Source organism: Phoxinus phoxinus (genome assembly GCF_949152265.1).
Source record: "Phoxinus phoxinus genome assembly, chromosome: 23".
Taxonomy (NCBI): Eukaryota; Metazoa; Chordata; class Actinopteri; order Cypriniformes; family Leuciscidae; genus Phoxinus; species Phoxinus phoxinus.
Window position 1 is genome coordinate 24,684,409 of NC_136898.1, and position 70,987 is coordinate 24,755,395.

Genomic DNA, 70,987 nt, shown 5'->3' on the forward strand with positions numbered 1-70,987 from the left:
AAGTGTTGTATAGATCATTTTGGTTTCGCGTATCTACCCCGGAGTGATAAAATTCTGTTTCAAAATTTTAAGGCCAGACAAGTAGTTTGTTAAGGCTTGGTTTGTAGGGAATTACAAACCTGCTCACATATATTCAAATACGCATAACTATAGAATTAATTCTTAATGCGCACGTGAGCGCCATCAGTGTTTCTCACAGGTTCGCGTTTAAAGTCTGTGTAGAGAGACCGGTGTCGTCTTAGCGGCCCCTAATTTAATAACTAATGATCCTTGCGACGGAAGTGAATCAATCAAAACTAACTTTAGCTGGAAAATATCTTTATTCAAGAATCGCTATAAAGCCAAAACAATCTGTTACCTTAAATTATCCGTTTATCACTGTAAAGCCGCTTTGAGACAATCATTGTTAAAAGCGCTAAATAAATGAAGATGGCTTGACTTGACTTGACTTCAGATCAATATATAAACACTGCAGATCATTCATTAGACAATACATCCAAAAATCGGAGAACACAGAATCCAAAGCATGCAGTTACAGAAAAAAGTATATTGAAACAAAGTAAACAAATTTTGCAATAACGTAAAAATATCTAGTAATGACAAATTACAGTAGTAAGGTGAATAAATTGTATACTGTATGCACTGCAAGTATAGTACTGTACTGAATATTGTATAGCAGGCCTATCGAATGTCTGTATATTCAGCACTTGCATACTGTAAAAATACAGTAACCCAACTGCAAAAGCCAAAAATGTTAAAGTAAAAAACTCTAAATGAAAAGCATGTTACAGTAAAGTACACTCAGAAGAGTTGTGCAACTGCAAAATCAAGGTCAGTGAGAGAGATTTAAAAATGCTCCTGAAGCTCAGTGCCCGGTGCATACGGCACCTTAGTGACTGTTCTGACCACAACGTGCCTGAAGACTTGCTCTAAAACAACACCAGTCAGTAGAAATGCAGGATCTGGCTAGGACCAGACTAGGACCAGATTTCTGCCGTGGTGCCATGGCCATCTCAGGACTGGAGTCTAAAGCCAATGCTGAAGCAGTATTGTGTGCTTCACAACCCCTGTGGTTTGACTGTTGTAACGACTGAGACAAATTAGACACAATTATTTGTTATAGCTAACAAATAATATTTAAAACTCACTCTGGGATCTGTGGTCCCATCCCCCGACAAAGGCCAGAAGGGTCTTTGGTTACCATGACTACGATCAGATAAGTTGGTTTCATAGCTGTTAAAAATGTGGTCAGAACCTCGGCCATATGTCCTACAGACATTAAAACAGACTTTCCTGCATTAATTTATCGATGAACTGATCTATAAACGAGCATGCATCCCAGAACATTTTTGTGAACGATTTACTGTCTTGTGTAATGTCTTTTAATACTATTATTTTGTTGATGCTATGTATTTTACAATAGAATCAATGGTCACCTATACCATGTTTGGTCTCTATAAATTGGTGATTTGAAGATCTAAATTATGTGTACATGATATGTCGATCATATTAGTATTACAATAATCTTTCTTAGTTTCTTCACCAGAAACCAATCCAGCTGCCCGTGCAAATGAGCACGATTAAAACAAGGATTCATAAATCAACCACAGAGGAATTCTCCCGCTTGGAAATTCCACCCTTCTCATTGATCAAGCAAACCCGGAGAGGTGTGGTTTTTCGCAGGCTTTATTAGAGACAAATTCACAGTGGCCGCTCTCTCTTGTTTCTGGCCTTCGCTGCTGCTATCTTCGGGTTGATGTCTGTGGGGACCTTCCTGTGAGAGGCTGAGACTAAGAAAAGAAATGTGTCTTGTATCAGACAAGACTTGATTTAAGAATGTTTAGATACTAAGAAAGAAAATAATTTTTAGCAGTGTAATATTCATGACAAACAACTTTGATTTGTGCACTGCTAGCAGAAGAGTGCTCTGGTAAAAGTAGCAACAGTACTATAACCACACTGTCCACGTAAACGACCACAGCTATATAGCCTAAATCTGAAATAAAGGAACTTTATTTATTTATAGTATACAGTCACTTATTTATAAGGAACACCAACTATTAACTTAATCCTGATAACAACTATCTAAGTATATTTCCCAGTGTTTTGTCACAAACAATAAAGGCCAAAATTAAATGTTTATATCTTTATATAAATTGTTTTTCTTCGGTAGATCAGAAATCATGAACAGAACAAAGCATGGAAATGAAAATTGGTTAAAATAAAACAGTACAGTAAGTCAAAGCAATATACCAAATCTGCAAAGTAAATCTTTAAACAAAAAGTAATGAAATGACAATACAAATAAAGAAGCTTATATGATCAGTTCAAAGTTGTAGATTCCCTGGGTAAGTATGGATTCACTACAATGAAAGTTAATTGTCAATGATGTTTAGTATTATGTCCAAATTCCTCAATGGCAAGAAAAATAGACCTTCAAGTGCCCAAATAGTCCACAAAAATAAGATCCACAGAGATAATTAGTTAAATGCTGTGATAATTTACTTTGTTTGACTCTTTTGTAAATGGTCTGGTTTAATAGAAAAATCATATAAAAAAAAATATTTAAAAAATCATATAATCTGATGTGTTTATAAAGATACGGAAAGATACATGTTGCAATAGTGATTTTTCAACCAACCAATGAGTGCACGGGAATGTTAACGAGCAGATCATCTGTCACTAATTTCTCTGTAACAAGAACCCAGGTGATGAAAATCTGTATTATCTTAAAAGCTCTTGCTTAAAGCATGTTTTTAGAAAGCATAGATAGAATGGTGATTGGCTGCGTTCCAAACCGCATACTCAATGAGTAGGTACTTAATTTCAATAAGTACTTACTTAACGAGCGCTAAAAGAGTAGGTACTTTATAGCCAAATCTCGTTAAGTATGAATGCGAACCGGACATCTGCCATGTTGACGTTATCATGTGACCTACGACGCGTTATCACAAGTGCAACAACTTAAAAGATTTGAACGACACGTTTAATTCATCTATCTGTAAATATCTTGATATTGATTAAACTTGCTCATTTTATGGTCTTTTTAAAGAAACTGCTGCCCATTTATTTTGAGAATACATTTAGGGTTGATTTAAGTTCTTATATTTAACCCTACTCATGTGACCCACCGTTTTATCCTTAACGATATTATTTATTTTTATTACGAAATCCCAAAATTGTCATCTCTTGAATATGTTGTTAATTTCTTTAGCCTATTTTATATCCAAACATTTTCATCCACAAGCAAAAGTGGCTTACCGTGACAAATCCTGACCGATACTTAATTATATTACTTTTTACTGAAAAAAATCAATAAAACAAACAAAATGTAATGTATGTCATATGACATAGCTATGCATGAATACACTCTAGATGTGTATATTGTGAACATATCTACATTTTCATTCAAACAATTAATTAAATAATGATATTTGATTTACTGACAACAATGATAAATATTAATAAAGGAGTAAATTAATGAATGAAAGTCACCATCACATAATAAACAAATGCAAGTCAACACATGAAACAAAGCTTTATTCAAACTACAATCATGTATATAGGCTACAGGCACTGAACCACATCTACTGCCATCTCAACACAGCGGTTCCCATTCTGCGGCTTTATTCTGATGAACCAGCGGACCGCCAGAGGTGAGCCGTGCCGGAGTGCCGGAGTTTGTTGCGTGATGTGTTGCGCTTCACGATCTGAGGCAATAAGGGCCGGTGGAGTGATGGAGGGTCTCGTCCATGGCACGATCTCCAGGATTCAGCTCTGTGCTCCTCATCCTCAGTGCTCACACCAGTCTGCTGACATTTCAGATCCTACAAAAATGCACAAACATAACACAAAAGCAGTAGTTTTAACAGCACAATGTCATTTGATTTCAGTATTATTTAGCAGACAAGAACACTTTTTTTCCACAAATGCCACCATCATCTTTCCTTGCAGGTCCTGCTCCACCACAACAGCTGAGCAGCAAATGCACAGAAATCAAGAATCAGAAAGGTGCTGTAATAACTCTGTTTGAAATTACAATAATTAAAATAAACTACAACTTAATATTTAAATTATTATTAATTTCTGTAGTATACTCACTCAAAGCCTTTGATGACAGCATCAGCTTCATGAGCCTCTCTCCACCGGATAAACCCACATCTGTTCTTCTGTCCCTGCAACATCCAGACAAGACTCCCATAACCTCTGTGATTTATGAGCTCAACACTACATTTACATGTTGAGGTTGTTTTAACTTTTTATCCAACATACATGTTCCTCAATTTATCAATAGTACTAATGGACAAATAAAATAGATAACTTATGTTTAGTTACTTTATAGATATGTTCTACATAATAGCACACATATCACTCAGATGGATATTTCATGTTGTGATGTGCTCTTCTGCAATACTTATAAAAGATGTTCCTGTCAGATGTAAATAGACGTTTAAAATAAGCGTCTTTAAGATGTTTATGGTTATGTAAATCCACGTTAGAGACGTAACTTACGTGTCCTTACTGCAGCTCCCGTCAGCTAGAGCTAACGTTATACATAATAAAACGTGTTTTTACAGCCAAATCACAATCATACTATACTGTCTAACTCCTTTACACCTTCAACAGTTAAAACGTTTACTCTATAGTAGTTTAACACATGCAATTTTAACACAAGGAACCGTGTTTACTCACATTTGAAACCCCGCGCGTCGCTGATCTCCGTGATGTTTGATAATGACGTATCCCCTCGCGTGGCCTCCTGGGATAGAAGAGTATCCACCGGTTGAGCACTCAAAAATCTGGCTGGAAGCAGTAAGCCATCCGGGAACTTCTCGCCTACTCTTTTATGAATACTGATGTTTCGAACATACTGCTTCCTTCACGTACTGTTTTCGCCTACTATATAGTAGGAAAGTAGGCATATTGGAACGCACTTAAGTCCGAATCTCGCGATAATTAGTACGTCACCCAGGTAATTCTCGCCTACTCTTTTGGATTCATACATACTTTTTCGCTCGCCTACTCTTTTTCCCATACTAAATAGTAGGGAAGTATGCGGTTTGGAATGCAGCCATTGTCTAATCTGTAATCAAGATGGCAGTTTCAAACTTTATGGTTTTGGTCTTTTTGTGTCACCAACTGGTGCTCAATGGTGAAGTTGTTTTTACCTAATTGTAATGTTTCAAATATGTTAAATACATATGTAACTTTTTCTTTTTTTAACCTTATATTTGTTTTCAGGATTTGCTTCTCCAGTTGGGCATCATTTATACCAGTCTGGCAAGCAAGTACGCTTGGAGAGCAAAGGTTTGTATGTAGTGGTTAACATTATGCCTTTTGTTTACACTGTTAAGTTTGAGGCCACTTCTTGTATTAAAGTTTCCTTTTGTTTTCCAGATGGTCCCTTGTCTTTTCATTGTGAGAACAAGCAAAATCCAACATGGCCAGTGGTAGTAAAGTGTAAAATGGCTGTTGAGATGTCTTTGCAGAATGCGTCTGGGCTGACTGTCCAAAAAGGTGACTTTAGTGCTGATGCTATGAGGTTGACATGGGCACCGTAAAAGAAAGATAACCTTAGTTTTTTTTCTTTTATAATATTTCTAATATTCTTTAGGCATTGATTGGAAGTTGACGGAATCCAACCCTCTTCCTGCTGAGGTTGATGAGAAGTTGACAGCATCTAGCCGTGTCCCAGCTGAAGTTGATGGGAAGTTGACAGCAACCAGCCATGTCCCAATTGAAGAAACTGGCCATATACTTCTTGAGGTTAATGGGAAGCTGATCACATCCAGCCATTTCCCAGCTGAAGATGATGGGAAGTTAATAGCGTCCAGCCGTGTCCCAACTGAAGTTGATGGGAAGCTGACAGAATCCAGCCGTATTCCTTCTCCGCAGTCCAGCCATGTCCCTGCTGAGGTAAATGGGCTGTTGACAGCATCCAGCCATGTCCCTGCTGAGTTAAATGGGCTGTTGACAGCATCCAGCCATGTCCCTGCTGAGGTTGATGGGCAGTTGACAGCATCTAGCAAAGTCCCAGCTGAATCATCTAGCCATGTCCCAGCTGAAGTTGATGAGAAATTGACAGCATCCAGCCATGTTCCAGCTGAAGAGTCCAGCTATGTACCTGCTGAGGTTGATGCGAAGCTGACAGCATCCAGCCATGTCCCAGTTGAAGTTGATGGGAAGCTTACTGAGACCAGCCATGTCCCTGCTGAGGTTGATGGGCAGTTGACATCATCCAGCCATGTCCCTGCTGAAGTTGATGGGCAGTTGACGGCATCCAGCCATGTCCCTTCTGATGTTAATGGGCAAGTGACAGCATCTAGCCATGTCCCTGTTGAAGTTGATGGGAAGCTTACTGAGACCAGCCATGTCCCTGCTGAGGTTGATGGGCAGTTGACAGCATCCAGCCATGTCCCTGCTGGTGTTAATGGGAAAGTGACAGCATCTAGCCATGTCCCTGTTGAAGTTGATGGGAAGCTTACTGAGACCAGCCATGTCCCTGCTGAGGTTGATGGGCAGTTGAAAGCATCCAGCCATGTCCCTGCTGAGGTTGATGGGCAGTTGACAGCATCCAGCCATGTCCCTGCTGAAGAGTCTAGCAATGTCCCTGTTGATGGGCAGTTGATAGCATCCAGCCATGTCCCTGTTTAAGTTGATGGGAAGCTTACTGAGACCAGCTATGTCCCTGCTGAGGTTGATGGGCAGTTGAGAGCATCCAGCCATGTCCCTGCTGAGGTTGATGGGCAGTTGACAGCATCTAGCCATGTCCCAGCTGAAGTTGATTGGAAATTGACAGCATCCAGCCATGTCCCTGCTGAGGTTGATGGACAGTTGACAGCATCCAGCCATGTCCCTGCTGAGGTTGATGGGCAGTTGACAGCATCTAGCCATGTCCCAGCTGAAATTGATTGGAAATTGACAGCATCCAGCCATGTCCCAGCTGAAGAGTCCAGCTATGTACCTGCTGAGGTTGATGCAAAGCTGACAGCATCCAGCCATGTCCCTGTTGAAGTTGATAGGAAGCTTACTGAGACCAGCCATGTCCCTGCTGAGGTTGATGGGCAGTTGACAGCATCCAGCCATGTCCCTGCTGAAGAATCTAGCAATGTCCCTGTTGATGGCATCCAGCCATGTCCCTGCTGAAGTTGATGGGAAGCTGACAGAATCCAGCCATGTCCCAGCTAAGGTTGATGGGCAGTTGAATACATCCAGTAATGTCCCTGCTACGGTTGATGGGAAGTTGACAGAATCCAGCCATGTCCCAGCTAAGGTTGATGGGCAGTTGACCGCATCCAGCCTTGTCCCCGCTGAGGTTGATAGGAAGTTGACCGCAACCAGCCTTGTCCCTGCTGAAGTTGTTGGGAAGTTGACCGCAACCAGCCTTGTCCCCGCTGAGGTTGATGGGCAGTTGACAGCATCCAGCCTTGTCCCCGCTGAGGTTGATGGGAAGTTGACTGCATCTAACAACGTCCCAGCTGAATCGTCTAGCCATGTCCCAGCTGAATTTGATGGGCAGTTGACGGCATCCAGCCATGTCCCTGCTGAAGTTGATGGGAAGCTGACAGAATCCCGCCATGACCCTGCTGAGGTTGATGGGCAGTTGACGGCATCCAGCTATGTCCCCACTGAAGTTGATGGGAAGCATTCAACATATTGCTAGCATCTAGCAATGTCCCAGCTGAAGAGTCCCACTATGTACCTGCTGAGGTTGATGGGCTGTTGACAGTATCCAGCCATGTCCCAGCTGAGGTTGATGGGCATTTGACAGCAGCCAGCCATGTCCCTGTTGAGGTTGATGGGCATTTGACAGCAACTAGCAATGTCCTAGCTGAAGAGTCCCGCTATGTACCTGCTGAGGTTGATGGGCTGTTGACAGCATCCAGCCATGTCCCTGTTGAGGTTGATGTTCAGTTGACCGCATCCGGCCATGTCCCTGCTGAGGTTGATGGGCAGTTGACCGCATTCGGCCATGTCCCTGCTGAGGTTGATGGGCAGTTGACCACATCCAGCCATGTCCCATCTGAAGTTGATGGGAAATTGACAGCATCCAGCCATGTCCCTGTTGAGGTTGATGGGCAGTTGACCACATCCAGCCATGTCCCATCTGAAGTTGATGGGAAATTGACAGCATCCAGCCATGTCCCTGTTGAGGTTGATGGGCAGTTGACCACATCCAGCCATGTCCCATCTGAAGTTGATGGAAAATTGACAGCATCCAGCCATGTCCCTGTTGAGGTTGATGGGCATTTGACAGCATCTAGCAAGTGTCCCGCTATGTACCTGATGAGGTTGATGGGCTGTTGACAGCATCCAGCCATTTCCCAGCTGAGGTTGATGGGCATTTGACAGCATCCAGCCATCTCCCAGCTGAGGTTGATGGGCATTTGACAGCATCCAACCATGTCCCTGCTGAGGTTAATGGAAAGCTCAATCAGACCAGCCATGTCTCCACTGATGTTGATGGGAAGTTGACAGTATCCAGCCAAGTCCCTGCTAAGGTTGATGGGCAGTTGACCAAATTTGACCAAATTCAATAAAACCAGTTTTCTTTCTGGAAAAGTTTTCCCCTCTTTTTATTTATCTTTTGCATAATGTTTCTTATTGAACATCTAATGTGTCTGAAATGATTCCAACAAGATTATTTTGTGCCATTATAAATGTACAAGCTTACTTTTCTATTTCCTATAATCTTTATTCTAAAGTGGTATTTACCAGAGTTAATCAAGAGGAAAACTTAAGCATCTTGGCTGTACATTTTACTTGTCAATGGTGTTTAGGGGGCATGAAAATTAGTTTTAAAGCGCAAGTTTTTGACAAGGAAACAGTTTTCATTTCTGTGCATATTTGTGAAAGCTAATGTCATGTGCCTGCATATTAAATGTTTGGAGTCATGCATGAGTACTTGGAACAATGGTGGATTAGAGGACTATTTTTGCACTACTCAATATATTGAGTTTATTAACGCTTCTCCAGCAAAGTGTAGATATACTGCACCACTAATACAACAAGTAAATAGATTTAAATGCTTATGTGTGCAGGCATGTAAAAGGCTTGCCAACTATTGGTCATGCTTCAGAATACAGCGTTATTAGTTGCTTTTGTGGATTCCTTCCCATTTTTAATACATTGTCAATAAAATGCACCTTAACTGCATTTATAGGAATTGGCACAATGCAGTTTTAAGTGGTTTGGGGTGAGTATTTCATGTTCCCGTGTAGAATGTGAAGTCACTTTTAAGTAGCCGTGACATGTTTTAAAGCCGCTTTACAGTGATAAGAAAATTATGCATTTTGGTGGTTGTTCAGCTGAAGTCACTCAATTCCGTTTGAAAGAATTATTAAACCAGTTAATTTCATCTGTAAAGCAGGTCTGCAAAAAAAAATCATCTAGCTGTTTAGTTCTCACACAACAGTGTCAGTTGAGTCCGATCAATAATATTGTTGAATATTAAGTGTCCCAAACTAAGCAAACCAGATGCGACAGTGGCAAGGAACTCCATCAGGTAACAGAATGGAGAAAAAACCTTGGGTGAAACCAGGCTCAGTCGGGGGGCCAGTTCTCCTCTGGCCAACGAACGAGCATGGTGTCAGTATGATTCAGGCTGCATCACAAGTCAGAGCTCAGATCGGAACAGAACATTCAAATATTAATTTACTTTTATCCTTTTACTCGAATATCGATTTATCACATCTGTATGGAGCTAAAGCTGGCCATAGGGTCTGTGTGGAGGACTTATCTGGTTCTTTTGGTCTCTGCTGATGTTCTGTGCCGATGACTGTCATGTCGACAAGGCCTTCAAAGGGATTGTCTAGTAGACACGGTCTCTGCTGACATTCAGGGCTGCGTTGTGGTTGTGTCTAGGCACAGGTCCACCATCAGATCTGGATTTGGAATGTATTGGCAGTGTATGTGAATAATAAATGGTACAATTCAGGACACATCTCTGTTAAAAAACAGCTTTGCACAATGGACATTGAACTGCTAATGATAAGCCTGCGACCATACTATATACCCAGGGAATTCTTGCATGTAATTGCATCTGCTGTATATGTCCTGCCTTCAGCTAACGCATATGTAGTGTGTGATGATATTCACAAGCACTTTGCTGATTTACAGCCTCTACATCCACATGCATTTATTTTAATAACTGGAGATTTTAACCATGTTTCTCTTGGGACTGTTTTACCAACCCAGTTTGTGACTTGCCCGACCAGAGACAATAAAACCTTGGATTTACTTTATGCAAATCAAAGCACCACCCCTCTTTCTTCATTGGGTAAATCTGATCACAACTTGGTGCATTTGTCATGTAGGTATAAACCACTTGTCCAGCAAGGCTTGTTCGACTTGAACCGGCGTTGCACAGGCCGATCGGTTAATGACATCAAAGTACCGTGAGAGCAATTCAAAAGTATAAGGAGCCGTCTACTTTCTATCCGCTCTCGCGGTACTTTGATGTCATTCACCGATCGGTCTGTGCAGAGCCGGTTCAAGTCGAACAAGGAAGAGAGGGGTGAGGTGAGCAGTTGCTCATTATTATTCAAAGTGACCGAAACGGGTCACTGTGAACAGCTGTTTTTAAGGAGGTAAAAAGGGTGTTGTTTTACACAACCATTTTGAGGAATTTTAACCAAAGTATGTTACAAACTTTACATGAAGACCCTAAAGAATCTAAATTCATTTTGATTCTCAAGTAAATGTATCTTAATTTAAGAATGTTAAGATGCTAAGAAAGAAAATAATTTTTTGCAGTGTAATATTCATGACAAACAACTTTGATTTGTGCACTGCTTGCAGAAGAGTGCTCTGGTAAAAGTAGCAACAGTACTATAACCACACTGTCCACGTAAACGACCACAGCTATTTAGCTTAAATCTGAAATAAAGGAGGGGCCCACCAACTATTAACTTAATGCTGATAACAACTATCTAAGTATATTCCCCAGTGTTTTGTCACAAACAATAAAGGCCAAAATGAAATGTTTATATCTTTATATAAATTGTTTTTCTTCGGTAGATCAGAAATCATGAACAGAACAAAGCATGAAAATGAAAATAAGTTTAAATAAAACAGTACAGTAAGTCAAAGCAATATACCAAATCTGCAAAGTAAATCTTTAAACAAAAAGTAATGAAATGACAATACAAATAAAGAAGCTTATATGATCAGTTCAGGGTTGTAGATTCCCTGGGTAAGTATGGATTCACTACAATGAAAGTTAATTGTCAATGATGTTTAGTATGATGTCCAAATTCCTCAATGGCAAGAAAAATAGACCTTCAAGTCCCCAAATAGTCCACAAAAATAAGATCCACAGAGATAATTAGTTAAATGCTGTGATACTGTGTTTGACTCTTTTGTAAATGGTCTGGTTTAATAGAAAAATCATATAAAAACAAAACAAAAAACAATCATATAATCTGATGTGTTTATAAAGATACGGAAAGATACATGTTGCAATAGTGATTTTTCAACCAACCAATGAGTGCACAGGACTGTTAACGAGCAGATCATCTGTCACTAATTTCACTGTAACAAGAACCCAGGTGATGAAAATCTGTGTTATCTTAAAAGCCCTTACTTGAAGCGTGTTTTAGACAGCATAGATAGAATGGTGATTGTTTAATCTGTAATCAAGATGGCAGTTGCAAACTTTATGGTTTTGGTCTTTTTGTGTCACCAACTGGTGCTCAATGGTGAAGTTGTTTTCACCTAATTGTAATGTTTCAAATATGTTAAATACATATGTAACTTTTTCTTTTTTTAACCTTATATTTGTTTTCAGGATTTGCTTCTCCAGTTGGGCGTCATTTATACCAGACTGGTATTGAGCAAGTACGCTTGGAGAGCAAAGGTTTGTATGTAGTGGTTAACATTATGCCTTTTGTTTACACTGTTAAGTTTGAGGCCACTTGTATTAAAGTTTCCTTTTGTTTTCCAGATGGTCCCTTGTCTTTTCCTTGTGAGAACAAGCAAAATCCATTATGGCCAGTGGTAGTAAAGTGTAAAATGGCTGTTGAGATGTCTTTGCAGAATGCATCTGGGCTGACTGTCCAAAAAGGTGACTTTAGTGCTGATGCTATGAGGTTGACATGGACACTGTAAAGGAAAGATAACCTCAGTTTTTTTTCTTTTATAATATTTCTATTATTCTTTAGGCATTGATTGGAAGTTGACGGAATCCAACCCCCTTCCTGCTGAGGTTGATGAGAAGTTGACAGCATCTAGCCGTGTCCCAGTTGAAGTTAATGGGAAGTTGACAGCAACCAGCCATGTCCCTGCTGATGTTTATGGGCAGTTGACAGCAACTAGGCATGTCCCAACTGAAGAAACTGGCCATATACCTGTTGAGTTTGATGGGAAGCTGATCACATCCAGCCGTGTCCCAAATGAAGTTGATGGGAAGCTGACAGAATCCAGCCGTATTCCTTCTCCGCAGTCCAGCCATGTCCCTGCTGAGGTAAATGGGCAGTTGACCGCATCCAGCCATGTCCCTGCTGAGGTTGATGGGCAGTTGACAGCATCTAGAAATGTCCCAGCTGAATCATCTAGCCATGTCCAAGCTGAAGTTGATGGGAAATTGACAGCATCCAGCCATGTCCCAGCTGAAGAATCCAGCTATGTACCTGCTGAGGTTGATGCGAAGCTGACAGCATCCAGCCATGTCCCTGTTGAAGTTGATGGGAAGCTTACTGAGACCAGCCATGTCCCTGCTGAGGTTGATGGGCAGATGACATCATCCAGCCATATCCCAGCTGAAGAGTCTAGAAATGTCCCTGTTGAGGTTAATGGGCAGTTGACAGCATCCAGCCATGTCCCTGCTGAGGTAGATGGGCAGTTGACGGCATCCAGCCATGTCCCTTCTGAGGTAAATGGGCAGTTGACCGCATCCAGCCATGTCCCTGCTGATGTTAATGGGCAGGTGACCGCATCTAGCCATGTCCCTGCTGAGGTTAATGGGCAGTTGAGAGCATCCAGCCATGTCCCTGCTGAGGTTGATGGGCAGTTGACAGCATCCAGCCATGTCCCTGCTGAGGTTGATGGGCAGTTGACAGCATCCAGCCATGTCCCTGCTGAGGTTGATGGGCAGTTGACAGCATCCAGCCATGTACCTGCTGAGGTTGATGGGCAGTTGACAGCATCCAGCCATGTCCCTGCTGAGGTTGATGGGCAGTTGACAGCATCCAGCCATGTCCCTGCTGAGGTTGATGGGCAGTTGACAGCATCCAGCCATGTCCCTGCTGAGGTTGATGGGCAGTTGAGAGCATCCAGCCATGTCCCTGCTGAGGTTGATGGGCAGTTGACAGCATCCAGCCATGTCCCTGCTGAGGTAGATGGGCAGTTGACGGCATCCAGCCATGTCCCTTCTGAGGTAAATGGGCAGTTGACAGCATCCAGCCATGTCCCTGCTGATGTTAATGGGCAGGTGACCGCATCTAGCCATGTCCCTGCTGAGGTTAATGGGCAGTTGAGAGCATCCAGCCATGTCCCTGCTGAGGTTGATGGGCAGTTGACAGCATCCAGCCATGTCCCTGCTGAGGTTGATGGGCAGTTGACAGCATCCAGCCATGTACCTGCTGAGGTTGATGGGCAGTTGACAGCATCCAGCCATGTCCCTGCTGAGGTTGATGGGCAGTTGACAGCATCCAGCCATGTCCCTGCTGAGGTTGATGGGCAGTTGACAGCATCTAGCAACGTCCCAGTCGAATCATCTAGCCATGTCCCAGCTGAAGAGTCCAGCTATGTACCTGCTGAGGTTGATGGGCAGTTGACAGCATCCAGCCATGTCCCTTCTGAGGTTGATGGGCAGTTGACAGCATCCAGCCATGTCCCTGCTGAGGTTGATGGGCAGTTGACAGCATCCAGCAATGTACCTGCTGAGGTTGATGGGCAGTTGACAGCATCTAACAACGTCCCAGCTGAATCGTCTAGCCATGTCTCAGCTGAGGAGTCCCGCTATGTACCTGCTGAGGTTGATGGACAGTTGACAGCATCTAGCAAAGTCCCAGCTGAATCGTCTAGCCATGTCCCAGCTGAGGTTGATGGGCTGTTGACGGCATCCAGCCATGTCCCAGCTAAGGTTGATGGACAATTGACCGCATCCAACCTTGTCCCCGCTGAGGTTGATGGGAAGTTGACCGCAACCAGCCTCGTCCCCGCTGAGGTTGTTGGGCAGTTGACAGCATCCAGCCATGTCCCTGCTGAAGTTGATGGGAAATTGACAGCATCCAGCCATGTCCCTGCTGGAGTTGATGGGAAGCTTACTGAGACCAGCCATGTCCCTGCTGAGGTTGATGGGCAGTTGACAGCATCAAGCTATGTCCCTGCTGAAGTTGATGGGAAGCTGACAGAATCCAGCCATCTCCCTGCTGAGGTTGATGGTCAGTTGAAAGCATCTAGCAACGTCCCAGCTGAATCGTCTAGCCATGTCCAAGCTGAAGTTGATGGGAAGCTCACTGAAGTCGATGGGAAGCTCACTGAGACAGCATCTAGCCATGTCCCTGTTGAGATTGATGGGAAGCTCACTGAGACCAGCCATGTCCCTGCTGAGATTGATGGGAAGCTCACTGAGACAGCATCCAGCCATGTCCCTGTTGAAGGGCAGTTGGCAGCATCCAGCCATGTCCCTGTTGAGGTAGATGGGCAGTTGACAGCATCCAGCCATGTCCCTGTTGAGGTTGAAGGGCAGTTGACAGCATCCAACCATGTCCCTGCTGAGGTTGATGGGAAGTTGACAGCATCTAACAATGTCCCAGCTGAATTGTCTAGCCATGTCCCAGCTGAACTTGATGGGAAATTGACAGCATCCAGCCATGTCCCTGTTGAGGTTGATGGGCAGTTGACTGCATCCAGCCATGTCCCAGCTGAAGAGTCCACAAATTTACCTACTGAGGTTGATAGGCAGTTGACAGCATCCAGCCATGTTCCTGCTGAGGTTGATGGGCAGTTGACCGCATCCAGCCATGTCCCTGCTGAAGTTGATGGGAAGCTGACAGAATCCAGCCATGCCCCCACTGAAGTTGATGGGAAGTTGATCGCATCCAGCCTTGTCCCCGCTGATGTTGATGGACAGTTGACAGCATCTAGTAATGTCCCAGCTGAATCGTGTAGCCATGTCCCAGCTGAAGTTGATGGGAAGTTGACTGCATCCAGCCTTGTCCCTGCTGAGGTTGATGGGCAGTTGACAGCATCCAGCCTTGTCCCCGCTGAGGTTGATGGGAAGTTGACCGCATCTAACAACGTCCCAGCTGAAGAGTCTCGCTATGTACCTGCTGGACAGTTGTCAGCATCCAGCCATGTCCCAGCTGAGGAGTCCAGCTATGTACCTGCTGATGTTGATGGACAGTTGACAGCATCTAGTAACGTCCCAGCTGAATCGTGTAGCCATGTCCCAGCTGAAGTTGATGGGAAATTGACAGAATCTAGCCATATCCCTGTTGAGGTTGTTGGGCTGTTGACAGCATCCACCCATGTCCCTGCTGTGGTTGATGGGAATCTCACTGAGACGGCATCTATCCATGTCCCTGCTGAGGTTGATGGGAAGTTGACCACATCCAGCCATGTCCCTGCTGAGGTTGATGGGAATTTGACAGCATCTAGCAACGTCCCAGCTGAATCGTCTAGCCATGTTCAAGCTGAAGTTGATAGGAAGCTCACTGAGACAGCATCTAGCCATGTCCCTGTTGAGATTGATGGGAAGCTCACTGAGACAGCATCTAGCCATGTCCCTGTTGAGATTGATGGGAAGCTCACTGAGACCAGCCATGTCCCTGCTGAGATTGATGGGAAGCTCACTGAGACAGCATCCAGCCATGTCCCTGTTGAGGTTGAAGGGCAGTTGACCACAACCAGCCATGTCCCTGTTGAGGTTGATGGGCAGTTGACAGCATCTAACAATGTCCCAGCTGAATTGTCTAGCCATGTCCCAGCTGAACTTGATGGGAAATTGACAGCATCCAGCCATGTCCCAGCTGAGGTTGATAGGCAGTTGACAGCATCCAGCCATGTCCCTGCTGAGGTTGATGGGCAGTTGACTGCATCCAGCCATGTCCCAGCTGAAGAGTCCACCTATTTACCTACTGAGGTTGATAGGCAGTTGACAGCATCCAGCCATGTACCTGCTGAAGTTGATGGGAAGCTTACTGAGGCCAGCCATGTTCCTGCTGAGGTTGATGGGCAGTTGACAGCATCCAGCCATGTCCCTGCTGAAGTTGATGGGAAGCTGACAGAATCCAGCCATGTCCCCACTGAAGTTGATGGGCAGTTGACAGCATCCAGCCTTGTCCCCGCTGAGGTTGATGGGAAGTTGACCGCATCTAACAACGTCCCAGCTGAATTGTCTAGCCATGTCCCAGCTGAACTTGATGGGCAGTTGACCGCATCCAGCCATGTCCCTGCTGAGGTTGATAAGAAGTTGACAGCATCTAGTCATGTCCCTGCTGAGGTTGATGGGAAGTTGACAGCATCTAGCAACGTCCGAGCTGAAGAGTCTCGCTATGTACCTGCTGAGGTTGATGGACAGTTGACAGCATCCAGTCATGTCCCTGCTGAGGTTGATGGGAAATTGACCGCATCTAGCAACGTCCCAGCTGAATCGTCTAGTCATGTCCCAGCTGAAGTTGATGGACAGTTGACCGCATCCAGCCATGTCCCTGTTGAGGTTAACGGGCAGTTGACCACATCCAGCCATGTCCCTGTTGAGGTTGATGGGCAGTTGACAGGATCCAGCCATGTCCCTGTTGAGGTTGATGGGCAGTTGACAGCATCTAGCAACGTCCCAGCTGAATCGTCTAGCCATGTCCAAGCTGAAGTTGATGGGAAGCTCACTGAAGTCGATGGGAAGCTCAATGAGACAGCATCTAGCCATGTCCCTGCTGAGATTGATGGGAAGCTCACTGAGACCAGCCATGTCCCTGCTGAGATTGATGGGAAGCTCACTGAGACCAGCCATGTCCCTGCTGAGATTGATGGGAAGCTCACTGAGACCAGCCATGTCCCTGCTGAGATTGATGGGAAGCTCACTGAGACAGCATCCAGCCATGTCCCTGTTGAAGGGCAGTTGGCAGCATCCAGCCATGTCCCTGTTGAGGTAGATGGGCAGTTGACAGCATCCAGCCATGTCCCTGTTGAAGGGCAGTTGGCAGCATCCAGCCATGTCCCCACTGAAGTTGAAGGGCAGTTGCCCACATCCAGTCTTGTCCCTGTTGAGGTTGATGGGCAGTTGACAGCATCCAGCCCTGTCCCCACTGAAGTTGATGGGCAGTTGAACGCATCCAGCCATGTCCCTGCTGAGGTTGATGGAAAGTTGACCACATCCAGCCATGTCCCTGCTGAGGTTGATGGGAATTTGACAGCATCTAGCAACGTCCCAGCTGAATCGTCTAGCCATGTTCAAGCTGAAGTCGATGGGAAGCTCACTGAGACAGCATCTAGCCATGTCCCTGTTGAGATTGATGGGAAGCTCACTGAGACAGCATCCAGCCATGTCCCTGTTGAAGGGCAGTTGGCAGCATCCAGCCATGTCCCTGTCGAGGTTGAAGGGCAGTTGACCACATCCAGCCATGTCCCTGTTGAGGTTGATGGGCAGTTGACAGCATCTAACAATGTCCCAGCTGAATTGTCTAGCCATGTCCCAGGTGAGGTTGATGGGCAGTTGACAGCATCCAGCCATGTCCCTGCTGAGGCTAATGGGAATCTCACTGAGACAGCATCTAGCCATGTCCCTGCTGAGGTTGATGGGAAGTTGACCACATCCAGCCATGTCTCTGCTGAGGTTGATGGGAATTTGACAGCATCTAGCAACGTCCCAGCTGAATTGTCTAGCCATGTTCAAGCTGAAGTTGATGGGAAGCTCACTGAGACAGCATCCAGCCATGTCCCTGTTGAGATTGATGGGAAGCTCACTGAGACAGCATCCAGCCATGTCCCTGTTGAAGGGCAGTTGGCAGCATCCAGCCATGTCCCTGTTGAGGTAGATGGGCAGTTGACAGCATCCAGCCATGTCCCTATTGAGGTTGATGGGCAGTTGACAGCATCTAACAATGTCCCAGCGGAATTGTCTAGCCATGTCCCAGCTAAACTTGATGGGAAATTGACAGCATCCAGCCATGTCCCTGCTGAGGTTGATGGGCAGTTGACTGCATCCAGCCATGTCCCAGCTGAAGAGTCCACCTATTTACCTACCGAGGTTGATAGGCACTTGACAGCATCCAGCCATGTCCCTGCTGAAGTTGATGGGAAGCTTACTGAGGCCAGCCATGTTCCTGCTGAGGTTGATGGGCAGTTGACAGCATCCAGCCATGTCCCTGCTGAAGTTGATGGGAAGCTGACAGAATCCAGCCATGTCCCCACTGAAGTTGATGGGAAGTTGACAGCATCCAGCCATGTCCCCACTGAAGTTGATGGGAAGTTGACCGCATCCAGCCTTGTCCCCGCTGAGGTTGATGGGCAGTTGACAGCATCCAGCCTTGTCCCCGCTGAGGTTGATGGGAAGTTGACCGCATCTAACAACGTCCCAGCTGAATTGTCTAGCCATGTCCCAGCTGAACTTGATGGGAAATTGACAGCATCTAGTCATGTCCCTGCTGAGGTTGATGGGAAGTTGACCGCATCTAGCAACGTCCGAGCTGAAGAGTCTCGCTATGTACCTGCTGAGGTTGATGGGAAATTGACCGCATCTAGCAACGTCCCAGCTGAATCGTCTAGCCATGTCCCAGCTGAAGTTGATGGACAGTTGACCGCATCCAGCCATGTCCCTGTTGAGGTTGATGGGAAGTTGACCGCATCCAGCCATGTCCCTGCTGAGGTTGATGGACAGTTGTCAGCATCCAGCCATGTCCCAGCTGAGGAGTCCCGCTATGTACCTGCTGAGGTTGATGGACAGATGATAGCATCTAGCAACGTCCCAGCTGAAGTTGATGGGAAATTGATCGCATCCAGTCATGTCCCTGTTGAGGTTGATGGGAAGCTCACTGAGACCAGCCATGTCCCTGCTGAGATTGATGGGAAGCTCACTGAGACAGCATCCAGCCATGTCCCTGTTGAAGGGCAGTTGGCAGCATCCAGCCATGTCCCTGTTGAGGTAGATGGGCAGTTGACAGCATCCAGCCATGTCCCTATTGAGGTTGATGGGCAGTTGACAGCATCTAACAATGTCCCAGCGGAATTGTCTAGCCATGTCCCAGCTGAACTTGATGGGAAATTGACAGCATCCAGCCATGTCCCAGCTGAGGTTGATGGGCAGTTGACAGCATCCAGCCATGTCCCTGCTGAGGTTGATGGGCAGTTGACTGCATCCAGCCATGTCCCAGCTGAAGAGTCCACCTATTTACCTACCGAGGTTGATAGGCAGTTGACAGCATCCAGCCATGTCCCTGCTGAAGTTGATGGGAAGCTTACTGAGGCCAGCCATGTTCCTGCTGAGGTTGATGGGCAGTTGACCGCATCCAGCCATGTCCCTGCTGAAGTTGATGGGAAGCTGACAGAATCCAGCCATGTCCCCACTGAAGTTGATGGGAAGTTGACAGCATCCAGCCATGTCCCCACTGAAGTTGATGGGAATTTGACCGCATCCAGCCTTGTCCCCGCTGAGGTTGATGGGCAGTTGACAGCATCCAGCCTTGTCCCCGCTGAGGTTGATGGGAAGTTGACCGCATCTAACAACGTCCCAGCTGAATTGTCTAGCCATGTCCCAGCTGAACTTGATGGGAAATTGACAGCATCCAGCCATGTCCCTGCTGAGGTTGATGGAAAGTTGACAGCATCTAGTCATGTCCCTCGTGAGGTTGATGGGAAGTTGACAGCATCTAGCAACGTCCGAGCTGAAGAGTCTCGCTATGTACCTGCTGAGGTTGATGGGAAATTGACCGCATCTAGCAACATCCCAGCTGAATCGTCTAGCCATGTCCCAGCTGAAGTTGATGGACAGTTGACCGCATCCAGCCATGTCCCTGTTGAGGTTGATGGGAAGTTGACCGCATCCAGCCATGTCCCTGCTGAGGTTGATGGACAGTTGTCAGCATCCAGCCATGTCCCAGCTGAGGAGTCCTGCTATGTACCTGCTGAGGTTGATGGACAGATGATAGCATCTAGCAACGTCCCAGCTGAAGTTGATGGGAAATTGATCGCATCCAGTCATGTCCCTGTTGAGGTTGATGTGAAGTTGACCGAATCCAGCCATGTCCCTGTTGAGGTTGATGGGCAGTTGGCAGCATCCAGCCATGTCCCTGTTGAGGTTGATGGGAAGCTTACTGAGACCAGCCATGTTCCTGCTGAGGTTGATGGGCAGTTGACAGCATCCAGCCATGTCCCTGCTGTAGTTGATGGGAAGCTGACAGAATCCAGCCATGTCCCCGCTGAAGTTGATGGGAAGTTGACCGCATCCAGCCATGTCCCCGCTGAAGTTGATGGGAAGTTGACCGCATCCAGCCTTGTCCCCGCTGAGGTTGATGGGCAGTTGACCGCATCTAGTCATATCCCTGTTGATGGGCAGTTGGCAGCATCCAGCCATGTCCCTGTTGATGGGCAGTTGGCAGCATCCAGCCATGTCCCTGTTGAGGTTGATGGCCAGTTGACCACATCCAGCCATGTCCCTGTTGAGGTTGATGGCCAGTTGACAGCATCCAGCCATGTCCCTGTTGAGGTTGATGGCCAGTTGACAGCATCCAGCCATGTCCCTGTTGAGGTTGATGGCCAGTTGACAGCATCCAGCCATGTCCCTGTTGAGGTTGATGGCCAGTTGACAGCATCCAGCCATGTCCCTGCTGAGGTTAATGTGAAGCTGACTGAGACCAGCCATGTCTCCACTGATGTTGATGGGAAGTTGACAGCATCCAGCCAAGTCCCTGCTAAGGTTGATGGGCAGTTGACCAAATTTGCCAGACTTTTGAGCAGAAGCACATTTAGAGATAAAAAGATCTAACTTTCAGACCTTGATTTTATTCAATAAAACCAGTTTTCTTTCTGGAAAAGTTTTCCCCTCTTTTTTTTATCTTTTGCATAATGTTTCTTAATGAACATCTAATGTGTCTGAAACTATTCCAACAAGATTTTGTGCCATTATAAATGTGTATGCTTGCTTTTCTATTTCCTATAATCTTTATTCTAAAGTGGTATTTACCTGAGTTAATCAAAAGAGGAAAACTTAAGCATCTTGGCTGTTCATTTTAATTGTCAATGGTGTTTAGTGGGTGTGAAAATGAGTTTTAAAGCGCAAGTTTTTGAAAAAGAAACATTTTTCATTTCTGTGCATATTTGTGAAAGCTAATGTCATGTGCCTGCATATTAAATGTTCAAAGTCATGCATGAGTACTTGGAACAATGGTGGACTAGAGGACTATTTTTGCACTGCTCAATATATAGTTTATTAATGCTTCTCCAGCAAAGTGTAGATATACTGCACCACTATATTGTTTTACCAACCCAGTTTGTGACTTGCCCGACCAGAGACAATAAAACTTGGATTTACTTTATGCAAATCAAAGTGAAGCTTATAGTGCCACCCCTCTTTCTTCGTTGTAAATCTGATCACAACTTGGTGCATTTGTCATGTAGGTATAAACCATTTGTCCAGCAACAGCCAGTTGTGACGAGAACAATAAGAAAATGGATGATGGAGGGGAGTGATGCTTTAAAGTGTAACTGTTGCCAAAATTGAATCTAGGCTTTTTTTGTTAAACTTTCATGTAAAAGCATAATTAGAATGGAAACGCCACTTTTAAGATTGACCGTATTTTCGTTTTAGGTCAAAATGCCTTTTGAATGGGAGTGCATGGGGCACTTCTATGATAGCATCAAAATCTCTATTTTTAAAACACTAAGGCGGCTCGACACAACCAGAGATGGGGACTCGAGTTTGAGACTCGGACTCGAGTGCGACTTAAGTCGCACACACAGTGACTTCAGACTCGACTTGAGACTCGTTCTCGAAAGACTTCAGACTCGACTCGGACTCGAGCTGCGGGACTCGTGAACAATGTTTATTTTTAGGAAACGTCTGATGAGCTCGCTGTTATTCCCCTCCTTCCGTTACCTATAACCTGCCTACGTAACACTATATCTGCTGCTCGCGGCCACACATGAGAGGACAACAAACATCGACTGCACCGGCCGCTGCTGTGCCATTCATCGTAAGCTGGGTTTAAAAACTTTCACCTCAAACAGAATTTTCACCTCAAACAGAAGGCACAAATCCTTTCTTTAAAGTGAATTTCGTTTTGTATTAATTGTATCTTAATTTTAATCAATGTTTCATCAACCAATTGCCTGGATTTAGTAAATAAGAAGTAAATATAGCAGACAATATAATCACGACACGGAGGCGCCTGCGCGTGAACTGGAGCGCGTCTCATAAATTAATCGAAACTCAGCGTATAAGGTAGGCTAGTCTACTTCACAGACCTGAAAAATATATCTATATTGAAATGTTTACTTTTAAACAGAACAATTCAAAACGAAAGAAAACAGACTGCTCTCTGCTTATGTAATCCGTAGCCTATTTCTCTCTGGCGCATTCACTACTGCGAAGATCGCGAGTCAGCATCGTCAACTTCATCTTTATTAATAAACTTCATCTTTATTATACTTTATTTATAATAAAGTATAAATGTATACTTGCTATATTTGACATATTCATAATCATTGCTTTTGCTGGTTCTTTGAGCTTTTAGGTGCTTTATCAGCAGCGCCGCCGCCGAACGCGTCACCACCGCATTAAAAACATGATTGCGTGATGAAAACATGATGAAAAACACCATCTAAACATAGCCTAACTGCTTAGAAAGAAAACACAGAACAAATAGAGTAGCCTAATGCGCACACGTCCATCTCGCGAATGTACAGTCTTCTTCATGCCATCATCACCCATTAGCCGCTTTTCCACTGGCCAGCGCGACCACCGAGGCCGAAACTCCTGTAAAAAATAAATCGCTACAAATATATCAGACGCTGCCATTTAGTCTTTATTTAAAAACCACGAACAGGTAACTTAGCCTACTTGCATTTTTCATTCGTTAATGTCTCGCGGTCTTTTTTCTTTTCTTTTTTTGAACAAGTACAACTAAAAGTGTGTTGTAATGCAAGCGTTACTGAACATTTAACGAGTAAAATATTACTGAAAATTGATTAGTAATGCCTTACACTACTGCGTTACAGCAAAAAGTAATATTGTAATGCATTACTTTTGTAACGCGTTACTCCCAACACTGCATATTACTTTGATCCTTATATATGGATATGCAGTGTTCTGCATATGCAGCCTGGATGGGTCGCTGTACGTGATGCAACACTTATTTAACCAAAAGAGACTTGAGACTTGACTTGGACTCTAGCTCAAAGACTTGAGACTTGATTTGGACTCTAGCTCGGAGACTTGAGACTTGACTTGGACTCTAGCTCTGAGACTTGAGACTTGACTTGGACTCTAGCTCTGAGACTTGTGAGCATCTCTGGACACAACATAAAACTGTGCTTGAAGTATCACCAGGGGCTCTATACATGTACTTGAGCATTGACAACATTGTTTGTGTACACAAAGTTTACTAAAAAGAAAGGTTTTGAACAACTCACTGTAGCTGTTGTTCTTCCCGGCCGCCGGCATTTTGTCAGTCAAAAATAGTCGATCTGTATCACTGAATCATTTCATTATTATATGAGGATCCTTTTTCAAATACAAGGTCAATATTGATTTTTACTAACGACAAAAAAACGAATTATCCGTGAATTTATATGGATCTAAGCTTTAGGAGCTTTCCATCTTTACTCTCCTCCCTGTTACGTTGCATTCGGAGATCGACTACTTTTGACTGACAAAATTCCAGCCACCGGAAACACTCACTGATAAAGTGAGTCATACAAAACCTCTCTTTTTTTTAAACTCTGTGTACACAAACAATGAATTCAATGCTCAAGTTCATGTGTAGAGCCCCTGGTGATTTTGATGCTATCATAGAAGTGCCCCATGCACTCCAATTCAAAAAGGCATTTTGACCTAAAACAAAAATACTCTCAATCTTAAAAGTGGCGTTTCCATTCTAATTATGCTTTTACACAAAAGTTTAACTCGGGTAGATAAGCAAAAAGAGGCTAGGTTAAATTTTGGCAACAGTTACCCTTTTGACTGGAATGTTCTATGTGATATTATGAACGGTCATGATATTAATGACACTTATTGTGTCACTGGATATATAAACTTCTGTGTGGACAGTGTTATACCAACAACAACTGTATGCTCTTTCCCAAATAACAAACAGTGGGTCACCAGTCACCAGTCAGACTCTTCAAACAATTGCCTCAAACCCATTTTACCTGTGCTCAAAATCACACAATGGTTTCCCCTCTGAAGGATCCCTTTACCACTCTACAGATAAAGTGTTGTATAGATCATTTTGGTTTCGCGTATCTACCCCGGAGTGATAAAATTCTGTTTCAAAATTTTAAGGCCAGACAAGTAGTTTGTTAAGGCTTGGTTTGTAGGGAATTACAAACCTGCTCACATATATTCAAATACGCATAACTATAGAATTAATTCTTAATGCGGACGTGAGCGCCATCAGTGTTTCTCACAGGTTCGCGTTTAAAGTCTGTGTAGAGAGACCGGTGTCGTCTTAGCGGCCCCTAATTTAATAACTAATGATCCTTGCGACGGAAGTGAATCAATCAAAACTAACTTTAGCTGGAAAATATCTTTATTCAAGAATCGCTATAAAGCCAAAACAATCTGTTACCTTAAATTATCCGTTTATCATTGTAAAGCCGCTTTGAGACAATCATTGTTAAAAGCGCTAAATAAATGAAGATGGCTTGACTTGACTTCAGATCAATATATAAACACTGCAGATCATTCATTAGACACTACATCCAAAAATCGGAGAACACAGAATCCAAAGCATGCAGTTACAGAAAAAAGTATATTGAAACAAAGTAAACAAATTTTGCAATAACGTAAAAATATCTAGTAATGACAAATTACAGTAGTAAGGTGAATAAATTGTATACTGTATGCACTGCAAGTATAGTACTGTACTGAATATTGTATAGCAGGCCTATCGAATGTCTGTATATTCAGCACTTGCATACTGTAAAAATACAGTAACCCAACTGCAAAAGCCAAAAATGTTAAAGTAAAAAACTCTAAATGAAAAGCATGTTACAGTAAAGTACACTCAGAAGAGTTGTGCAACTGCAAAATCAAGGTCAGTGAGAGAGATTTAAAAATGCTCCTGAAACTCAGTGCCCGGTGCATACGGCACCTTAGTGACTGTTCTGACCACAACGTGCCTGAAGACTTGCTCTAAAACAACACCAGTCAGTAGAAATGCAGGATCTGGCTAGGACCAGACTAGGACCAGATTTCTGCCGTGGTGCCATGGCCATCTCAGGACTGGAGTCTAAAGCCAATGCTGAAGCAGTATTGTGTGCTTCACAACCCCTGTGGCTTGACTGTTGTAACGACTGAGACAAATTAGACACAATTATTTGTTATAGCTAACAAATAATATTTAAAACTCACTCTGGGATCTCTGGTCCCATCCCCCGACAAAGGCCAGAAGGGTCTTTGGTTACCATGACTACGATCAGATAAGTTGGTTTCATAGCTGTTAAAAATGTGGTCAGAACCTCGACCATATGTCCTACAGACATTAAAACAGACTTTCCTGCATTCATTTATCGATGAACTGATCTATAAACGAGCATGCATCCCAGAACATTTTTGTGAACGATTTACTGTCTTGTGTAATGTCTTTTAATACTATTATTTTGTTGATGCTATGTATTTTACAATAGAATCAATGGTCACCTATACCATGTTTGGTCTCTATAAATTGGTGATTTGAAGATCTAAATTATGTGTACATGATATGTCGATCATATTAGTATTACAAGAATCTTTCTTAGTTTCTTCACCAGAAACCAATCCAGCTGCCCGTGCAAATGAGCACGATTAAAACAAGGATTCATAAATCAACCACAGAGGAATTCTCCCGCTTGGAAATTCCACCCTTCTCATTGATCAAGCAAACCCGGAGAGGTGTGGTTTTTCGCAGGCTTTATTAGAGACAAATTCACAGTGACCGCTCTCTCTTGTTTCTGGCCTTCGCTGCTGCTATCTTCGGGTTGATGTCTGTGGGGACCTTCCTGTGAGAGGCTGAGACTAAGAAAAGAAATGTGTCTTGTATCAGACAAGACTTGATTTAAGAATGTTTAGATACTAAGAAAGAAAATAATTTTTAGCAGTGTAATATTCATGACAAACAACTTTGATTTGTGCACTGCTAGCAGAAGAGTGCTCTGGTAAAAGTAGCAACAGTACTATAACCACACTGTCCACGTAAACGACCACAGCTATATAGCCTAAATCTGAAATAAAGGAACTTTATTTATTTATAGTATACAGTCACTTATTTATAAGGAACACCAACTATTAACTTAATCCTGATAACAACTATCTAAGTATATTCCCCAGTGTTTTGTCACAAACAATAAAGGCCAAAATTAAATGTTTATATCTTTATATAAATTGTTTTTCTTCGGTAGATCAGAAATCATGAACAGAACAAAGCATGGAAATGAAAATTGGTTAAAATAAAACAGTACAGTAAGTCAAAGCAATATACCAAATCTGCAAAGTAAATCTTTAAACAAAAAGTAATGAAATGACGATACAAATAAAGAAGCTTATATGATCAGTTCAAAGTTGTAGATTCCCTGGGTAAGTATGGATTCACTACAATGAAAGTTAATTGTCAATGATGTTTAGTATTATGTCCAAATTCCTCAATGGCAAGAAAAATAGACCTTCAAGTGCCCAAATAGTCCACAAAAATAAGATCCACAGAGATAATTAGTTAAATGCTGTGATAATTTACTTTGTTTGACTCTTTTGTAAATGGTCTGGTTTAATAGAAAAATCATATAAAAAAATAAAATAAAAAAAATCATATAATCTGATGTGTTTATAAAGATACGGAAAGATACATGTTGCAATAGTGATTTTTCAACCAACCAATGAGTGCACGGGAATGTTAACGAGCAGATCATCTGTCACTAATTTCTCTGTAACAAGAACCCAGGTGATGAAAATCTGTATTATCTTAAAAGCTCTTGCTTAAAGCATGTTTTTAGAAAGCATAGATAGAATGGTGATTGTCTAATCTGTAATCAAGATGGCAGTTTCAAACTTTATGGTTTTGGTCTTTTTGTGTCACCAACTGGTGCTCAATGGTGAAGTTGTTTTTACCTAATTGTAATGTTTCAAATATGTTAAATACATATGTAACTTTTTCTTTTTTTAACCTTATATTTGTTTTCAGGATTTGCTTCTCCAGTTGGGCATCATTTATACCAGTCTGGCAAGCAAGTACGCTTGGAGAGCAAAGGTTTGTATGTAGTGGTTAACATTATGCCTTTTGTTTACACTGTTAAGTTTGAGGCCACTTCTTGTATTAAAGTTTCCTTTTGTTTTCCAGATGGTCCCTTGTCTTTTCATTGTGAGAACAAGCAAAATCCAACATGGCCAGTGGTAGTAAAGTGTAAAATGGCTGTTGAGATGTCTTTGCAGAATGCGTCTGGGCTGACTGTCCAAAAAGGTGACTTTAGTGCTGATGCTATGAGGTTGACATGGGCACCGTAAAAGAAAGATAACCTTAGTTTTTTTTCTTTTATAATATTTCTAATATTCTTTAGGCATTGATTGGAAGTTGACGGAATCCAACCCTCTTCCTGCTGAGGTTGATGAGAAGTTGACAGCATCTAGCCGTGTCCCAGCTGAAGTTGATGGGAAGTTGACAGCAACCAGCCATGTCCCAATTGAAGAAACTGGCCATATACTTCTTGAGGTTGATGGGAAGCTGATCACATCCAGCCATTTCCCAGCTGAAGATGATGGGAAGTTAATAGCGTCCAGCCGTGTCCCAACTGAAGTTGATGGGAAGCTGACAGAATCCAGCCGTATTCCTTCTCCGCAGTCCAGCCATGTCCCTGCTGAGGTAAATGGGCTGTTGACAGCATCCAGCCATGTCCCTGCTGAGTTAAATGGGCTGTTGACAGCATCCAGCCATGTCCCTGCTGAGGTTGATGGGCAGTTGACAGCATCTAGCAAAGTCCCAGCTGAATCATCTAGCCATGTCCCAGCTGAAGTTGATGAGAAATTGACAGCATCCAGCCATGTTCCAGCTGAAGAGTCCAGCTATGTACCTGCTGAGGTTGATGCGAAGCTGACAGCATCCAGCCATGTCCCAGTTGAAGTTGATGGGAAGCTTACTGAGACCAGCCATGTCCCTGCTGAGGTTGATGGGCAGTTGACATCATCCAGCCATGTCCCTTCTGATGTTAACCCCCTGGGGTCGGCAATCACGCCGGCGTGATTTGCGCGTTTTTTTTCACATAGCAGCTGAATAAACTTAAAATACTCCGTCATTTGTGGTCATACAGACTTAATAAAAATGAAAAAAGAATCTGTGAGATGTCTACTTTTGTATGTGTCCACTTACAATCAAAACAAAACGTTGTGCTTTTGTAAAATGAAGAAATTAAACAGGGTGTGCTTTCTGCCTCTCCGTCTCGTGAACTTTTTTTTCTTGAGCACGTCTCTAAACATTTAAAAAACTCAGCGAATACTTGTCACACATTTGTGAGCTCTATATATTTATAATCATTTAAGTGTGTAGTTTTAAATTATCTGATTTAAAACGAAAACAAATATTCTCTGTTTAAGTAATTTGTATAAAACCAACAAGATATTCAGTTTCTCTAACCCTTCCTCATTAGTTTTAATGTGACCACACCCACACGCGCAAAACATATAGAGATGCAAATCGTCCATGTGTCGCACGAACGCCCCCATTACCTCAACAACAAAGCGGCAAACTTTATCAGTCCTCTTCAGTCGTCGAGTTTGGAAGACATGCTGTGAGATTATTGGGTTTACATCTGAAGAAGATCGCGATTTGAAGACAAGAACGATTTTAAGGTAAGAAATAATCCTGAATTATATTAGTTAGTGTTATTGTTGCATAAACTTCATATTGCCATTGAACTGTTGCTCGATGCTTCAGTGAATGTCCCCTGCACGCGCTGTGAGAGTTTGAAAAGCAAACCATGATTTTACTCCAATCTCATTTCATAACGTCATATCGATGTAAACATTTGAAGTAACATATGATAATCAATATGTTTTTCTCTAGTGTAGTGTTACTGAAGTGTTCCTTTTTAACTATGCCTGCTATACTGTTCTTATTATTTGATTCAGCCCTGCTGCAAAAAATACTTTCTTAGTTAGTATTTTTGTTTTGTTTCCAGTCCAAATATCTAAAAATTCTTAAACCAAGAAGTGTTTACTAGAGAAGTAAAATGACATAAGAAATTCTATTTTGTTTTAAGATAAAAAGAAAGTAATTTAAGTAATTTTTGCTTAAAACGAGCAAAATTATCTGCCAATGGGGTAAGCAAAAAATTCTTGGTTTCCATTTGAATTAAGATTTTTTTTCTTGTTTTCTATTCGAATTCAGATTTTTTTGCTTACCCCATTGGCAGATAATTTTGCTCGTTTTAAGCAAAAATTACTTAAATTACTTTATTTTTATCTTAAAACAAAATAGAATTTCTTATGTCATTTTACTTCTCTAGTAAATGCTTCTTGATTTAATAATTTTTAGATATTTGGACTGGAAACAAAACAAAAATACTAAGTAAGAAAATCATTTTTTGCAGTGCAGGTATATGCCTACAAGGCACAACAAATATATATATATGTATATATATATATATATATATATATATATATATATATATATATATATATATATATATATATATGTGTGTGTGTGTGTATTTTGTAAATTTTAAAAAGGAATTTTCACCACAAATCTAAAATGTATTCCCACAATCATGCAGCCCTGGTTTCTTCTTGATATCAGCATGTTCACAGCTTTTTTATATATATATTTTTTAGGTAGCTACCCGTCCTGCTGACTTCAACATGAGCATGAGGAGGTAAAGTGAAAAATCAAACACCTTGGAAATGACAGGTAGGCTTTGCACTATGTTTCAGGAAAGGAAAGGTGTGTGACTGGTTAAGTCTCTGTCTTTAGTTCAGTGTGTTAAATAATGTGCTTTTTGCCATTTGTTGTGTATCTTTGGATGATGTTGTGTTGTAAATAAATTCAAACAATCAAAAAGCCATTTTTTTTTAAATCTCCTCATTCTTTGTGCAAGGTAATGTAATGATAGTGCCTGAGAGCTCCTAATAGGGCCATTATGGGAGGCTCTTTGTCTCTCTCAGGTGTGAAACACTCAATATTCATGGTGGTTAACGCCTCCTCGCATAAAGCTTTCTTACACAAAACATGTCATACAAATTTTAAATCAATATATTGTCTTATCTGAATGAGTATTCAGGATGATTTTCACATAGTTTTGGAGCAAATATTCTAGGCTACGTGATACAATTTTCAAAAGCCTTGCGACGAAATAATTAGTTTGTCTTTCATGACATTATTTCAGTGACTTTTTTTTGGTCATTTTCACAAACCACGCATAAATGTTATTATCTCAAAACTACAAACTTTTACATACATGCTGCTGACATATTATTGTAGCAGAGTTTGTGCTGAATGCAGTGTAATAATACTTTAGTCATGAAAATGTCACAAGTAACAGAAATAAGCACACATGTTAGAGCATGTCAGAACACCTCCAGGACCCAGAAAACACCTCAGACCCCTGAGGGTTAATGGGCAAGTGACAGCATCTAGTCATGTCCCTGTTGAAGTTGATGGGAAGCTTACTGAGACCAGCCATGTCCCTGCTGAGGTTGATGGGCAGTTGACAGCATCCAGCCATGTCCCTGCTGGTGTTAATGGGAAAGTGACAGCATCTAGCCATGTCCCTGTTGAAATTGATGGGAAGCTTACTGAGACCAGCCATGTCCCTGCTGAGGTTGATGGGCAGTTGAAAGCATCCAGCCATGTCCCTGCTGAGGTTGATGGGCAGTTGACAGCATCCAGCCATGTCCCTGCTGAAGAGTCTAGCAATGTCCCTGTTGATGGGCAGTTGATAGCATCCAGCCATGTCCCTGTTGAAGTTGATGGGAAGCTTACTGAGACCAGCCATGTCCCTGCTGAGGTTGATGGGCAGTTGAGAGCATCCAGCCATGTCCCTGCTGAGGTTGATGGGCAGTTGACAGCATCTAGCCATGTCCCAGCTGAAGTTGATTGGAAATTGACAGCATCCAGCCATGTCCCTGCTGAGGTTGATGGACAGTTGACAGTATCCAACCATGTCCCTGCTGAGGTTGATGGGCAGTTGACAGCATCTAGCCATGTCCCAGCTGAAGTTGATTGGAAATTGACAGCATCCAGCCATGTCCCAGCTGAAGAGTCCAGCTATGTACCTGCTGAGGTTGATGCAAAGCTGACAGCATCCAGCCATGTCCCTGTTGAAGTTGATAGGAAGCTTACTGAGACCAGCCATGTCCCTGCTGAGGTTGATGGGCAGTTGACAGCATCCAGCCATGTCCCTGCTGAAGAATCTAGCAATGTCCCTGTTGATGGCATCCAGCCATGTCCCTGCTGAAGTTGATGGGAAGCTGACGGAATCCAGCCATGTCCCAGCTAAGGTTGGTGGGCAGTTGACTACATCCAGTAATGTCCCTGCTAAGGTTGATGGGAAGTTGACAGAATCCAGCCATGTCCCAGCTAAGGTTGATGGGCAGTTGACCGCAACCAGCCTTGTCCCCGCTGAGGTTGATGGGCAGTTGACAGCATCCAGCCATGTCCCTGCTGAGGTTGATGGGAAATTGACAGCATCCAGCCATGTCCCAGCTGAAGAATCCAGCTATGTACCTGCTGAGGTTGATGGGCAGTTGACAGCATCCATCCTTGTCCCTGCTGATGTTAATAGGCAAGTGACAGCATCTAGCCATGTCCCTGTTGAAGTTGATGGGAAGCTTACTGAGACCAGCCATGTCCCTGTTGAGGTTGATGGGCAGTTGAGAGCATCCAGCCATGTCCCTGCTGAGTTTGATGGGCAGTTGACAGCATCTAGCAACGTCCCAGCTGAATCATCTAGCCATGTCCCAGCTGAAGTTGATTGGAAATTGACAGCATCCAGCCATGTCCCAGCTGAAGAGTCCAGCTATGTGCCTGCTGAGGTTGATGCAAAGCTGACAGCATCCAGCCATGTCCCTGTTGAAGTTGATAGGAAGCTTACTGAGACCAGTCATGTCCCTGCTGAGGTTGATGGGCAGTTGACAGCATCCAGCCATGTCCCTGCTGAGGTTGATGGGCAGTTGACAGCATCCAGCCATGTCCCAGCTGAAGAGTCCAGTTATGTGCCTGCTGAGGTTGATGCAAAGCTGACAGCATCCAGCCATGTCCCTGTTGAAGTTGATAGGAAGCTTACTGAGACCAGCCATGTCCCTGCTGAGGTTGATGGGCAGTTGACAGCATCCAGCCATGTCCCTGCTGAGGTTGATGGGCAGTTGACACCATCCAGCCATGTCCCTGCTGAAGAGTCTAGCAATGTCCCTGTTGATGGCATCCAGCCATGTCCCTGCTGAAGTTGATGGGAAGCTGACAGAATCCAGCCATGTCCCAGCTAAGGTTGATGGGCAGTTGAATACATCCAGTAATGTCCCTGCTACGGTTGATGGGAAGTTGACAGAATCCAGCCATGTCCCAGCTAAGGTTGATGGGCAGTTGACTGCATCCAGCCTTGTCCCCGCTGAGGTTGATAGGAAGTTGACCGCAACCAGCCTTGTCCCTGCTGAAGTTGTTGGGAAGTTGACCGCAACCAGCCTTGTCCCCGCTGAGGTTGATGGGCAGTTGACAGCATCCAGCCATGTCCCTGCTGAAGAATCCACCTATGTACCTGCTGAGGTTGATGGGCAGTTGACAGCATCCAGCCTTGTCCCCGCTGAGGTTGATGGGAAGTTGACTGCATCTAACAACGTCCCAGCTGAATCGTCTAGCCATGTCCCAGCTGAATTTGATGGGCAGTTGACGGCATCCAGCCATGTCCCTGCTGAAGTTGATGGGAAGCTGACAGAATCCCGCCATGACCCTGCTGAGGTTGATGGGCAGTTGACGGCATCCAGCTATGTCCCCACTGAAGTTGATGGGAAGCATTCAACATATTGCTAGCATCTAGCAATGTCCCAGCTGAAGAGTCCCACTATGTACCTGCTGAGGTTGATGGGCTGTTGACAGTATCCAGCCATGTCCCAGCTGAGGTTGATGGGCATTTGACAGCAGCCAGCCATGTCCCTGTTGAGGTTGATGGGCATTTGACAGCAACTAGCAATGTCCTAGCTGAAGAGTCCCGCTATGTACCTGCTGAGGTTGATGGGCTGTTGACAGCATCCAGCCATGTCCCTGTTGAGGTTGATGTTCAGTTGACCGCATCCGGCCATGTCCCTGCTGAGGTTGATGGGCAGTTGACCGCATTCGGCCATGTCCCTGCTGAGGTTGATGGGCAGTTGACCACATCCAGCCATGTCCCATCTGAAGTTGATGGGAAATTGACAGCATCCAGCCATGTCCCTGTTGATGTTGATGGGCAGTTGACCACATCCAGCCATGTCCCATCTGAAGTTGATGGGAAATTGACAGCATCCAGCCATGTCCCTGTTGAGGTTGATGGGCAGTTGACCACATCCAGCCATGTCCCATCTGAAGTTGATGGAAAATTGACAGCATCCAGCCATGTCCCTGTTGAGGTTGATGGGCATTTGACAGCATCTAGCAAGTGTCCCGCTATGTACCTGATGAGGTTGATGGGCTGTTGACAGCATCCAGCCATTTCCCAGCTGAGGTTGATGGGCATTTGACAGCATCCAGCCATCTCCCAGCTGAGGTTGATGGGCATTTGACAGCATCCAACCATGTCCCTGCTGAGGTTAATGGAAAGCTCAATCAGACCAGCCATGTCTCCACTGATGTTGATGGGAAGTTGACAGTATCCAGCCAAGTCCCTGCTAAGGTTGATGGGCAGTTGACCAAATTTGACCAAATTCAATAAAACCAGTTTTCTTTCTGGAAAAGTTTTCCCCTCTTTTTATTTATCTTTTGCATAATGTTTCTTATTGAACATCTAATGTGTCTGAAATGATTCCAACAAGATTATTTTGTGCCATTATAAATGTACAAGCTTACTTTTCTATTTCCTATAATCTTTATTCTAAAGTGGTATTTACCAGAGTTAATCAAGAGGAAAACTTAAGCATCTTGGCTGTACATTTTACTTGTCAATGGTGTTTAGGGGGCATGAAAATTAGTTTTAAAGCGCAAGTTTTTGACAAGGAAACAGTTTTCATTTCTGTGCATATTTGTGAAAGCTAATGTCATGTGCCTGCATATTAAATGTTTGGAGTCATGCATGAGTACTTGGAACAATGGTGGATTAGAGGACTATTTTTGCACTACTCAATATATTGAGTTTATTAACGCTTCTCCAGCAAAGTGTAGATATACTGCACCACTAATACAACAAGTAAATAGATTTAAATGCTTATGTGTGCAGGCATGTAAAAGGCTTGCCAACTATTGGTCATGCTGCAGAATACAGCGTTATTAGTTGCTTTTGTGGATTCCTTCCCATTTTTAATACATTGTCAATAAAATGCACCTTAACTGCATTTATAGGAATTGGCACAATGCAGTTTTAAGTGGTTTGGGGTGAGTATTTCATGTTCCCGTGTAGAATGTGAAGTCACTTTTAAGTAGCCGTGACATGTTTTAAAGCCGCTTTACAGTGATAAGAAAATTATGCATTTTGGTGGTTGTTCAGCTGAAGTCACTCAATTCCGTTTGAAAGAATTATTAAACCAGTTAATTTCATCTGTAAAGCAGGTCTGCAAAAAAAAAAAATCATCTAGCTCAGTTTAGTTCTCACACAACAGTGTCAGTTGAGTCCGATCAATAATATTGTTGAATATTAAGTGTCCCAAACTAAGCAAACCAGATGCGACAGTGGCAAGGAACTCCATCAGGTAACAGAATGGAGAAAAAACCTTGGGTGAAACCAGGCTCAGTCGGGGGGCCAGTTCTCCTCTGGCCAACGAACGAGCATGGTGTCAGTATGATTCAGGCTGCATCACAAGTCAGAGCTCAGATCGGAACAGAACATTCAAATATTAATTTACTTTTATCCTTTTACTCGAAGATCGATTTATCACATCTGTATGGAGCTAAAGCTGGCCATAGGGTCTGTGTGGAGGACTTATCTGGTTCTTTTGGTCTCTGCTGATGTTCTGTGCCGATGACTGTCATGTCGACAAGGCCTTCAAAGGGATTGTCTAGTAGACACGGTCTCTGCTGACATTCAGGGCTGCGTTGTGGTTGTGTCTAGGCACAGGTCCACCATCAGATCTGGATTCGGAATGTATTGGCAGTGTATGTGAATAATAAATGGTACAATTCAGGACACATCTCTGTTAAAAAAACAGCTTTGCACAATGGACATTGAACTGCTAATGATAAGCCTGCGACCATACTATATACCCAGGGAATTCTTGCATGTAATTGCATCTGCTGTGTATGTCCTGCCTTCAGCTAACGCATATGTAGTGTGTGATGATATTCACAAGCACTTTGCTGATTTACAGCCTCTACATCCACATGCATTTATTTTAATAACTGGAGATTTTAACCATGTTTCTCTTGGGACTGTTTTACCAACCCAGTTTGTGACTTGCCCGACCAGAGACAATAAAACCTTGGATTTACTTTATGCAAATCAAAGCACCACCCCTCTTTCTTCATTGGGTAAATCTGATCACAACTTGGTGCATTTGTCATGTAGGTATAAACCACTTGTCCAGCAAGGCTTGTTCGACTTGAACCGGCGTTGCACAGGCCGATCGGTTAATGACATCAAAGTACCGTGAGAGCAATTCAAAAGTATAAGGAGCCGTCTACTTTCTATCCGCTCTCGCGGTACTTTGATGTCATTCACCGATCGGTCTGTGCAGAGCCGGTTCAAGTCGAACAAGGAAGAGAGGGGTGAGGTGAGCAGTTGCTCATTATTATTCAAAGTGACCGAAACGGGTCACTGTGAACAGCTGTTTTTAAGGAGGTAAAAAGGGTGTTGTTTTACACAACCATTTTGAGGAATTTTAACCAAAGTATGTTACAAACTTTACATGAAGACCCTAAAGAATCTAAATTCATTTTGATTCTCAAGTAAATGTATCTTAATTTAAGAATGTTAAGATGCTAAGAAAGAAAATAATTTTTTGCAGTGTAATATTCATGACAAACAACTTTGATTTGTGCACTGCTTGCAGAAGAGTGCTCTGGTAAAAGTAGCAACAGTACTATAACCACACTGTCCACGTAAACGACCACAGCTATTTAGCCTAAATCTGAAATAAAGGAGGGGCCCACCAACTATTAACTTAATGCTGATAACAACTATCTAAGTATATTCCCCAGTGTTTTGTCACAAACAATAAAGGCCAAAATGAAATGTTTATATCTTTATATAAATTGTTTTTCTTCGGTAGACCAGAAATCATGAACAGAACAAAGCATGAAAATGAAAATAAGTTTAAATAAAACAGTACAGTAAGTCAAAGCAATATACCAAATCTGCAAAGTAAATCTTTAAACAAAAAGTAATGAAATGACAATACAAATAAAGAAGCTTATATGATCAGTTCAGGGTTGTAGATTCCCTGGGTAAGTATGGATTCACTACAATGAAAGTTAATTGTCAATGATGTTTAGTATGATGTCCAAATTCCTCAATGGCAAGAAAAATAGACCTTCAAGTCCCCAAATAGTCTACAAAAATAAGATCCACAGAGATAATTAGTTAAATGCTGTGATACTTTGTTTGACTCTTTTGTAAATGGTCTGGTTTAATAGAAAAATCATATAAAAACAAAACAAAAAACAATCATATAATCTGATGTGTTTATAAAGATACGGAAAGATACATGTTGCAATAGTGATTTTTCAACCAACCAATGAGTGCACAGGAATGTTAACGAGCAGATCATCTGTCACTAATTTCACTGTAACAAGAACCCAGGTGATGAAAATCTGTGTTATCTTAAAAGCCCTTACTTGAAGCGTGTTTTTAGAAAGCATAGATAGAATGGTGATTGTTTAATTTGTAATCAAGATGGCAGTTGCAAACTTTATGGTTTTGGTCTTTTTGTGTCACCAACTGGTGCTCAATGGTGAAGTTGTTTTCACCTAATTGTAATGTTTCAAATATGTTAAATACATATGTAACTTTTTCTTTTTTTAACCTTATATTTGTTTTCAGGATTTGCTTCTCCAGTTGGGCGTCATTTATACCAGACTGGTATTGAGCAAGTACGCTTGGAGAGCAAAGGTTTGTATGTAGTGGTTAACATTATGCCTTTTGTTTACACTGTTAAGTTTGAGGCCACTTGTATTAAAGTTTCCTTTTGTTTTCCAGATGGTCCCTTGTCTTTTCCTTGTGAGAACAAGCAAAATCCATTATGGCCAGTGGTAGTAAAGTGTAAAATGGCTGTTGAGATGTCTTTGCAGAATGCATCTGGGCTGACTGTCCAAAAAGGTGACTTTAGTGCTGATGCTATGAGGTTGACATGGACACTGTAAAGGAAAGATAACCTCAGTTTTTTTTCTTTTATAATATTTCTATTATTCTTTAGGCATTGATTGGAAGTTGACGGAATCCAACCCTCTTCCTGCTGAGGTTGATGATAAGTTGACAGCATCTAGCCGTGTCCCAGTTGAAGTTGATGGGAAGTTGACAACAACCAGCCATGTCCCTGCTGATGTTTATGGGCAGTTGACAGCAACTAGGCATGTCCCAACTGAAGAAACTGGCCATATACCTGTTGAGTTTGATGGGAAGCTGATCACATCCAGCCGTGTCCCAAATGAAGTTGATGGGAAGCTGACAGAATCCAGCCGTATTCCTTCTCCACAGTCCAGCCATGTCCCTGCTGAGGTAAATGAGCAGTTGACCGCATCCAGCCATGTCCCTGCTGAGGTTGATGGGCAGTTGACAGCATCTAGAAATGTCCCAGCTGAATCATCTAGCCATGTCCAAGCTGAAGTTGATGGGAAATTGACAGCATCCAGCCATGTCCCAGCTGAAGAATCCAGCTATGTACCTGCTGAGGTTGATGCGAAGCTGACAGCATCCAGCCATGTCCCTGTTGAAGTTGATGGGAAGCTTACTGAGACCAGCCATGTCCCTGCTGAGGTTGATGGGCAGATGACATCATCCAGCCATATCCCAGCTGAAGAGTCTAGAAATGTCCCTGTTGAGGTTAATGGGCAGTTGACAGCATCCAGCCATGTCCCTGCTGAGGTAGATGAGCAGTTGACGGCATCCAGCCATGTCCCTTCTGAGGTAAATGGGCAGTTGACAGCATCCAGCCATGTCCCTGCTGATGTTAATGGGCAGGTGACCGCATCTAGCCATGTCCCTGTTGAAGTTGATGGGAAGCTTACTGAGAGCAGCCATGTCCCTGCTGAGGTTAATGGGCAGTTGAGAGCATCCAGCCATGTCCCTGCTGAGGTTGATGGGCAGTTGACAGCATCCAGCCATGTACCTGCTGAGGTTGATGGGCAGTTGACAGCATCTAGCAACGTCCCAGTCGAATCATCTAGCCATGTCCCAGCTGAAGAGTCCAGCTATGTACCTGCTGAGGTTGATGGGCAGTTGACAGCATCCAGCCATGTCCCTTCTGAGGTTGATGGGCAGTTGACAGCATCCAGCCATGTCCCTGCTGAGGTTGATGGGCAGTTGACCGCATCCAGCCATGTCCCTGCTGAGGTTGATGGGCAGTTGACAGCATCTAGAAATGTCCCAGCTGAATCATCTAGCCATGTCCAAGCTGAAGTTGATGGGAAATTGACAGCATCCAGCCATGTCCCAGCTGAAGAATCCAGCTATGTACCTGCTGAGGTTGATGCGAAGCTGACAGCATCCAGCCATGTCCCAGCTGAAGAATCCAGCTATGTACCTGCTGAGGTTGATGGGCAGATGACATCATCCAGCCATATCCCAGCTGAAGAGTCTAGAAATGTCCCTGTTGAGGTTAATGGGCAGTTGACAGCATCCAGCCATGTCCCTGCTGAGGTAGATGGGCAGTTGACGGCATCCAGCCATGTCCCTTCTGAGGTAAATGGGCAGTTGACAGCATCCAGCCATGTCCCTGCTGATGTTAATGGGCAGGTGACCGCATCTAGCCATGTCCCTGTTGAAGTTGATGGGAAGCTTACTGAGACCAGCCATGTCCCTGCTGAGGTTAATGGGCAGTTGAGAGCATCCAGCCATGTCCCTGGTGAGGTTGATGGGCAGTTGACAGCATCCAGCCATGTCCCTGCTGAGGTTGATGGGCAGTTGACCGCATCCAGCCATGTACCTGCTGAGGTTGATGGGCAGTTGACAGCATCTAGCAACGTCCCAGTCGAATCATCTAGCCATGTCCCAGCTGAAGAGACCAGCTATGTACCTGCTGAGGTTGATGGGCAGTTGACAGCATCCAGCCATGTCCCTTCTGAGGTTGATGGGCAGTTGACAGCATCCAGCCATGTCCCTGATGAGGTTGATGGGCAGTTGATAGCATCCAGCCATGTACCTGCTGAGGTTGATGGGCAGTTGACAGCATCTAGCAACGTCCCAGCCGAATCATCTAGCCATGTCCCAGCTGAAGAGTCCAGCTATGTACCTGCTGAGGTTGATGGGCAGTTGACAGCATCTAACAACGTCCCAGCTGAATCGTCTAGCCATGTCTCAGCTGAGGAGTCCCGCTATGTACCTGCTGAGGTTGATGGACAGTTGACAGCATCTAGCAAAGTCCCAGCTGAATCGTCTAGCCATGTCCCAGCTGAGGTTGATGGGCTGTTGACGGCATCCAGCCATGTCCCAGCTAAGGTTGATGGACAATTGACCGCATCCAGCCTTGTCCCCGCTGAGGTTGATGGGAAGTTGACCGCAACCAGCCTCGTCCCCGCTGAGGTTGTTGGGCAGTTGACAGCATCCAGCCATGTCCCTGCTGAAGTTGATGGGAAATTGACAGCATCCAGTCTTGTCCCAGCTGAGGCTGATGGGAAGTTGACCGCAACCAGCCTCGTCCCCGCTGAGGTTGTTGGGCAGTTGACAGCATCCAGCCATGTCCCTGCTGGAGTTGATGGGAAGCTTACTGAGACCAGCCATGTCCCTGCTGAGGTTGATGGGCAGTTGACAGCATCAAGCTATGTCCCTGCTGAAGTTGATGGGAAGCTGACAGAATCCAGCCATCTCCCTGCTGAGGTTGATGGTCAGTTGAAAGCATCTAGCAACGTCCCAGCTGAATCGTCTAGCCATGTCCAAGCTGAAGTTGATGGGAAGCTCACTGAAGTCGATGGGAAGCTCACTGAGACAGCATCTAGCCATGTCCCTGTTGAGATTGATGGGAAGCTCACAAAGACCAGCCATGTCCCTGCTGAGATTGATGGGAAGCTCACTGAGACAGCATCCAGCCATGTCCCTGTTGAAGGGCAGTTGGCAGCATCCAGCCATGTCCCTGTTGAGGTAGATGGGCAGTTGACAGCATCCAGCCATGTCCCTGTTGAGGTTGAAGGGCAGTTGACAGCATCCAGCCATGTCCCTACTGAAGTTGATGGGCAGTTGACCGCATCCAGCCATGTCCCTGCTGAGGTTGATGGGAAGTTGACAGCATCTAACAATGTCCCAGCTGAATTGTCTAGCCATGTCCCAGCTGAACTTGATGGGAAATTGACAGCATCCAGCCATGTCCCTGTTGAGGTTGATGGGCAGTTGACTGCATCCAGCCATGTCCCAGCTGAAGAGTCCACCAATTTACCTACTGAGGTTGATAGAGAGTTGACAGCATCCAGCCATGTTCCTGCTGAGGTTGATGGGCAGTTGACCGCATCCAGCCATGTCCCTGCTGAAGTTGATGGGAAGCTGACAGAATCCAGCCATGCCCCCACTGAAGTTGATGGGAAGTTGATCGCATCCAGCCTTGTCCCCGCTGATGTTGATGGACAGTTGACAGCATCTAGTAATGTCCCAGCTGAATCGTGTAGCCATGTCCCAGCTGAACTTGATGGGCAGTTGACCGCATCCAGCCTTGTCCCTGCTGAGGTTGATGGGCAGTTAACAGCATCCAGCCTTGTCCCCGCTGAGGTTAATGGGAAGTTGACCGCATCTAACAACGTCCCAGCTGAAGAGTCTCGCTATGTACCTGCTGGACAGTTGTCAGCATCCAGCCATGTCCCAGCTGAGGAGTCCAGCTATGTACCTGCTGATGTTGATGGACAGTTGACAGCATCTAGTAACGTCCCAGCTGAATCGTGTAGCCATGTCCCAGCTGAAGTTGATGGGAAATTGACAGAATCCAGCCATATCCCTGTTGAGGTTGTTGGGCTGTTGACAGCATCCACCCATGTCCCTGCTGTGGTTGATGGGAAGTTGACCACATCCAGCCATGTCCCTGCTGAGGTTGATGGGAATTTGACAGCATCTAGCAACGTCCCAGCGGAATCGTCTGGCCATGTTCAAGCTGAAGTTGATAGGAAGCTCACTGAGACAGCATCTAGCCATGTCCCTGTTGAGATTGATGGGAAGCTCACTGAGACCAGCCATGTCCCTGCTGAGATTGATGGGAAGCTCACTGAGACAGCATCCAGCCATGTCCCTGTTGAGGTTGAAGGGCAGTTGACCACAACCAGCCATGTCCCTGTTGAGGTTGATGGGCAGTTGACAGCATCTAACAATGTCCCAGCTGAATTGTCTAGCCATGTCCCAGCTGAACTTGATTGGAAATTGACAGCATCCAGCCATGTCCCAGCTGAGGTTGATGGGCAGTTGACAGCATCCAGCCATGTCCCTGCTGAGGTTGATGGGCAGTTGACAGCATCCAGCCATGTCCCAGCTGAAGAGTCCACCTATTTACCTACTGAGGTTGATAGGCAGTTGACAGCATCCAGCCATGTCCCTGCTGAAGTTGATGGGAAGCTTACTGAGGCCAGCCATGTTCCTGCTGAGGTTGATGGGCAGTTGACAGCATCCAGTCATGTCCCTGCTGAAGTTGATGGGAAGCTGACAGAATCCAGCCATGTCCCCACTGAAGTTGATGGGCAGTTGACAGCATCCAGCCTTGTCCCCGCTGAGGTTGATGGGAAGTTGACCGCATCTAACAACGTCCCAGCTGAATTGTCTAGCCATGTCCCAGCTGAACTTGATGGGCAGTTGACCGCATCCAGCCATGTCCCTGCTGAGGTTGATGGGAAGTTGACAGCATCTAGTCATGTCCCTGCTGAGGTTGATGGGAAGTTGACAGCATCTAGCAACGTCCGAGCTGAAGAGTCTCGCTATGTACCTGCTGAGGTTGATGGACAGTTGACAGCATCCAGTCATGTCCCTGCTGAGGTTGATGGGAAATTGACCGCATCTAGCAACGTCCCAGCTGAGTCTAGTCATGTCCCAGCTGAAGTTGATGGACAGTTGACCACATCCAGCCATGTCCCTGTTGAGGTTGATGGGCAGTTGACAGGATCCAGCCATGTCCCTGTTGAGGTTGATGGGCAGTTGACAGCATCTAGCAACGTCCCAGCTGAATCGTCTAGCCATGTCCAAGCTGAAGTTGATGGGAAGCTCACTGAAGTCGATGGGAAGCTCACAGAGACAGCATCTAGCCATGTCCCTGCTGAGATTGATGGGAAGCTCACTGAGACCAGCCATGTCCCTGCTGAGATTGATGGGAAGCTCACTGAGACCAGCCATGTCCCTGCTGAGATTGATGGGAAGCTCACTGAGACCAGCCATGTCCCTGCTGAGATTGATGGGAAGCTCTCTGAGACAGCATCCAGCCATGTCCCTGTTGAAGGGCAGTTGGCAGCATCCAGCCATGTCCCTGTTGAGGTAGATGGGCAGTTGACAGCATCCAGCCATGTCCCTGTTGAAGGGCAGTTGGCAGCATCCAGCCATGTCCCCACTGAAGTTGAAGGGCAGTTGACCACATCCAGTCATGTCCCTGTTGAGGTTGATGGGCAGTTGACAGCATCCAGCCATGTCCCCACTGAAGTTGATGGGCAGTTGAACGCATCCAGCCATGTCCCTGCTGAGGTTGATGGAAAGTTGACAGCATCTAACAATGTCCCAGCTGAATTGTCTAGCCATGTCCCAGCTGAACTTGATGGGAAATTGACAGCATCCAGCCATGTCCCTGCTGAGATTGATGGGAAGCTCACTGAGACAGCATCTATCCATGTCCCTGCTGAGGTTGATGGGAAGTTGACCACATCCAGCCATGTCCCTGCTGAGGTTGATGGGAATTTGACAGCATCTAGCAACGTCCCAGCTGAATCGTCTAGCCATGTTCAAGCTGAAGTTGATGGGAAGCTCACTGAAGTCGATGGGAAGCTCACTGAGACAGCATCTAGCCATGTCCCTGTTGAGATTGATGGGAAGCTCACTGAGACAGCATCCAGCCATGTCCCTGTTGAGGTAGATGGGCAGTTGACAGCATCCAGCCATGTCCCTGTCGAGGTTGAAGGGCAGTTGACCACATCCAGCCATGTCCCTGTTGAGGTTGATGGGCAGTTGACAGCATCTAACAATGTCCCAGCTGAATTGTCTAGCCATGTCCCAGCTGAGGTTGATGGGCAGTTGACAGCATCCAGCCATGTCCCTGCTGAGGCTAATGGGAATCTCACTGAGACAGCATCGATCCATGTCCCTGCTGAGGTTGATGGGAAGTTGACCACATCCAGCCATGTCTCTGCTGAAGAGTCCACTTATTTACCTACTGAGGTTGATAGGCAGTTGACAGCATCCAGCCATGTCCCTGCTGTGGTTGATGGGAATCTCACTGAAACAGCATCTATCCATGTCCCTGCTGAGGTTGATGGGAAGTTGACCACATCCAGCCATGTCTCTGCTGAAGAGTCCACTTATTTACCTACTGAGGTTGATAGGCAGTTGACAGCATCCAGCCATGTCCCTGCTGTGGTTGATGGGAATCTCACTGAGACAGCATCTATCCATGTCCCTGCTGAGGTTGATGGGAAGTTGACCACATCCAGCCATGTCTCTGCTGAGGTTGATGGGAATTTGACAGCATCTAGCAAAGTCCCAGCTGAATCGTCTAGCCATGTTCAAGCTGAAGTTGATGGGAAGCTCACTGAGACAGCATCTAGCCATGTCCCTGTTGAGATTGATGGGAAGCTCACTGAGACAGCATCTAGCCATGTCCCTGTTGAGATTGATGGGAAGCTCACTGAGACAGCATCCAGCCATGTCCCTGTTGAAGGGCAGTTGGCAGCATCCAGCCATGTCCCTGTTGAGGTAGATGGGCAGTTGACAGCATCCAGCCATGTCCCTATTGAGGTTGATGGGCAGTTGACAGCATCTAACAATGTCCCAGCGGAATTGTCTAGCCATGTCCCAGCTGAACTTGATGGGAAATTGACAGCATCCAGCCATGTCCCAGCTGAGGTTGATGGGAAGTTGACAGCATCCAGCCATGTCCCTGCTGAGGTTGATGGGAAGTTGACAGCATCCAGCCATGTCCCTGCTGAGGTTGATGGGCAGTTGACTGCATCCAGCCATGTCCCAGCTGAAGAGTCCACCTATTTACCTACCGAGGTTGATAGGCAGTTGACAGCATCCAGCCATGTCCCTGCTGAAGTTGATGGGAAGCTTACTGAGGCCAGCCATGTTCCTGCTGAGGTTGATGGGCAGTTGACAGCATCCAGCCATGTCCCCACTGAAGTTGATGGGAAGTTGACAGCATCCAGCCATGTCCCCACTGAAGTTGATGGGAAGTTGACAGCATCCAGCCTTGTCCCCGCTGAGGTTGATGGGAAGTTGACCGCATCTAACAACGTCCCAGCTGAATTGTCTAGCCATGTCCCAGCTGAACTTGATGGGAAATTGACAGCATCCAGCCATGTCCCTGCTGAGGTTGATGGAAAGTTGACAGCATCTAGTCATGTTCCTGCTGAGGTTGATGGGAAGTTGACAGCATCTAGCAACGTCCGAGCTGAAGAGTCTCGCTATGTACCTGCTGAGGTTGATGGGAAATTGACCGCATCTAGCAATGTCCCAGCTGAATCGTCTAGCCATGTCCCAGCTGAGGTTGATGGGCAGTTGACCGCATCCAGCCTTGTCCCCGCTGAGGTTGATGGGAAGTTGACCGCATCTAACAACGTCCCAGCTGAATTGTCTAGCCATGTCCCAGCTGAACTTGATGGGAAATTGACAGCATCCAGCCATGTCCCTGCTGAGGTTGATGGGAAGTTGACAGCATCTAGCAACGTCCGAGCTGAAGAGTCTCGCTATGTACCTGCTGAGGTTGATGGGAAATTGACCGCATCTAGCAACGTCCCAGCTGAATCGTCTAGCCATGTCCCAGCTGAAGTTGATGGACAGTTGACCGCATCCAGCCATGTCCCTGTTGAGGTTGATGGGAAGTTGACCGCATCCAGCCATGTCCCTGCTGAGGTTGATGGACAGTTGTCAGCATCCAGCCATGTCCCAGCTGAGGAGTCCCGCTATGTACCTGCTGAGGTTGATGGACAGATGATAGCATCTAGCAACGTCCCAGCTGAAGTTGATGGGAAATTGATCGCATCCAGTCATGTCCCTGTTGAGGTTGATGGGAAGCTCACTGAGACCAGCCATGTCCCTGCTGAGATTGATGGGAAGCTCACTGAGACAGCATCCAGCCATGTCCCTGTTGAAGGGCAGTTGGCAGCATCCAGCCATGTCCCTGTTGAGGTAGATGGGCAGTTGACAGCATCTAACAATGTCCCAGCGGAATTGTCTAGCCATGTCCCAGCTGAACTTGATGGGAAATTGACAGCATCCAGCCATGTCCCAGCTGAGGTTGATGGGCAGTTGACAGCATCCAGCCATGTCCCTGCTGAGGTTGATGGGAAGCTTACTGAGACCAGCCATGTTCCTGCTGAGGTTGATGGGCAGTTGACAGCATCCAGCCATGTCCCTGCTGAAGTTGATGGGAAGCTTACTGAGACCAGCCATGTTCCTGCTGAGGTTGATGGGCAGTTGACAGCATCCAGCCATGTCCCTGCTGAAGTTGATGGGAAGCTGACAGAATCCAGCCATGTCCCCACTGAAGTTGATGTGAAGTTGACAGCATCCAGCCATGTCCCCACTGAAGTTGATGGGAAGTTGACCGCATCCAGCCTTGTCCCCGCTGAGGTTGATGGGCAGTTGACAGCATCCAGCCTTGTCCCCGCTGAGGTTGATGGGAAGTTGACCGCATCTAACAACGTCCCAGCTGAATTGTCTAGCCATGTTCCAGCTGAACTTGATGGGAAATTGACAGCATCCAGCCATGTCCCTGCTGAGGTTGATGGAAAGTTGACAGCATCTAGTCATGTCCCTGCTGAGGTTGATGGGAAGTTGACAGCATCTAGCAACGTCCGAGCTGAAGAGTCTCGCTATGTACCTGCTGAGGTTGATGGGAAATTGACCGCATCTAGCAACGTCCCAGCTGAATTGTCTAGCCATGTTCCAGCTGAGGAGTCCCGCTATGTACCTGCTGAGGTTGATGGACAGATGATAGCATCTAGCAACGTCCCAGCTGAAGTTGATGGGAAATTGATCGCATCCAGTCATGTCCCTGTTGAGGTTGATGTGAAGTTGACCGAATCCAGCCATGTCCCTGTTGAGGTTGATGGGCAGTTGACAGCATCCAGCCATGTCCCTGTTGAGGTTGATGGGCATTTGACAGCATCCAGCTATGTCCCTGCTGAAGTTGATGGGAAGCTTACTGAGACCAGCCATGTTCCTGCTGAGGTTGATGGGCAGTTGACAGCATCCAGCCATGTCCCTGCTGTAGTTGATGGGAAGCTGACAGAATCCAGCCATGTCCCCGCTGAAGTTGATGGGAAGTTGACCGCATCCAGCCATGTCCCCGCTGAAGTTGATGGGAAGTTGACCGCATCCAGCCTTGTCCCCGCTGAGGTTGATGGGCAGTTGACCGCATCTAGTCATATCCCTGTTGATGGGCAGTTGGCAGCATCCAGCCATGTCCCTGTTGATGGGCAGTTGGCAGCATCCAGCCATGTCCCTGTTGAGGTTGATGGCCAGTTGACCGCATCCAGCCATGTCCCTGTTGAGGTTGATGGCCAGTTGACAGCATCCAGCCATGTCCCTGCTGAGGTTAATGTGAAGCTGACTGAGACCAGCCATGTCTCCACTGATGTTGATGGGAAGTTGACAGCATCCAGCCAAGTCCCTGCTAAGGTTGATGGGCAGTTGACCAAATTTGCCAGACTTTTGAGCAGAAGCACATTTAGAGATAAAAAGATCTAACTTTCAGACCTTGATTTTATTCAATAAAACCAGTTTTCTTTCTGGAAAAGTTTTCCCCTCTTTTTTTATCTTTTGCATAATGTTTCTTAATGAACATCTAATGTGTCTGAAACGATTCCAACAAGATTTTGTGCCATTATAAATGTGCATGCTTGCTTTTCTATTTCCTATAATCTTTATTCTAAAGTGGTATTTACCTGAGTTAATCAAAAGAGGAAAACTTAAGCATCTTGGCTGTTCATTTTAATTGTCAATGGTGTTTAGTGGGTATGAAAATGAGTTTTAAAGCGCAAGTTTTTGAAAAAGAAACATTTTTCATTTCTGTGCATATTTGTGAAAGCTAATGTCATGTGCCTGCATATTAAATGTTCAAAGTCATGCATGAGTACTTGGAACAATGGTGGACTAGAGGACTATTTTTGCACTGCTCAATATATAGTTTATTAATGCTTTTCCAGCAAAGTGTAGATATACTGCACCACTATATTGTTTTACCAACCCAGTTTGTGACTTGCCCGACCAGAGACAATAAAACTTGGATTTACTTTATGCAAATCAAAGTGAAGCTTATAGCGCCACCCCTCTTTCTTCGTTGTAAATCTGATCACAACTTGGTGCATTTGTCATGTAGGTATAAACCATTTGTCCAGCAACAGCCAGTTGTGACGAGAACAATAAGAAAATGGATGATGGAGGGGAGTGATGCTTTAAAGTGTAACTGTTGCCAAAATTGAATCTAGGCTTTTTTTGTTAAACTTTCATGTAAAAGCATAATTAGAATGGAAACGCCACTTTTAAGATTGACCGTATTTTCGTTTTAGGTCAAAATGCCTTTTGAATGGGAGTGCATGGGGCACTTCTATGATAGCATCAAAATCTCTATTTTTAAAACACTAAGGCGCCTCGACACAACCAGAGATGGGGACTCGAGTTTGAGACTCGGACTCGAGTGCGACTTAAGTCGCACACACAGTGACTTCAGACTCAACTTGAGACTCGTTCTCGAAAGACTTCAGACTCGACTCGGACTCGAGCTGCGGGACTCGTGAACAATGTTTATTTTTAGGAAACGTCTGATGAGCTCGCTGTTATTCCCCTCCTTCCGTTACCTATAACCTGCCTACGTAACACTATATCTGCTGCTCGCGGCCACACATGAGAGGACAACAAACATCGACTGCACCGGCCGCTGCTGTGCCATTCATCGTAAGCTGGGTTTAAAAACTTTCACCTCAAACAGAATTTTCACCTCAAACAGAAGGCACAAATCCTTTCTTTAAAGTGAATTTCGTTTTGTATTAATTGTATCTTAATTTTAATCAATGTTTCATCAACCAATTGCCTGGATTTAGTAAATAAGAAGTAAATATAGCAGACAATATAATCACGACACGGAGGCGCCTGCGCGTGAACTGGAGCCGTCTCATAAATTAATCGAAACTCAGCGTATAAGGTAGGCTAGTCTACTTCACAGACCTGAAAAATATATCTATATTGAAATGTTTACTTTTAAACAGAACAATTCAAAACGAAAGAAAACAGACTGCTCTCTGCTTATGTAATCCGTAGCCTATTTCTCTCTGGCGCATTCACTACTGCGAAGATCGCGAGTCAGCATCGTCAACTTCATCTTTATTAATAAACAATTCAAATGTATACTTGCTATATTTGACATATTCATAATCATTGCTTTTGCTGGTTCTTTGAGCTTTTAGGTGCTTTATCAGCAGCGCCGCCGCCGAACGCGTCACCACCGCATTAAAAACATGATTGCGTGATGAAAACATGATGAAAAACACCATCTAAACATAGCCTAACTGCTTAGAAAGAAAACACAGAACAAATAGAGTAGCCTAATGCGCACACGTCCATCTCGCGAATGTACAGTCTTCTTCATGCCATCATCACCCATTAGCCGCTTTTCCACTGGCCAGCGCGACCACCGAGGCCGAAACTCCTGTAAAAAATAAATCGCTACAAATATATCAGACGCTGCCATTTAGTCTTTATTTAAAAACCACGAACAGGTAACTTAGCCTACTTGCATTTTTCATTCGTTAATGTCTCGCGGTCTTTTTTCTTTTCTTTTTTTGAACAAGTACAACTAAAAGTGTGTTGTAATGCAAGCGTTACTGAACATTTAACGAGTAAAATATTACTGAAAATTGATTAGTAATGCCTTACACTACTGCGTTACAGCAAAAAGTAATATTGTAATGCATTACTTTTGTAACGCGTTACTCCCAACACTGCATATTACTTTGATCCTTATATATGGATATGCAGTGTTCTGCATATGCAGCCTGGATGGGTCGCTGTATGTGATGCAACACTTATTTAACCAAAAGAGACTTGAGACTTGACTTGGACTCTAGCTCAAAGACTTGAGACTTGACTTGGACTCTAGCTCGGAGACTTGAGACTTGACTTGGACTCTAGCTCTGAGACTCGAGACTTGACTTGGACTCTAGCTCTGAGACTTGTGAGCATCTCTGGACACAACATAAAACTGTGCTTGAAGTATCACCAGGGGCTCTATACATGTACTTGAGCATTTGTGATGCCCAGTAAATTGTTATCACATTTGTGGTAGTTTTTGTAATTTTATAAAGTTATGTTTGTGAATTTTGTTCAGGAGTAATTAACCTGTTTCTACCATTCATTTGCACTAATATATTTTAATTAGTGATCAGGAGTAATTGTGGAGTTTGTCAGCAGTGGGCAGTGTGGCGCTTATTGTTCTCTCGAGGCGTTACGTCAGTTTGTCCCGCTTTGCGGTCTTTCTCTTTCTGCTGAGCGAGACGAGAAACGGACGCAGACTTTGCCCTGTCTCATTTATTTCTCCTGTTTCAGGTTGGTAGATTAGTAAATTAAGTTAAATAACTGAAATATAATATGTTTATATGTCGCTGAATGTTTCAAGGTCCGTGTAACAGGGCTGTTTAATGAAAATGTGGACATATATGTATATAGCAGTAGTTGAATGTTCGCGCCGGTGACGTCATCTGTGATAACTAAAGTCACGTCGAACAGAGTTTTATTTTTAGCTCTTTGAACATTTCTGTAAAGTCTAAGAGTTTTGAAATGTATGATATTGTGTAATATGTGAAAAGCTAGTGTTAAAACCATACGTTATATATTCTAAAAGTGGTTTAAAAAACAAGTTAGAAGTCTGTCAGCTCATGCATTGTGGAAGAGTAAAAAATGATGCTAGTTGAAAATGGAAAATGCATTTAGGAATTATATGCAAGTGATAACATAAGCCATGTTTTAATTTAAGTGGAAAAGAGACAACTTACAAGGTAACAGTGGTTATTGTCATTTTGATTTATTTGATCATACACAATTTATATCTCAGTAATTGCTGAAAGATGAAAAGAAAACAAATTGTATTTTATTTTTGAAATGTCTATTTCTTGAGAAAACATTGTGTGTTTGAAACCAAGTAGGATTTTAATTGTGATTGTGTAATAAATCCTCTTGGCTCTCTTTCTGCTGAGCGAGACGAGAAACGGACGCAGACTTTGCCCTGTCTCATTTATTTCTCCTGTTTCAGAGCGAGAGCATATAAGCTGTTTATATGATACCATCCGGTACCTGTAACACATTGACAACATTGTTTGTGTACACAAAGTTTACTAAAAAGAAAGGTTTTGAACAACTCACTGTAGCTGTTGTTCTTCCCGGCCGCCGGCATTTTGTCAGTCAAAAATAGTCGATCTGTATCACTGAATCATTTCATTATTATATGAGGATCCTTTTTCAAATACAAGGTCAATATTGATTTTTACTAACGACAAAAAAACGAATTATCCGTGAATTTATATGGATCTAAGCTTTAGGAGCTTTCCATCTTTACTCTCCTCCCTGTTACGTTGCATTCGGAGATCGACTACTTTTGACTGACAAAATTCCAGCCACCGGAAACACTCACTGATAAAGTGAGTCATACAAAACCTCTCTTTTTTTTTAAACTCTGTGTACACAAACAATGAATTCAATGCTCAAGTTCATGTGTAGAGCCCCTGGTGATTTTGATGCTATCATAGAAGTGCCCCATGCACTCCAATTCAAAAAGGCATTTTGACCTAAAACAAAAATACTCTCAATCTTAAAAGTGGCGTTTCCATTCTAATTATGCTTTTACACAAAAGTTTAACTCGGGTAGATAAGCAAAAAGAGGCTAGGTTAAATTTTGGCAACAGTTACCCTTTAGGAGACTGTTTTGACTGGAATGTTCTATGTGATATTATGAACGGTCATGATATTAATGACACTTATTTTGTCACTGGCAGTGTTGGGGCTAGTTACTCAAAAAAGTAATATATTACATATTACATATTACTCTCAAAAATAGTAATGCCTTACTTTACTTTATTACTCCCTGGAGAAAGTAACTAGTTATATTACTAGTTATATTACTAGTTACATTTTTTTTCTTAATTACTTTATAATTGCCTGAGATGCGTCAGATGGAGGGAGAACATACAAAGGAGGAGTGTTCTTAAAGGTCTTTATTACGCCAACAACAGACTGGCACTGTCTAGCACAAATAACTACAAACAACTGTCCTTGTGCAATCAAGTACAAAAAACAATTATTAATTTACTCAATGTTTAACAAACACCGTCTGGTGCAAACAATCAATAAATTTGATTGTCAATTTATCCCATACGGAAATGTTAAATTATTATTATATATGCCAAACTATTTACTATTTAACTATTTATTTCAAGTCTACAGATCAAGTCTACATATCCACATTTCATTTTCGAATCTTTTATAAATAAAATGTATTATTTATTATTATTTTACCTCTTCTTGACCAGCTCATAAAAACAAAACAAATACTACACAAATTATATTTGAAAACTGATAATTATATATATGTGACATGTATGTAAAAAAAAAACTATTAGCCTATACATACATAAAATATATGGGCTGGTTTTATATGTCAATTATTCCATTTTCTAATAGGTTTTATATATGGGCATATATATGGTATATTTTATATATGTGGATATATTTCATATATGTATATTTCATATATGTACATATATTACATTTCCGTATGGGATAACAAGTCTAAACTTTTTGCTGCTTGTGGGGCTGCTCGTTCATGTCACTCTGTCGCTTCGCAACGAGCTTGATGTGTCCGTGCTGTCGGAAGCGGTGGAGAGCAGCTTTCTCCCCGGGCAGAGTGTGCACTTCACCGTCAAGTTATTTTCCTTCCGTTGAACATATTCAAAATAATTACTGAATCTCCACCCGTCGAAACTAGCTTTCTGTTGCTGGGAACCTTCCTCAGCTTGCCGTTGTTGACGCTTTCATTTTCCCCCATCTGTCTTTGAGGATGCCGCTCTGCGGCTGACTGCCGGGTGTCGACCAATCGGTGATGGTATTGATACCTCGTGCCAAACCCAGACCAATCACTGTTACATTCACGCCCTCCTCCCCTTCCCTTCTGTTCTCTGTGTTGTGTGCCTTGTGTGTGATGGTGCTACTGGCAAATGTAACGCAAGTAACTAGCTCGGGAAAACTGTAATAATATTACCATTTTCAGACGAGTAATGCCTTACACTACTAGTTACTGAAAAAAGTAATATTATTACAGTAACGCGTTACTTTGTACTTTCAGTACTTTCAGTTACTTTCAGCACGCGTAACGCGTTACACCCAACACTGGTCACTGGATATATAAACTTCTGTGTGGACAGTGTTATACCAACAACAACTGAATGCTCTTTCCCAAATAACAAACAGTGGGTCACCAGTCACCAGTCAGACTCTTCAAACAATTGCCTCAAACCCATTTTACCTGTGCTCAAAATCACACAATGGTTTCCCCTCTGAAGGATCCCTTTACCACTCTACAGATAAAGTGTTGTATAGATCATTTTGGTTTCGCGTATCTACCCCGGAGTGATAAAATTCTGTTTCAAAATTTTAAGGCCAGACAAGTAGTTTGTTAAGGCTTGGTTTGTAGGGAATTACAAACCTGCTCACATATATTCAAATACGCATAACTATAGAATTAATTCTTAATGCGCACGTGAGCGCCATCAGTGTTTCTCACAGGTTCGCGTTTAAAGTCTGTGTAGAGAGACCGGTGTCGTCTTAGCGGCCCCTAATTTAATAACTAATGATCCTTGCGACGGAAGTGAATCAATCAAAACTAACTTTAGCTGGAAAATATCTTTATTCAAGAATCGCTATAAAGCCAAAACAATCTGTTACCTTAAATTATCCGTTTATCACTGTAAAGCCGCTTTGAGACAATCATTGTTAAAAGCGCTAAATAAATGAAGATGGCTTGACTTGACTTGACTTCAGATCAATATATAAACACTGCAGATCATTCATTAGACACTACATCCAAAAATCGGAGAACACAGAATCCAAAGCATGCAGTTACAGAAAAAAGTATATTGAAACAAAGTAAACAAATTTTGCAATAACGTAAAAATATCTAGTAATGACAAATTACAGTAGTAAGGTGAATAAATTGTATACTGTATGCACTGCAAGTTTAGTACTGTACTGAATATTGTATAGCAGGCCTATCGAATGTCTGTATATTCAGCACTTGCATACTGTAAAAATACAGTAACCCAACTGCAAAAGCCAAAAATGTTAAAGTAAAAAACTCTAAATGAAAAGCATGTTACAGTAAAGTACACTCAGAAGAGTTGTGCAACTGCAAAATCAAGGTCAGTGAGAGAGATTTAAAAATGCTCCTGAAACTCAGTGCCCGGTGCATACGGCACCTTAGTGACTGTTCTGACCACAACGTGCCTGAAGACTTGCTCTAAAACAACACCAGTCAGTAGAAATGCAGGATCTGGCTAGGACCAGACTAGGACCAGATTTCTGCCGTGGTGCCATGGCCATCTCAGGACTGGAGTCTGAAGCCAATGCTGAAACAGTATCGTGTGCTTCACAACCCCTGTGGCTTGACTGTGGACTCACATATGCCATATGACCCAGGAGCCTTTGAAACTGGACCGCCATTGCTCCCCTGATCGAGTTCGGCATCACAACACTGACTGAGTGCACTCTGCAGTAAGACAGTCAGTGACACCGAGTCTAACTCCACTCCACACAGAGTCTTTACTCCACAACATAAAAGAGACGGCTCTTGTCCTTTTGAACACAGACCTGATTTCTCAAGCGGAACAATTTCATCCAGTCGTTCAGATGCCCTTCAGTATTCAGATGCCCTTTCCCTGTAGTAGGACATCGTGTAAGATGCACGGTGACAGGGAAAACCCGAAGGGGAGTACTTTATACTAATATGCTCGGCTCTCCAATCTCAGTAAAAGTCTGTGACGAAAACAAGTTTATTTTTCTGACTCCACTGGCAGAATTTGCTCTTGTTGTCTGAAAAAAATCATCAAAATGAGTTTATGCTGAACAAGACTTAAAGGGGTCGTCAGATGCAAAGTTCACTTATGGTGTTTGCATATAAATGTGTCTTTGCAGTGTATGGACACAACCACCATAAAAATGAAAAATTCCATTCACCCCTTTTTTTTTATCCTCAAAAAGTCTAAACACAACCACTGATGGACTGTCCTGTATTAGCATATTTCCGCCCTCAGCCTTTTGTATACTGTCCGCCAAGGCAGCACTTTATAGGCTTGTTCGACTTGAACCGGCGTTGCACAGGCCGATCGGTTTATGACATCAAAGTACCGTGAGAGCAATTCAAAAGTATAAGGAGCCGCCTACTTTCTATCCGCTCTCGCGGTACTTTGATGTCATTCACCGATCGGTCTGTGCAGAGCCGGTTCAAGTCGAACAAGGAAGAGAGGGGTGAGGTGAGCAGTTGCTCATTATTATTCAAAGAGATAGCACCGAAACGGGTCGCTGTGAACAGCTGTTTTTAGGGAGGTAAAAAGGGTGTTGTTTTACACAACCATTTTGAGGAATTTTAACAAAGTATGTTACAAACTTTACATGAAGACCCTAAAGAATCTAAATTCATTTTGATTCTCAAGTAAATGTATCTTGATTTAAGAATGTTAAGATACTAAGAAAGAAAATCATTTTTAGCAGTGTAATATTCATGACAAACAACTTTGATTTGTGCACTGCTTGCAGAAACCTCAGAGGGGAGTGAGTCCAGCCCTGTCCCAGCTAAAGAGTGCAGCCATGTCCCCGCTGAGGTTGATGGGAAGTTGCTGGAGTCCAGCCATGTCCCAGCTAAAGAGTGCAGCCATGTCCCCCCTGAGGTTGCTGTGAAGTTGATAGAATCCAGCTCTCTCCCTGCCAAGGTTGATGGGAACTTGACCGAATCTAGCTCCCTCCCCCCTGAGGTTTCTGAGAAGTTGGAGTCCAGCCCTGTCCTAGCTAAAGAGTCCAGCCATGTCCCCCCTGAGGTTGCTGGGAAGTTGATTGAATCCAGCTCTCTCCCCGCCAAGGTTGATGGGAACTTGACCGAATACAGCTCCCTTCCCCCTGAGGTTTCTGAGAAGTTGCTGGAGTCCAGCCCTGTCCCAGCTAAAGAGTCCAGCCATATCCCCCCTGAGGTTGTTGGAAATTTGACGGAATCCAGCTCCATCCCTGCTGAGGTTTCTGAAAAGTTGCTGGAGTCAAGCCCTGTCCCAGCTAAAGAGTCCAGCCATGTCCCCACTGAGGTTGATGGGAAGATGACGGAGTCCAGTCTTGTCCCCCCTGAGGTTGCTGTGAAGTTGATAGAATCCAGCTCTCTCCTTGTCAAGGTTGATGGGAACTTGACAGAATCCAGCTCCATCCCTGCTGAGGTTTCTGAAAAGTTGCTGGAGTCAAGCCCTGTCCCAGCTAAAGAGTCCAGCCATGTCCCCACTGAGGTTGATGGAATGATGATGGAGTCCAGTCATGTCCCCCATGAGGTTGCTGGGAAGTTGATGGAATCCAGCTCCATCCCTGATGAGGTTTCTGAGAAGTTGGAGTCCAGCCATGTTGATGGGAAGTTGCTGGAGTCACTCCATGTCCCCCATGAGGTTGCTGGGAAGTTGATTGAATCCAGCTCTCTCCCCTTTAAGGTTGATGGGAACTTGACTGAATCCAGCTCCCTCCCCTCTGAGGTTCCTGAGAAGTTGGAGTCCAGCCCTGTCCCAGCTAAAGAGTCCAGCCATGCCCCCCCTGAGGTTGCTGGGGAGTTGATGGAATCCGGCCCTGTCCCCCCTGAGGTTGCTGGAAACTTGACAGAATCCAGCTCCATCCCTGATGAGGTTTCTGAAAAGTTGCTGGAGTCAAGCCCTATCCCAGCTAAAGAGTCCAGCCATGTTCCCCCTGAGGTTGCTGGGAAGTTGATCGAATCCAGCTCTTTCCCTGCCAAGGTTTATGGGCACTTGACTGAATCCAGCTCCCTCCCCCCTGAGGTTTCTGAGAAGTTGCTGGAGTCAAGCCCTGTCCCAGCTAAAGAGTCCAGCCATGTCCTCACTGAGGTTGATGGGAAGTTGATAGAATCCAGCTCTCTCCCCCCTGAGGTTTCAGAGAAGTTGATGGAATCCAGCCCTGTCCCAGCTAAAGCATGCAGCCATGTCCCCACAGAGGTTGATGGGAAGTTGCTGGAGTCCAGCCCTGTCCCAGCTAAAGAGTGCAGCCATGTCCCTGCAGAGGTTGATGGGAAGTTGCTGCAGTCCATCCACGTCCCAGCTACAGAGTTCAGCCATGTCCCTGTTGTACAGTCCAGCTATATCCCTGCTAAGGTTCATGGGAAGTTGCTGGAGGCCATCCATGTCCCAGCTACAGAGTTCAGCCATGTCCCTGTTGAGGTTGATGGGAAGTTGATGGAATCCAGCTCCCTCCTCGCCAAGGTTGATGGAAACTTGACGGAATCCAGCTCCCTCCCGGCTGAGGGTTCTGAGAAGTTGCTGGAGTCCAGCCATGTCCCCGCTGAGGTTGAAGGGAAATTGCTGGGGTCCATCCATGTCCCCGCTGAGGTTGATGGGAAGATGACGGAGTCCAGTCATGTCCCCGCTGAGGTTGCTGTAAAGGTGATGGAATCCAGCTCTCTCCCCACCAAGGTTGATTGGAAGTTGCTGGAGTCCATCCATGTCCCCGCTGAGGTTGATGGGAAGTTGCTGGAGTCACTTCATGTCCCCCCTGAGGTTGCTAGGAAGTTGATGGAATCCAGCTCTCTCCCCACCAAGGTTGATGGGAACTTGACTGAATCCTGCTCCATCAACTTCTCAGGAACCTCAGAGGGGAGTGAGTCCAGCCCTGTCCCAGCTAAAGAGTGCAGCCATGTCCCCACTGAGGTTGATGGGAAGTTGCTGGAGTCCCTTCATATCCCTGCTGAGTTTAATGGGAAGTTGCTGGAGTCCCTCCATGTCCCTGCTGAGGTTGATGGGAAGTTGCTGGAGTCCCTGCATGTCCCTGCTGAGGTTGATGGGAAGTTGCTGGAGTCCAGCCCAGTCCCAGCTAAAGAGTGCAGCCATGTCCCCGCTGAGGTTGATGGGAAGTTGCTGGAGTCACTCCATGTCCCCGCTGAGATTGATGGGAAGTTGCTGGAGTCCAGCCATGTCCCCACTGAGGTTGATGGGAAGTTGCTGGAGTCCTTTCATATCCCTGCTGAGTTTAATGGGAAGTTGCTGGAGTCCCTCCATGTCCCTGCTGAGGTTGATGGGAAGTTGCTGGAGTCCCTGCATGTCCCTGCTGAGGTTGATGGGAAGTTGCTGGAGTCCAGCCCAGTCCCAGCTAAAGAGTGCAGCCATGTCCCCGCTGAGGTTGATGGGAAGTTGCTGGAGTCACTCCATGTCCCCGCTGAGATTGATGGGAAGTTGCTGGAGTCCAGCCCTGTCCTAGCTAAAGAGTCCAGCCATGTCCCCCCTGAGGTTGCTGGGAAGTTGATTGAATCCAGCTCTCTCCCCGCCAAGGTTGATGGGAACTTGACCGAATACAGCTCCCTTCCCCCTGAGGTTTCTGAGAAGTTGCTGGAGTCCAGCCCTGTCCCAGCTAAAGAGTCCAGCCATATCCCCCCTGAGGTTGTTGGAAATTTGACGGAATCCAGCTCCATCCCTGCTGAGGTTTCTGAAAAGTTGCTGGAGTCAAGCCCTGTCCCAGCTAAAGAGTCCAGCCATGTCCCCACTGAGGTTGATGGGAAGATGACGGAGTCCAGTCTTGTCCCCCCTGAGGTTGCTGTGAAGTTGATAGAATCCAGCTCTCTCCTTGTCAAGGTTGATGGGAACTTGACAGAATCCAGCTCCATCCCTGCTGAGGTTTCTGAAAAGTTGCTGGAGTCAAGCCCTGTCCCAGCTAAAGAGTCCAGCCATGTCCCCACTGAGGTTGATGGAATGATGATGGAGTCCAGTCATGTCCCCCATGAGGTTGCTGGGAAGTTGATGGAATCCAGCTCCATCCCTGATGAGGTTTCTGAGAAGTTGGAGTCCAGCCATGTTGATGGGAAGTTGCTGGAGTCACTCCATGTCCCCCATGAGGTTGCTGGGAAGTTGATTGAATCCAGCTCTCTCCCCTTTAAGGTTGATGGGAACTTGACTGAATCCAGCTCCCTCCCCTCTGAGGTTCCTGAGAAGTTGGAGTCCAGCCCTGTCCCAGCTAAAGAGTCCAGCCATGCCCCCCCTGAGGTTGCTGGGGAGTTGATGGAATCCGGCCCTGTCCCCCCTGAGGTTGCTGGAAACTTGACAGAATCCAGCTCCATCCCTGATGAGGTTTCTGAAAAGTTGCTGGAGTCAAGCCCTATCCCAGCTAAAGAGTCCAGCCATGTTCCCCCTGAGGTTGCTGGGAAGTTGATCGAATCCAGCTCTTTCCCTGCCAAGGTTTATGGGCACTTGACTGAATCCAGCTCCCTCCCCCCTGAGGTTTCTGAGAAGTTGCTGGAGTCAAGCCCTGTCCCAGCTAAAGAGTCCAGCCATGTCCTCACTGAGGTTGATGGGAAGTTGATAGAATCCAGCTCTCTCCCCCCTGAGGTTTCAGAGAAGTTGATGGAATCCAGCCCTGTCCCAGCTAAAGCATGCAGCCATGTCCCCACAGAGGTTGATGGGAAGTTGCTGGAGTCCAGCCCTGTCCCAGCTAAAGAGTGCAGCCATGTCCCTGCAGAGGTTGATGGGAAGTTGCTGCAGTCCATCCACGTCCCAGCTACAGAGTTCAGCCATGTCCCTGTTGTACAGTCCAGCTATATCCCTGCTAAGGTTCATGGGAAGTTGCTGGAGGCCATCCATGTCCCAGCTACAGAGTTCAGCCATGTCCCTGTTGAGGTTGATGGGAAGTTGATGGAATCCAGCTCCCTCCTCGCCAAGGTTGATGGAAACTTGACGGAATCCAGCTCCCTCCCGGCTGAGGGTTCTGAGAAGTTGCTGGAGTCCAGCCATGTCCCCGCTGAGGTTGAAGGGAAATTGCTGGGGTCCATCCATGTCCCCGCTGAGGTTGATGGGAAGATGACGGAGTCCAGTCATGTCCCCGCTGAGGTTGCTGTAAAGGTGATGGAATCCAGCTCTCTCCCCACCAAGGTTGATTGGAAGTTGCTGGAGTCCATCCATGTCCCCGCTGAGGTTGATGGGAAGTTGCTGGAGTCACTTCATGTCCCCCCTGAGGTTGCTAGGAAGTTGATGGAATCCAGCTCTCTCCCCACCAAGGTTGATGGGAACTTGACTGAATCCTGCTCCATCAACTTCTCAGGAGCCTCAGAGGGGAGTGAGTCCAGCCCTGTCCCAGCTAAAGAGTGCAGCCATGTCCCCACTGAGGTTGATGGGAAGTTGCTGGAGTCCCTTCATATCCCTGCTGAGTTTAATGGGAAGTTGCTGGAGTCCCTCCATGTCCCTGCTGAGGTTGATGGGAAGTTGCTGGAGTCCCTGCATGTCCCTGCTGAGGTTGATGGGAAGTTGCTGGAGTCCAGCCCAGTCCCAGCTAAAGAGTGCAGCCATGTCCCCGCTGAGGTTGATGGGAAGTTGCTGGAGTCACTCCATGTCCCCGCTGAGATTGATGGGAAGTTGCTGGAGTCCAGCCATGTCCCCACTGAGGTTGATGGGAAGTTGCTGGAGTCCTTTCATATCCCTGCTGAGTTTAATGGGAAGTTGCTGGAGTCCCTCCATGTCCCTGCTGAGGTTGATGGGAAGTTGCTGGAGTCCCTGCATGTCCCTGCTGAGGTTGATGGGAAGTTGCTGGAGTCCAGCCCAGTCCCAGCTAAAGAGTGCAGCCATGTCCCCGCTGAGGTTGATGGGAAGTTGCTGGAGTCACTCCATGTCCCCGCTGAGATTGATGGGAAGTTGCTGGAGTCCAGCCATGTCCCCACTGAAGTTGATGGGAAGTTGCTGGTGTCCAGCCATGTCCCTGCTGAAGTTGATGGGAAGTTGCTGGAGTCCAGCCATGTCCCCGCTGAGGTTGATGGGAAGTTGCTGGAGTCCAGCCATGTCCCCATTGATGTTGATGGGAAGTTGCTGGAGTCCAGCCATGTCCCTGCTGAAGTTGATGGGAAGTTGCTGGAGTCCAGCCATGTCCCTGCTGAAGTTGATGGGAAGTTGCTGGAGACCATCCGTGTCCCTGCTGAAGTTGATGGGAAGTTGCTGGAGTCCAGCCATGTCCCTGCTGAAGTTGATGGGAAGTTGCTGGCAACACTCTATGTCCCTGCTGGGAAGTTGCGGGAGTCCAGCCATGTCCCCACTGAAGTTGATGGGAAGCTGCTGGAGTCCAGCCATGTCCCTGCTGAAGTTGATGGGAAGTTGCTGGAGTGCAGCCATGTCCCCACTGAGGTTGATGGGAAGTTGCCGGAGTCCAGCCATGTCCCAGCTAAAGAGTGCAGCCATGTCCATGCTGAGGTTTATGGGAAGTTGCCGGAGTCCAGCTATGTCCCCACTGAGGTTAATGGGAAGTTGCCTGAGTCCAGCCATGTCCCTGCTGAGGTTAATGGGAAGTTGCCTGAGTCCAGCCATATCCCCTTTGAGGTTGATGGGAAGTTGCCTGAGTCCAGCCATGTCCCTGCTGAGGTTGGTGTGAAGTTGCCTAACTCCAGCCATGTCCCCACTGAGGTTGACGGGAAGTTGCTGGAGTCTCTCCATGTCCCTGCTGAGGTTGATGGGAAGTTGCTGGAGTCCAGCCATGTCCCTGCTGAAGTTGATGGGAAGTTGCTGGCAACACTCTATGTCCCTGCTGGGAAGTTGCGGGAGTCCAGCCATGTCCCCGCTGAAGTTGATGGGAAGCTGCTGGAGTCCAGCCATGTCCCTGCTGAAGTTGATGGGAAGTTGCTGGAGTGCAGCCATGTCCCCACTGAGGTTGATGGGAAGTTGCCGGAGTCCAGCCATGTCCCAGCTAAAGAGTGCAGCCATGTCCATGCTGAGGTTTATGGGAAGTTGCCGGAGTCCAGCTATGTCCCCACTGAGGTTGATGGGAAGTTGCCTGAGTCCAGCCATGTCCCTGCTGAGGTTAATGGGAAGTTGCCTGAGTCCAGCCATATCCCCTTTGAGGTTGATGGGAAGTTGCCTGAGTCCAGCCATGTCCCTGCTGAGGTTGGTGTGAAGTTGCCTAACTCCAGCCATGTCCCCACTGAGGTTGACGGGAAGTTGCTGGAGTCTCTCCATGTCCCTGCTGAGGTTGATGGGAAGTTGCTGGAGTCCATCCATGTCCCTGCTGAGGTTGATAAGAAGTTGCCTGAGGTTGCAGTCCCAGCTAAAGAGTGCAGCCATGTCCCCACTGAGGTTGATGGGAAGATGACTGTGTGCATATGCTCTAAAATCTCAAACAGATCTAGTAAAACTCTAAGTATGCCACTCTCCGATCTTGTTTTTAGTCAATAAAACCAGTTATCTTTTTCAAAGTGCTTCTTTATTTATTAATCTGCCACATAATGAACGTCATGCAAATCATCTGTTCAAAACTATTCCAACAAGGTGATTTCATGTCATTATAAAGGTCTAAGTTTTCCTTGTGTAAATTCCCTTTTAGAATAGAAATTACAAGTGTTTTTTTTTGTGTTTTTTTTCATAACAAGGGAGACTTAATCATCTTGGCTGTCCATTTTTCATGCCAACAGTGTTTAGGGTGCCTGAACTAGTTGAACTAAATGAGAGCTAAAATGTACATTTGTAAAAAACGGTAATCTGTGTACATGTCATAAAAAAAACTAGCATGAATCTGAACAAGTACTTGGCAACCAAAACCTCAATGGTGGACTGACAAACTGTTTGTGCTTTTAAAGATGCAGAGTTTATTAATGCTTCTCCAGCAAAGTGTAGATCTATTGCACCACTCCTACAACCAGGAGAGGCGCATTATTTAAATGTGGAAGAAGGCTTGTGTGCAGGCATAGTGTTTTCTTACAAAGTGACATCTGGGGTATTTTTGGTGCCAATCAACAGCTGGAGGTTGATGGGAAGATGGAGTCTCAATCTTAAGTTTTACCTGTGACAGTGGAGTTTGTAGTTGAGAGCATATTCACACATGTGAAGTCACAGAGAGAAATGTTTCAAGTTGCAAATATGTAGTTTTCTCTCCCACAAACAAGTTTCAAATTCTTTCACAAATTCTATTCTACAAATCAAGAAACTCATACGCTTACATTTTTGCTGCAGTGAAAATGGTGCAAAATGCATTCACACACCTGCATCAAAAAAAGTCCATTCCAAAAGTCATGGAGAAATTGATTATCCGCAAATCAGTATGTGACTTCATTCAATTAGAGTTGGAAACTTGTAGAATATTTTCTTACAAATTTCTTGGATATTTTTCTAGCACAAACACAAGTAAATAACTACAACTGTTTGAATCTGCTGCGATGAATCTCAAACACTTTATCGCTTTCAAGTGACAAGTTTCGCGTGCTCTCCCTGAGCAAAAGTGAGTTGTGAATCTGTAGAGGCAGTGGGCGGAGCCTACATGAATATTCATGAGTGTCCCGGGCATGCCCATGGAACTGATCATTTTAGTTCACGCTCTTCGTTTCTCAGGGGGTTTAATGGATTATTTAAAAAAGCTGAATATAGTTTCTGCGCAAACTTAAACTACAATTGTTTATCGTTTCGTTTCCCTCAATTATTGATGAGGCTCCAGTGGGCGTGACAGACTGCGCACATATATATATAGTTATATCGATATATAAAGCGCTATTAAAACAATGTTAATTTTATTCTAATATATAGCTATATAAATCTCACATACTGAGACAGGAGGTTTTCTATGCTATAATGTATTTCTATAATAAAAGACATGTATTTGATGGAGTTGATTCTCAAAACAGTATATTGTTTCTTTGATGCTAATTATATAATAAAAAGACTGATTTAATTAAATACAGTCTGTGCTTGCAAAGATAACATGGCTATTTTTGTTTAGTCATTTTGCTTCCACATTACGTGAAAGATGATATATCATACATGTCTTTTATTATAGGAATACATTATAGCATAGAAAACGTCCTGTCTCAATATGTGAGGAGAATTATATAGCTATATATTAGAATAAAATTAACATTCCTTTGTTTTAATAGCGCTTTATATATCGATATAACTATATATATGTGCGCAGTCTGTCACGCCCACTGGAGCCTCATCAATAATTGAGGGAAACGAAACGATAAACAATTGTAGTTTAAGTTTGCACAGAAACTATATTCAGCTTTTTTTAAATAATCCATTAAACCTCCTGAGAAACGAGGAGTGTGAACTAAAATGATCAGTTCCATGAGTATGCCCGGGACACTCATGAATATTCATGTAGGCTCCGCCCACTGCCTCTACAGATTGACAACTCACTTTTGCTCCACATTTCACACAGACCAATGGTGCAAAAGGGAGAGCACGCAAAACGTATCACTTGAAAGCGAAAAACAGTGTTTGAGACTCGTCGCAGTATTCAAACAGTTGTAGTTATGTAGTCGTGTTTGTGCAAGAAAAATATCCAAGAAATTTGTGAGAAAATATTCTACAAGTTTCCAACTCTAATGGTCACATACTGATTTGTGGATAATCAAAATTTCTCCATGACTTCACATTTTTTGATGCGGGTGTGTGAATGCGTTTTGCACCATTTTAACTGCAGCAAAAATGTAAGCGTATGGATTTCTTGATTTGTAGAATAGAATTTGTGCACCTGCAATGCAGAATTTGAAACTTGTTTGTGGGAGAGAAAACTACACGTTTGCAACTTGAAACATTTCTCTCTGTGACTTCACATTTGTGGATATTCTCTCAACTACAAATTCCAGTGTCAAAACTTAAGATGGAGACTCCATCATCCTCCAGCAGTTGATTGGCACCAAAAATACCCCAGATGTCACTTTGTAAGAAAACACTATTCCTGCACACAAGCCTTCTTCCACACGTTTAAATAAACCTGGTTGTGGGAGGGGTGCAATAAATCTACACTTCGCTGGAGAAGCATTAACAAACTCTGCAACTTTAAAAGCACAAACAGTTTGTCAGTCCACCATTGAGGTTTTGGTTGCCAAGTACTTGTCATAAGTACATGTGTCCTCTTTGTGGACTTTAGCTCTGCGTTCAACACCATCATTCCTGTAAAGCTGATTAACACTCTACAGGAGCTAGGTGTTAGAACATCACTCTGCAAATGGATTTTCAACTTTCTATGCGATAGGAAGCAGGTGGTCAAAATGGGTGATTACGTTTCAGTCAAAGTTCTTGAACACTGGCGCCCCTCAGGGCTGCGTCCTTTCCCCACTTCTGTACTCTTTATACACACATTTCTGTCAATCACACACCAGTTCAGTTTTGTTGTTTAAGTTTGTAGACGATACCTCTGTAGTTGTTCTTATTGGCAACGAGGATGAGTCTGACTACCGCAGAGAGGTGGAGGGGCTGGTGAAATGGTGTGAAAGCTTTGACTTAACACTTAACATCACAAAAACCAAGGAACTGGTAGTAGATTTTAGAAGGACCCCTAGTCCCCTCCCTACGCTCTCCATTAATGGGGTGGAGGTGGAGAGGGTCACTTCATTCCAGTTCCTTGGGACCACAATCCAGGAATCTTTATCATGGGAGCTCAACACCAATATTAAGATCAGTAAAGCTCACCAGCGACTCCATTTTCTGCGGCAGCTCAAAAAATTCAGAGTCAGCCGAGTTGCCATGACCCACTTCTATAGGTCAACTATTGAAAGCGTGCTCACTTTCCATGCTTGTCTGGTTCGGTCACACAACCACTCAGGACAAAACTAGGATGGAAAGAGTAGTACACAGAGCATCAAAAATCATAGGCTGTAGCCTCCCTTCACTTTCTTCACTTTTCTCCACCAGAATAATCAGAAAGGCTAAAAACATCATAGCTGACCACTCTCACCCTGCTCACAATCTCTTTAATCTCCTCCCATCAGGAAGAAGATATAGGAGCATTAAGACTTCCACATCACGTTTCAGAGACAGCACTTACCCTCAGGCTATCAGACATCTGAATTTGCACTGACTGCTAGCAGCATTGTACCAACTGTATGCACTGTGCACTTTCTTTGCCGAGGGGTATTGTCTCTTTAATGTCTGCGGGGTTTGGTCTACTGTTTAACTGTTTGCTGGGTATTGTTATTATTTTTGTACTTGTGTTGTCTGTCTTTAGGCCATTTATGTCTGAGAGTTGTACCAAGACAAATTCCTATCAACTTGTTGACATGGCAATAAATTATTGAAATGAAATAAAAAAACTTGCATGATTCTGAACATGTACACAGATGACCGTTTTTTACAAATGTATATTTTAGCTCTCAACTTTCCAAAAAGTCTCCCTTATAAGGAAAAAAAAACTTGTGTAAATTCCCCTTTAGAATAGAAATGACAAAGAACACAAAGTAAACTTAGACCTTTATAATGACATGAAATCACCTTGTTGAAATAGTTTTGAACAGGTGATTTACATGACGTTCATTATGTGGAAGATTAATAAATAAAAAGCAGCACTTTGAAAAAGATAACTGGTTTTATTGACTAAAAACAAGATCAGAGAGTGGCATACTTAGAGTTTTACTAGATCTGTTTGAGATTTTAGAGCATATGCACACAGTCATCTTCCCATCAACCTCAGTGGGGACATTGCTGCACTCCTTAGCTGGGACAGCAACCTCAGGCAACTTCTTAACCTCAGCAGGGACATGGATGGACTCCAGCAACTTCCCATCAACCTCAGCAGGGACATGGATGGACTCCAGCAACTTCCCGTCAACCTCAGTGGGGACATGGCTGGGCTCCGGCAACTTCCCATCAACCTCAGCATGGACATGGCTGCACTCTTTAGCTGGGACATAGCTGGACTCCGGCAACTTCCCATCAACCTCTGCGGGGTCATGGATGCACTCTTTAGCTGGGACAGGGCTGGACACCCTCCCCTCTGAGGTTCCTGAGAAGTTGATGGAGCTGGATTCAGTCAAGTTCCCATCAACCTTGGTGGGGAGAGAGCTGGATTCCATCAACCTCCCAGCAACCTCAGGGGGGACATGGCTGGACTCAGGCAACTTCCCATCAACCTCAGTGGGGACATGGCTGGACTTAGGCAACTTCCCATCAACCTCAGTGGGGACACGGATGGACTCACTCAACTTCCCCTCAACCTCAGCAGGGACATGGAGTGACTCCAGCGACTTCCCATCAACAGGGACATGGAGTGAATTCAGGAACTTCCCATCAACCTCAGCAGGGATGTCGCTGGACTGTTCAACAGGGAAAAGGCTGGACTCTGTAGCTGGGACATGGATGGACTCCAGCAACTTCCCATCAACCTCTGTGGGGACATGGCTGCACTCTTTATCTGGGACAGGGCTGGACTCCAGCAACTTCCCATCAACCTCAGCAGGGACATGCAGGGACTCCAGCAACTTCCCATTAACCTCAGCAGGGATATGAAGGGACTCCAGCAACTTCCCATCAACCTCAGTGGGGACATGGCTGCACTCTTTAGCTGGGACATGCAGGGACTCCAGAAACTTCTCAGGAACCTCAGAGGGGAATGAGCTGGATTCAACCTTGGTGGGGAGAGAGCTGGATTCCATCAACTTCCCAGCAACCTCAGGGGGGACATGGATGGACTCCAGCAACTTCCCACCAACCTCAGCGGGGACATGGATGGACTCCAGCAACTTCCCATCAACCTCAGTGGGGACATGGCTGCACTCTTTAGCTGGGATTGGGCTGGACTCCAGCAACTTCCCATCAACTTCAGCAGGGACATGGCTGGACTCCAGCAACTTCCCATCAACTTCAGCAGGGACATGGCTGGACTCCAGCAACTTCCCATCAACTTCAGCGGGGACATGGCTGGACTCCAGCAACTTCCCATCAATCTCAGCGGGGACATGGATGGACTCAAGCAATTTCCCTTCAACCTCAGCGGGGACAGGGCTGGACATTTTAGCTGGGACATGGACGGCGGGGAAGGAGCTGGATTCCATCAACTTCCCATCAACCTCAACAGGGACATGGCTGGACTCTGTAGCTGGGACATGGATGGCCTCCAGCAACTTCCCATCAACCTCAGTAGGGAAATAGCTGGACTGCTCAACAGGGGCATGGCTGGACTCTGTAGCTGGGACATGGATGGACTCCAGCAACTTCCCATCAACCTTTGCGGGGACATGGCTGCACTCTTTAGCTGGGACAGGGCTGGATTCCATCAACTTCTCAGAAACCTCAGGGGGGAGGGAGCTGGATTCGGTCAAGTTCCCATCAACCTTGGCAGGGAGAGAGCTGGATTCTATCAACTTCCCAGCAACCTCGGGGGGGACATGACTGGACTCCGTCATCTTCCCATCAACCTCAGTGGGGACATGGCTGGACTCTTTAGCTGGGACAGGGCTAGACTCCATCAATTTCCCATCAACATCAGTGGGGACAGGGCTGGACTCCAGCAACTTCTCAGAACCCTCAGCGGGGAGGGAGCTGGATTCCGTCAAATGGCCATCAACCTCAACAGGGGCATGGCTGGACTCTGTAGCTGGGACATGGATAGCCTCCAGCAACTTCCCATCAACCTCATCAGGGATATAGCTGGACTGTACAATAGGGAAATGGCTGAACTCTGTAGCTGGGACATGGATAGACTCAAGCAACTTCCCATCAACCTCATCAGGGAAATAGCTGTACTGTTCAACAGGGGCATGGATGGACTCCAGCAACTTCCCATCAACCTCTGCGGGGACATGGCTGCACTCCTTAGCTGGGACAGTGCTGGATTCCATCAACTTCCCAGCAACCTCAGGGGGGGCATGGTTGGACTCTTTAGCTGGGACAGGGCTGGACTCCAGCAACTTCCCATCAACTTCAGCAGGGAAATAGCTGGACTGCTCAACAGGGGCATGGCTGGACTCTGTAACTGGGACATGGATGGACTCCAGCAACTTCCCATCAACCTCTGCGGGGACATGGCAGGACTCTTTAGCTGGGACAGGGCTGGATTCCATCAACTTCTCAGAAACCTCAGGGGAGAGGGAGCTGGATTCGGTCAAGTTCCCATCAACCTTGGCAGGGAGAGAGCTGGATTCGATCAACTTCCCAGCAACCTCGGGGGGGACATGACTGGACTCCGTCATCTTCCCATCAACCTCAGTGGGGACATGACTGGACTCCGTCATCGTCCCATCAACCTCAGTGGGGACATGGCTGGACTCTTTAGCTGGGACAGGGCTATACTCCATCAATTTCCCGTCAACATCAGTGGGGACAGGGCTGGACTCAAGCAACTTCTCAGAACCCTCAGCGGGGAGGGAGCTGGATTCCGTCAAGTGTCCATCAACCTTGGCAGGGAGGGAGCTGGATTCCATCAAGTTCCCATCAACCTCAACAGGGGCATGGCTGGACTCTGTAGCTGGGACATGGATAGCGGGGAGGGACCTGGATTCCATCAACTTCCCATCAACCTCAACAGGGACATGGCTGGAATGTACAATAGGGAAATGGCTGAACTCTGTAGCTGGGACATGGATAGACTCAAGCAACTTCCCATCAACCTCATCAGGGAAATAGCTGTACTGTTCAACAGGGGCATGGATGGACACCAGCAACTTCCCATCAACCTCTGCGGGGACATGGCTGGACTCTTTAGCTGGGACAGGGCTAGACTCCAGCAACTTTTCAGAAACCTCAGCAGGGATGGAGCTGGATTCCATCAACTTTCCAGCAACCTCAGAGGGGACAGGGCTGGATTCCATCAACTTCCCAGCAACCTCAGGGGGGACATAGCTGGACTCTTTAGCTGGGACAGGGCTGGACTCCAGCAACTTCTCAGAAACCTCAGGGGGGAGGGAGCTGGATTCGGTCAAGTGCCCATCAACCTTGGCGGGGAGAGAGCTGGATTCCATCAACTTCCCAGCAACCTCAGGGGGGACATGGCTGGACTCTTTAGCTGGGACAGGGCTAGACGCCAGCAACTTTTCAGAAACCTCAGCAGGGATGGCGCTGAATTCCATCAAGTTTCCAGCAACCTCAGGGGGGACAGGGCTGGACTCCAACTTCTCAGAAACCTCAGAGGGGAGGGAGCTGGATTCGGTCAAGTTCCCATCAACCTTGGCGGGGAGAGAGCTGGATTCCATCAACTTCCCAGCAACCTCAGGGGGGACATAGCTGGACTCTTTAGCTGGGACAGGGCTGGACTCCAACTTCTCATAAACCTCAGAGGGGAGGGAGCTGGATTCAGTCAAGTTCCCATCAACCTTGGTGGGGAGAGAGCTGGATTCCATCAACTTCTCAGCAACCTCAAGGGGGACATGGAGTGACTCCAGCAACTTCCCATCAACATGGCTGGACTCTTTAGCTGGGACAGGGCTGGACTCCAACTTCTCAGAAACCTCAGGGGGTAGGGAGCTGGATTCGGTCAAGTTCCCATCAACCTTTTCAGGGAGAGAGCTGGACTCTTTAGCTAGGACAGGGCTGGACTCCTTCACATCAACCTTTTCAGGTAGAGAGCTGGACTCCTTCAACTTCCCATTAACCTCAGCAGGGACAGGGCTGGACTCAATCAATTTCTCAGAAACTTCAGGGGGGAGAGAGCTGGATTCGGGCAAATTCCCATCAATGCCTAAATAAAATTGGTGAAAAAAAAAAAAAAAGGAAAAAAAAAAGAGCTTTAGTTATCTTCCCTCATGGTCAATGTCAACCTCATAGCATCAGCACAAAAAATAAAAAAATAAAGCCAAAACAATCTCTAAATTATACGTTTATCTCTGTAAAGCTGCTTTGAAACAATCTGCATTGTTAAAGGGACACTTCACCCATTTGCATTAAGCTTTGTATTGTTAGAAAATCAGTCATATTATAATGGTCGTGTTTTTTTCCTTTATTTTTCCCTGTGATGGGAGAAAAAATTATTTAAGTCTTTCACTTCCTGCTAATGACGTAAAAATTGTAATTTTGTGTCAGAAGCAGGAAGTCACATTTCATTGAATAGTGTATGAGACTACAAACACTAGCTTCTCATTATTCCAGGGGGTGGGATCCACTCACCCTACAGGCCTATTACAGATCAGTGGGTGGGATTAAACTTACAGAAACTAAAATAAATATCCACCGTCTTGTTTGGAAGCTATCAAGCGCTTATGGAGTCATATGGGAATTTACGAGAATGGCTAAAGGAACTACACATGATATGGAAGAAGAGGATTTTGAAAGTCTGTTGCTCAAAACAGATGTTCGTGGCTATCTGTACAAGCCGCAATATAGCGAAGAGCAGCTGAGGCTGATGGAGGAACAGGAGGCGCCGGCAGCTTCTGCAGAGTGCAGCTGAGGCAGAAGACTTGCCTGTCGCGGACGAGAAGCCC

General features: G+C 45.1%; 4 protein-coding genes and 1 long non-coding RNA gene across 8 annotated transcripts in view; 3 read left to right on the plus strand and 2 right to left on the minus strand.

Moving 5' to 3' along the window:
• Nucleotides 1-3,311: 3,311 nt before the first annotated feature.
• LOC306992044 lies at nt 3,312-5,073 on the minus strand. The gene is made up of 3 exons (XR_013796209.1): nt 4,693-5,073; nt 4,102-4,175; nt 3,312-3,827 (listed from the first exon to the last, which is right to left on the minus strand). It is a non-coding gene; the product is annotated as an uncharacterized lncRNA (long non-coding RNA).
• Nucleotides 5,074-11,595: 6,522 nt separating this feature from the next.
• On the plus strand, nt 11,596-21,282 carry LOC306991981 (uncharacterized protein). The gene is made up of 4 exons (XM_079600322.1): nt 11,596-11,699; nt 11,789-11,857; nt 11,945-12,064; nt 12,162-21,282. Exons 1-4 carry the CDS (start codon nt 11,642-11,644, stop codon nt 20,921-20,923), a joined length of 9,009 nt encoding a protein of 3,002 aa, XP_079456448.1. The 5' UTR covers nt 11,596-11,641; the 3' UTR covers nt 20,924-21,282.
• A 5,882-nt stretch (nt 21,283-27,164) lies between these two features.
• LOC306991743 (uncharacterized protein) lies at nt 27,165-28,364 on the plus strand (the record flags this gene model as incomplete). The annotated part of the gene is made up of 4 exons (XM_079599874.1): nt 27,165-27,222; nt 27,312-27,377; nt 27,468-27,587; nt 27,685-28,364. The coding sequence occupies 4 exons, from the start codon at nt 27,165-27,167 to the stop codon at nt 28,362-28,364; spliced, it is 924 nt and encodes a 307-aa protein (XP_079456000.1).
• Nucleotides 28,365-37,065: 8,701 nt separating this feature from the next.
• Nucleotides 37,066-47,636, plus strand: LOC306991841 (uncharacterized protein). Its single transcript, XM_079600055.1, has 4 exons — nt 37,066-37,183; nt 37,273-37,341; nt 37,429-37,548; nt 37,646-47,636. The coding sequence occupies exons 1-4, from the start codon at nt 37,126-37,128 to the stop codon at nt 47,299-47,301; spliced, it is 9,903 nt and encodes a 3,300-aa protein (XP_079456181.1). The 5' UTR covers nt 37,066-37,125; the 3' UTR covers nt 47,302-47,636.
• Nucleotides 47,637-66,028: 18,392 nt separating this feature from the next.
• Nucleotides 66,029-70,987, minus strand: part of LOC306991982 (uncharacterized protein) — a 6,062-nt gene continuing 1,103 nt past the window's right edge. The window contains exons 4-7 of one of the 4 annotated variants that reach the window (XM_079600325.1): nt 68,819-70,248; nt 67,286-68,776; nt 66,929-67,137; nt 66,035-66,464 (exon numbers count right to left, since the gene is read on the minus strand). In XM_079600325.1, coding sequence (XP_079456451.1) covers nt 66,164-66,464; nt 66,929-67,137; nt 67,286-68,776; nt 68,819-70,248 — 3,431 coding nt within the window. In that variant the 3' untranslated portion in view covers nt 66,035-66,163. Of the gene's footprint in view, nt 70,249-70,987 lie in introns of all 4 variants that reach the window. The other 3 variants (XM_079600326.1, XM_079600324.1, XM_079600323.1) reach the window with 3 other exon arrangements.

Excerpts from the sequence above, each read along its gene's own strand:
- LOC306991981 (XM_079600322.1), top strand. The coding sequence starts at position 11,642 with ATGGCAGTTGCAAACTTTATGGTTTTGGTCTTTTTGTGTCACCAACTG. Across the intron at positions 11,700-11,788 it reads TCACCAACTGGTGCTCAATG|GATTTGCTTCTCCAGTTGGG; the intron begins GTGAAGTTGTTT and ends ATTTGTTTTCAG. Across the intron at positions 12,065-12,161 it reads TGGGCTGACTGTCCAAAAAG|GCATTGATTGGAAGTTGACG; the intron begins GTGACTTTAGTG and ends ATTATTCTTTAG.
- LOC306991841 (XM_079600055.1), top strand. The coding sequence starts at position 37,126 with ATGGCAGTTGCAAACTTTATGGTTTTGGTCTTTTTGTGTCACCAACTG. Across the intron at positions 37,342-37,428 it reads AGTACGCTTGGAGAGCAAAG|ATGGTCCCTTGTCTTTTCCT; the intron begins GTTTGTATGTAG and ends TTTGTTTTCCAG. Across the intron at positions 37,549-37,645 it reads TGGGCTGACTGTCCAAAAAG|GCATTGATTGGAAGTTGACG; the intron begins GTGACTTTAGTG and ends ATTATTCTTTAG.